The 62,435-nt window shown below is 49.1% G+C and overlaps 2 protein-coding genes and 1 pseudogene across 4 annotated transcripts; 1 reads left to right on the top strand and 2 right to left on the bottom strand.

Moving 5' to 3' along the window:
• Positions 1-760: 760 nt before the first annotated feature.
• SKA1 (spindle and kinetochore associated complex subunit 1) lies at positions 761-15,924 on the bottom strand. 3 transcript variants are annotated; one of them, XM_051642531.1, is made up of 8 exons: positions 15,776-15,924; positions 15,021-15,126; positions 14,512-14,636; positions 13,735-13,826; positions 10,283-10,333; positions 10,060-10,197; positions 6,064-6,233; positions 761-1,920 (listed from the first exon to the last, which is right to left on the bottom strand). In XM_051642531.1, exons 2-8 carry the CDS (start codon positions 15,106-15,108, stop codon positions 1,772-1,774), a joined length of 813 nt encoding a protein of 270 aa, XP_051498491.1. In that variant the 5' UTR covers positions 15,109-15,126; positions 15,776-15,924; the 3' UTR covers positions 761-1,771. The 3 variants fall into 3 exon arrangements, with proteins under 3 accessions (XP_051498491.1, XP_051498490.1, XP_051498493.1); XM_051642530.1 differs by lacking the exon at positions 15,776-15,924 and adding an exon at positions 15,275-15,682; XM_051642533.1 differs by lacking the exons at positions 10,283-10,333; positions 15,776-15,924 and adding an exon at positions 15,275-15,680.
• Positions 15,925-18,290: 2,366 nt separating this feature from the next.
• On the bottom strand, positions 18,291-37,133 carry LOC127395465 (tetraspanin-36-like). The gene is made up of 7 exons (XM_051642539.1): positions 36,998-37,133; positions 24,103-24,294; positions 23,274-23,348; positions 22,497-22,592; positions 21,779-21,928; positions 20,704-20,787; positions 18,291-19,702 (listed from the first exon to the last, which is right to left on the bottom strand). Exons 1-7 carry the CDS (start codon positions 37,055-37,057, stop codon positions 19,616-19,618), a joined length of 744 nt encoding a protein of 247 aa, XP_051498499.1. The 5' UTR covers positions 37,058-37,133; the 3' UTR covers positions 18,291-19,615.
• Positions 37,134-40,565: 3,432 nt separating this feature from the next.
• On the top strand, positions 40,566-49,279 carry LOC127395453 (cilia- and flagella-associated protein 53-like; annotated as a pseudogene).
• Positions 49,280-62,435: the final 13,156 nt, after the last annotated feature.

The raw sequence follows: 62,435 nt of genomic DNA on the forward strand, positions 1-62,435 counted from the left end.
AACCTCCCTTCAGGGGGTTGTAGAGAGTGAGAAGGTCCCCCCTGAGTCTCCTCCAGGCTAAACAACCCCAGCTCCCTCAGTTTCTCCCTACAAGACTTCCCCTCAAGTCCCTTCACCAGCCTTGCTGCTCTCCTCTGGACCTGCTCCAGCACCTCCAGATCCTTCTTGCAGTGAGGGGCCCAGAATTGGACACAGGACTCAAGGTGAGGCCTCACCAGGGCTGAGCACGGGGAGAATCACATCCCTGCTCCTGCTGGCCACACCATTCCTGATACAAGGAAGGATGCCATTGGCCTCCTGGGCCACCTGGGCACACTGCTGCCTCCTGTTCAACCAGTTGCCAACCAGTGCTCCCAGTCCCCTCTCTGCTGGGCTGCTCTCCAGCCACTCTTGCCCCAGCCTCTAGCTCTGGTGATTGTGGCCCAAGTGCAAGACCCGGCACTTAGTCTTGTTGAACCTCATCCCCTTGGTTCTTCTGGGTCTTTTTGAGGCCCCTTTGGCTTCTTTCCCACACGTTTCAAGTTAAAGCTGTATAACCACAAAGTAAATTAGAGAGGGAGAAAAGTCAACACGTTGAAAACACTGAAATAGCCCCATATCCAGCAGGTCAACCTCCCTCTAGGGACACCTAAGCTTGGATCTCAACACCCCAGAGCAAAAGACCATAAAAACACCCAAAAAACCAACCATCACACACATGAAAAAAAAAAAAAAGAATCTAGGACTATAAACCTAGGATATAATCCAGGAATCTAAAATCCAGATTACCAGAATCTCTTTATTGAGAAATGTCAAAGTTCATTCAGGGTCTTTTGCTCATTAAATTGTCATCTGAACACAAAGAGGGTACAAGAAGGGATATTCAGATTAGATATTAGGATAACAGCAGATACAGGCTCATGGAAAAACAAGACCACAGCTTTTATCAAAACAGCTTTGATAACTCACAGAGTTGGTATTTATCACAAGGATTCTACTCTGGAACTTACTACACTGATAGGTTCTTTGAAACCAAATCTCCTGTAATAAACTGTGACAAGTTTGACCAGCATTTTCCAAGTGAAAGTCAACATTTTCACTTTACAAAACCTACTGCTCTATTGTTTCAGTCTAATGAATTGATCTGAGGGGGAAAAAAAATAAAATCTGGCTGCCTGGTGGAAGTATGGAAGCCACATGGCTAAAAAAACTACCCAGCAGCAGTCTGGAAATGTTTAAACCACCTCAGATCTTCCTGTTCAGGCCAGGCAGGAAACTCCAAACCATACAATTAGGATAAGAAGAAAAAGATGAAGAAAAGGAAATCTGGAAATGGGTTTGATGGATTAAAAAAAAGCAAAGAATCTAATCCTCCCTGTGAGTAGCTACAGAGTCTTAAACAGAGTCTCCAACTCATAAACACAAAAGGCTCATTATTAACGTGCAGAGAAGTTAACATTTCAAGTGCTGACCTGAAAATGTGATTCCAACTGCCTGTGTCCACAGGTATGCCAACTGCAGTTGTAATTCACCAAAAAGGCAAGTCATCCCTCTCAAGTTTTCCCAACAAAACTCCAAGACTTCAAGGCCACTTGATATTGCCACTCCTCATGTAGGGTAGACGGCAGAAAAACACCCCTTGGTCCTCACTGCTGCCTTTTTAGGCAGGTAGGAACGCCCCGGAGACAGAAACACTGCAAAAAAAACCAAACCAACCAACCAAACAACATCTCTCTACATCTCAAAATACTTGTGTCCTCTTATCTTGGGTGAGGGGCAGGTGGGCAGGTGGTCAGCAGATGACGTAGCGGACGAGGCGGGACCCCCGGACCTCCCTCACTCGCTGGCAGTGGCGCAGGATGTTGAGGATGCTGTGGAAGCGCTTGTCGGCTTTCAGCTGGGTGAACTCCTTGATATCTGCCTCCACGATGAAGAACCCACCTGGGGAACCAAAGGGTGACTTTGTGACTAGGTCTCAGGATGCACTCGTTGCACAACAAGGCGAGCTCTCCCATCAGGATTCCACGCCTTGGTGGAAAGATTGTCACTGGCCTTCACGCCATCTCAGGGGCTTTGTTCCACTTCAAAGGATCAGAGAGTGTCTTAGGTTGGAAGGGACCTCTTGAAAGTCACCTAGTCCAATAAGCAGGGACATCCCCAACTAGACCAGGTTGCTCAGAGCCCCATCAAGCCTGAGCCTAAATGTCTCCAGGGATGGGGCCTCCACTACCTCTCTAGGCAACCTGTTCCACTGATCCACCACCCTCACATTAAGGAACTCCTTCCTAATGTCCAACCTAAATCTGCCCTTCTCTAGCTTCAAACCATCACCCCTTGTCCTATCGTTACATTCCCTGTGAAAAGCTCTTCCCCAAGCTCTTTCAGGTATTGAAAGGTCACTGTAAAGTCCCCCCAGAGTCTTCTCTTCTTCAGGCTGAACAACCCCAATTCCCCCAGCCTGTCTCCATAAGAGAAGTGCTCCAGCTCTCCGACCATCAGCTTCCTTCATTTATCCCCAGAAAGAAGAATTCCCAACACCCCCATTAAGCCCATACCTTCTTGCAACTAATGAACTACTTCTAAAAGGAAATTCTTACTACCAAGAGCTTGTAAGAAACCAAGACCTTGACTGGAGTTAAAGCATGAACATGCCTGCAGCAGAACCTCAAGAGAAGTCCCCACAACCAGGTAGACACGAGGAAGGGAGGAGTTCCTCTAAGCATTCCACAGAGACATTCAGTACCTGTGATTTCATGTTCAGCCTTTAAAGGCTGCTCAGACAGCAGAGAATGACAGAGCATTTAATTCTTCTTGTAACATGGCAGAAGGTTTTAACCACCTTCCACAACCATGAGAACAAAGAGCAATCTGAAAGCAGGAAGGTGCTAATGAAGGTTTAAGAAAGAAACACCCAATTATCTTTGAGGAAGGGAAGGAAAGAACACATTCTTTTGGAGCAACCTGCTTCCAAGCCTGATGAGAACAAAGTTGCAAGGCTCAGGGTGTTCTAGCTTGGCAAAAAAAGGACAGTATTCTTCCTCCTTTTACCCTTAGATTAAGGCAGAGGTAGCTAAGCTGGATCATCTCTTCTTCCTATTACTGGAGATGCCTTCCTGCTTCATTGAGGAGAAAGTAGTTGATGCTGCCTGGAAAGCTTTTATTTATTGATTAAATAAGTACAGTGCAGCTTTACACAGGAAACTTTTCTGTAAGCATCTGATCTTTACATATCATAGAATCATTAAGGTGGGAAAAGATCATCCAGCTGAACCATTCCCCCAGCCCTGCCCAGGCCACCCCTGCCCCATGTCCCTCAGCACCACATCTACAAGGCTTGGAAACCCCTCCAGGGATGGGGACTCCAGCCCTGCCCTGGGCAGCCTGGGCCAGGCCCTGACAACCCTTGCCAGCAAGAAATGCTGCCCAAGATCCCATCTCAGCCTCCCCTGGCACCACTGCAGCCCATTTGCCTCTTGTCCCATCCCTTGTTCCTTGGGAGAAGAGACCAACACCCACCTCACTACAACCTCCTTTCAAGGAGTTGCAGAGAGCAACTCTACTCTGAAGGAGCATCCAAGGATGTGGTGGCCATTAGAGCTGAGGTCCCAGAGTGCCATTTACCAGAGCAGCCTTCCCCAAAACATTGCTCTGCCAGAGCATCAGAACATCCTGAATTTGTGCAAAATCTGATTTCTTCTTCTATTTGCCCAGAATTCTGGGCAGCAACACTCAGCACAGCAGGATCTTGGTTATGAAGAAACCAGAGCTGGCTGAAGGGTGGAGGTTTGGTTGGAAACAGTAACTCCGGACACTAAATGAGTGGCTAAACTAACTGAACCACCTTACTGGCTGGTGGAAAGTTCTCCTGATTAAGCAGGCAGAATTTTTTTCTCCTCTGGAAATCAAGAGGAAAAGGTCAGCTGGCAATCAGCCCAGGCTGAGAAACAGTGAGAATCCTAAGCAGGGAGACACTCCCAGCAGAACTTTAAGCAAACTAATCAATGAATGCACAACCTCCTCCTGAAAAATGCAATGGATGAAGACATTTAATCATTTTGTGCTGGCCAGACAACAACTGCCTGTCAGACCTTTTCTTTAGACTTTCTAGATGATTAGTCACAACAAACACACACAAAAGAAAACCTACCCCCCACACACACTGTCTCAGATATTGAATGTCCTCATTTCCTAACTGAACTTTCCAACATCAACAAGAAAATCAAGATTGGCTCTTAGGTACTTGAAGAACTTAAAACTCCCTCTGTTTTTCAGGTTAATAAAAGAATTCTTTCTGGAAGAAAATTCTCTCTGACTGGTTGTAGCTTTCTCAAGTTTCTAGAGTGGCTCCTTTACTGTAGCCAAGGCTGCCCATGGATCATCGTGCAGAATCATGGAATGGTTTGGGTTGGAAGGGACCTTCAAGATGATCTAGTTCCAACCCCCTGCATGGGCAGGGACACCTCCCAGCAGCCCAGGTTGCTCCAAGCCCCATCCAACCTGCCCTTCAACACTGCCAGGGATGGGGCAGCCACAGCTTCCCTGGGCAACCTGGGCCAGGGTCTCACCACCCTCACAACAAAGAATTTCCTCCTAATGTACAAGCAGCATTCCAGGCCTAGGAGAGCTCTTCTAGCATTTACAGTCTCCTCTGTAGCCATGGACTCATTGTCCTGAGGACAGCCACAGTTAAACAAATAATATTCTAAATTTAAAATGATAAAGTAAATATTTGAAGAAATCCCAAATAAATACAAGACCTAGTTAGACTGAAGCCAAACTTCTCTAGTGAAAAACCAAACTCTCAGAGCCCAAATCAGAATAACTATAATATTGACTGAGTCTTGATCAGCAACAAATCCAAGAGGAAGGAGGAAGCAGTAATTTGTTTGTTATAAGGTGACTCCTGAGCACCCAGTAAATGAAGGGCAGAACCTTCTGGTCTTCTGTCCAGGGCAAAAATAGAGGTGAGCACCAAGGTGTTAGAAAAAGAGTTTGCTCTCTAAGAGAGAAGAGTTTGCTCCATGCTTCAAGTGTGAACTTGGAAACATGAAGGCATTCTAAGGACATCACTTGATAGGTGCAGCACACCCCTCCAGGAATAATTACATACTTGTTCTCAAAAGGAAAGGCTTGTCAGAAAGGAGCATTTAAAATTAAGAGATTTACTGTGCCATGTAGCTTTGGAGAAGCTATCCTGCAAGTACAACTTGCTTTTAAATTGAGAGACATTTTGGTGCATTTTCACACCCTCTGTGCTTTGAAGAGGAGAAAACTCCTTAAAATTATCAGACAGGCCTGTCTCTTCCATGAAGGCACTGCAGCATGACTGATTACCCACATTTCCCAACTTCAGAACAAATGTTCATGTCCATTCTAGCTTAAAAACTGCAAACAGAGCTTACACAGTTTGCTTCTCCAACTAGGAGATTCCACAACTTGTAGCCATTCCAATCAAGTCTTTGTGTACTCAGAAGTTTTTACTACAATATGCCATGAAAGTGACATGTTTTCAGTGAAAAATATTGAAGTAGTTACAACCAAATCAGTTATGGGAAAACTTTTCAGTCACTGAAGTTAGTTGTTGCTGAACTATGTGACTTTATCCAAAAAAGGGTGACTGGATTTTGTACTAACTACTCAGTTTTGTACAGTAAGAAGACATTTCTCTTCCTTGTGGAATTTGATCTGGGACTGAATCTCTTTTCTCCTCCCTTGATATCAAGGAAGAATCAGAACTTCCATTGCTCCAGCACTGTTTGTCCCCTGAAATGGACAGGAATTCTTCAGGTCCAAACCTGATTTAGGCTGTGACCCCCTGTGCTGGGAAGGGAGGGAAAGTTCTGCTACATCTAATTATTACTTTTTTTTTCCTCTTCTCCACCTTAGAATAAGCAAGAACAGGTTCTCTAAATTTTTTCAGGATTATTTTCTGAAAATAAGATGCTCTAACTTACACTAAGAGATGAAAAGCACGAGCTGTCATCAGCTATTTAATACCTTGCCCAGTATTTTTATCCTTGCTGTGAACTTGGTGCCAAAAAAAGAAAAGTAAAATAAATTAAATCATCATCATAATAATAATACCTTTTGTATCCTTGGTTTCTTCTTCTATAAACCTGTGGTAGAGATTTCTGACTGGTGCACTCATAGACTTCAAAGGTTGATGCAGGATCTTGTACTTGCCCACCACAGCCTTGTTCATCTCTTGCACAACTGCATTAATCTGATCATAGGTTAAACGACCCTTCATGTACCTACAAATAAAAAGCAGGAACCAGAAATGTCACCAAGTTCCATGTTTACTTTTCTCTTTCAGCAGCCTTCATTGAACATGTTATTCCTAACTGGAGGCAGATTCTTCTGCTTCGTGTTCATGAGTAAAGGCAGTAGTTAATTTTGTTCATTTCCTTGATGGTTTCATAGTGTTGAAGGGAAAAACCATGATGAAACCTACACCAGAAGGATGAAACACATGAGAAAACTACATGAAGAAGTAAAAAATATCCAGGCTTAAGCTGGAAGGAGCTTTTCAAATTGGGACAAAAGTTGCTTTTTTAATGCACCACTTAAACAACAAATGCAGATTTGCAGAAAACAGAACACGAGCCAAAACTGAAGTGAAATGTTTCTGCCTAAAAGTGCAATTTGGGTCATAAGATATTTATAAACAACCTGTGTTTGATCTTACAGCCATTTGTTGGGTTGTTTTTTTTTTTTAAGAAATACCAGTTTTGTGTTGTTTTCTCAATTTTTTGGTGCAGCCTCCTGAGCTATACAGGCACAAATCTGCACTGCCAACACCCTCTTCTGAACTTCCAGAGCATTTCATCCAACTGGTACTAAAAATAAGAAGATCTGTTGATAACAGCTTAGAGGTACAGGAAGCACAGAAGATTAAAAAAAACAACACAACAAAGTGCTGTGGAAATTTGAGTATCTGCAAATCAAGCTATTCAGTATTTATAGATGTAAAGGCTTGGAATTCAAGCAAACTGAGAAGCCATTCTATAAAAGATGAAATCTGAAACTCATATGACAAGCAGAAAGATAAATACAAAAGCAAAGCCCAGGGAAAACTGCAGTAAGAGCCAGGGGCAACTTTGCAACTTGAATGATCCTGAGAATGAATGGGGTTCTTCAGGTCACTACATCAAGAGGCTGAAAGCTGGAGGAGAACCAGAGGGAAGAGATCAATGAGCAGGAAATTCTCTCCTCGTTTTCATCTGAATGAAAAAAAGCAGCTTCATATTTGGAAAAGATACAAGAACTGCAAGCACAAATAGCTGATCAATTACAAATTCAATGTTCCAGGCATTATACAGTTGCCAAGCTGTAGGTTTTAATAATAGGGAGACAGGTCTGCACGGGTTGTGTAAAAACCCCTGCATTCAAAGGAACTTTTCCCATTCCAGACTGAATTGCCACTAATTCCTTGCTATTTTGATCCATCCAGATTCAAAGGGGGAAGCACAACTGTTTTTATAACACTCTGCTTGGCACACATCAACATCTTTCCAAATCAAAGCAGCCCTACCATCCCTGGAATCCACTTACACAGGGCACAAAGGAGCAGCACAGCCTGTAGCCACAGGAGGGCTTTGCCTCTATACATTAACTGCTATTTCTTGCTCACTCTGCAACCCTTAACCTATTTATAAAGTCACAGGGGAACATGCAGAGCTATAAAGACTAAAGCCAGAGATATAAAATACCTATATTTAAGTTGCTATGCTCCTGCTATCAATAGAGATACAGGGAACACAATAAAGCCAAGAGAATTCAACTCATCCTGAAGCAGAAAAGAGAGAAGCAGGATTCAGTTGCCTAACCCTGGGAACTGAGAGCTCCCTGAGAGGCCCTCAGGCATCCAAAATGCTCCCGTGGGGGCAGCAGATGTGCTGGGGGTTACAGAAAACTCAGGAATTAAAGCTCTAGAGTGGGAGCTCTTGGTGAACATGGAGACATACACTTAACTGTAGGTGCCTCCATCCAAAGCTGAATTCTATCAAAAGCAACTGGGATTTTTCTTCTCTCCATAACTAAGGATCATAAAAAGTCCAGCTGTTCCACAGTCTTCTCATGTTTCCACCCAGCAAACCCATAAACGCTGACATTTATTTCAGCCCATGTGTTAATATAAAAAAAATACCAAGTTGAGAAGTTCCAAATTCATCCTTTTCATTTAGATTTTAAGTAACTTGAACGTCTGCTTGACTCCACCAAAAGCAAAAAACACTCAAAACTTTGTTTTTAAACAAGTGACCCAGTTTCCTTTTTTTTATAATCCACACAAGCCCTTTTCAGAACACTTTTTTTTTTTTCCATAGGTATGAAAACCAAAGTGCTGTGTTCAAATAAAAGAGTATCATCAGTATATCACATACATAACAGTGGAAAAGAGATAATCCTGCCACTGGCTTGCCCCTGCTCCCTCAAAAATGCTTAGGTTAAAAGAAATAGATATTCCCTCAAGCTAACATAAACTTCAGAGTTATCATGAATGTGCAGATAATAAAAACATCTTAAGAGGTAAGAATTTTAGACAAAGAACAAAGCATTTCCCTTTGCCTTGAATTTATTGTTCACTGAGACATCGACTGTGCAATTTCCTTTTTCTTCCTCCCAAAAGTGTCTTTCTGCAACAGATTGGAAGGTTGAAATAATTAGCAAGTTCCTTACTGGGAGGGAGCATTTTATTTGATCAAGGTGCTCCAGATCTGCACCTTAACACAGCGTGTCCCTTGGTTAAACACCTGCTCCAGAGTTCAGAAAAGATGAAGTCACTGAAGACCATCTATCCCTTTTAGTGTCTTAATGATGTTAGGTAGAGATTTTTTTCCTTTGAATTCAGCATAAAAGGGGGGAAAAATACCCAGGTTTTTCAGTTACAATCTACCACAGCTGTGGTGGGAAAGGAGAAGAATGAAAAGGAGCCCCTTGGCAGGTGCAAATTCAGGTCACCAACATTTGCTGCTTGGATTTCATGAAACAGTCTGTGGAAGCTCAGCTTTCCAATCCTTATCCTCCAATCTTGTACTACAAGACTGCCAGGAGACAGGAAAAAACTGGTAGGTTTAATAGCTCTATTTAAATTCATGCAAATCTTCCTCCACAGAACAAACAAGCTTCTCCTACCTGAATCAAAATTTTTCTAGAGCCCACAAGCAGAGGTTCAGATGCAACATTTCTACAAACCAGGGATGAATGGAAGAGTATCCAGCTGGCCTCTGTCCCCAGCCACCAACAGTGGTGGAAAACCTTCCTCTTTCAAGGACTTTCATGAAGTCCTCAGGAAAGATCATAGGTTTAATTGGGAGTTAAACCAACATTTGGCTGGAATGGTCTTTGCCTACTTCTTTTGCATTCATAAAGACCACAAATTCCCATGCTCCAGCTTTTTACCTTCCCAAAAATGTCTAAGTATCTAAGGGAGTAAATCCACCAATAATAAAAGAATAAAAATCCCAGGTGGGTGCAGTTTTTAAAGGCAAACAAAAAAAGTCTCTTATCATTAGCTCAACATCCCTCATTTATGTTGTTTATTTTTTTTGGACTGAGCAATTGGACATTGTTCACCTGAGAGTTCTGAAAGCTGTAGGCAAAGATGATTTGAACACCTCAAGTAAAACACAGACTACATGAACAACCTTATTGAAACCAGTTTTGTCAAGGAACACACTGAATCTAAAGTCTAGATAAAATTTAGCTTTAGGCATCAAGAAAATTTCCTCCTTTTTGCAGCAATACTTGTCCTTGTCCCCAAAATGCCATTTAAGAAGCATTATTCCTACATGACAGACTTCAGAGTCAATATATTTCTGCTCATACAATTCAAGTGACTTTTGAAATAAGAGGTTTGGGTTTCAATTGATTAATTCTGATCTTCCCAACATACACATAAAAAAGAACTTGATTAGCTCTGTTCATTTCACTTTCCAGGTTGGCTGGTATTGCAGATGAACGACTGGGAGCTCTCACCCTGTGGTGAAATTTCAAAGCATCTCTGTCAGTCTGAGATCTCCAAGAGCTCCCTTTCCCAAACTGGCACCACAGGGTGTAAGAAAAGCTGTGCTTACTTACGCAGGAACACTTTCAAATTCTTCTGCAGTTATTAAGGCTACTTCTTTAATAGGTCTTTGCTCTTTTGTAGGTTTCTTTGCACGTTCAGGTTCCCCAGCTTTTCCTTGTTCTTCACACTTCCCAGTTAGCCCAGTGATGCTGTCAATTGAATGAATATGAAGCATATAAATAGATAAGTAGTAAGGAGAACACATGATATTATCAAGCCTGTTTACTCACAGACCTGAGTTCCAACCCATCTCTTAGGCTGGATGAATACAAATCACCATCTTTCCTGAAAGAAAACAAATCAAACAATCAATACAGCAAGGCCTGCTCCATTTCAAATTCTTCACTTGAAGCTGACTTCATTACAGCTCTTCACTTCTCTGCTAGCAGGTGAATTGGAAGCAGTCCAAGGGCAGCAGAGAGCAGTTACAAATGCAATGTACCATTACATTGCACAGAACATGAGGCCTGGCTTTTTAATCAGATGGAACCAGAGCGCAGAGCTGCAGCCTAACGGGAGGATTTGAAACACTTCACAGCTCCCTGAAACAAGTTCAAATCTTGGGAAGCCTGACTCATCCATTCATCTTTCCTTCAAAAGAATTTTAACACCCTCCAGCAGGCTGGGATTTTTTATTTATTTATATATATACACACACACACACACATATAAAAAAATATATTTAGGCACAATGCCAAAAGCTGAGGTATTTCCTGCTTTGAGTGATTATCAAAGCATTATTTTTCTAAATTCACCCTTCTTCCAAACCCTCAGCTTAGAGCCTCAAACAGAGTTATTTGCCAGGCACCCACCTAGCTGCTCTCCTGCTCATTGGCAGGACAGCAAAGAGGAGGCATTTGGCCAAATTCCCTGTCACCTCAGCAGAAGGACATGACTGTGATGTGCAACAGGAATAAATAAAGGAGCATCAAGCTGATGTGTCTCCAAGAACTGATCCTCTGCTTTGATCCAGCTGTCCCACAGGAAGGGGGCATACAGCCTGCCAGAGCACAGCAGTGCTTCTGCTGCCCTGACAGCCCGGATTTGATGTGTCACTTGATGTGACATCTCAAAACCCAGTGTCCCGTTTCCCCGGGAAGGTGAAGGTGGCTCAGAGGACAACGAGTGCCACCTGCTGGGCTCCCAGATTGTCTGGTCCGTGCCGCAGTGACAGGGGAAGCTCTGCTCCCTGTCATACCACAGTGCAGAGTCCTCCTGCAATGCAGGACAGCAGCAGTTAAACTAATGCAGAGGAAAACATCTGAAAAACAAGGTGAGGCCCTGCACAAAGCTAACCCTGGCATCCTGGAGCTAGCACTGGTCGCAGAGAACGTCAGCAAGGAAAAGGGAAATGTGGGGATGTGGAAGAAATTCTTTGCTGTGAGGGTGGTGAGACCCTGGGGGGGTTGGAACTAGATGATCTTGAAGGTCCCTTCCAACCCAACCCAGTCCATGATCCTATGATTTCAGGTGGTGGGTTTGGAATAAGAATAGACACAATGATCAAGTGAGGCGAGAGCTCACATCTTAAAACTTCACTCCTCCTGTACATCTCCTGCCATCCTCCTCACCATAACAGCCCCCTGATCTTTTCTAGATGATTCCCCACCCCCAGACACTCCTGCTTTGGGTTCCCACCTGCTACTTTGCCTGTACCTGCCTGCAGTGAGCTGGTAGATGTACAGCCCACTGCTCACCTGGACCATAAGAAGAAACAACTGAAGCTTCTATTCAAAACCTGGGCTTGGCTCAGTGAGAAACTGCTCTAACTGCTCTCTCAATAAACACCTGGAACACAAAGGGCTTAAGATACTTTGAACTTGCTTTTTAGTTCTGTGAGATTCCTCCAGTAAAGAAGAACATCAAACAGGAGACAAACAATGGCTAAAGCCACAAATTGTTCAGTTCACCTGTGTGGGTGTTTTCATTCTTCCTGAGATGTGAAGGCCTGTCTCACTGGTGTTCAGGAACAGAAATTGGCAAGGTAAAAGAAGGAAGGCTTGGGGAAGAGGGCTGACGACCCATTTGCACCCATACAGATGGGTTCTGACCAGTTACTTGCTTGATCCTCCACTGCACAACACAGTGAACACTCTGGAGGGACAACGTGGGGACAAAGGAGAAAGGGTGTTTTGACAAATGGCATTAACACCTCACGTAGGACTCCTCAGGAAAAACCAACAACACTCATTGGCAGTGATAGAACAGAAAATGTAAACTGGCAGAGCATAATCTGTTGAAAATCATTAGGAAAACCTGCATAGTGTGACATGGGCAGCTCTGTCTGGAAAGGGAAGGAGCAGCTCAACTTGTACCACAATTAACTTCTCGACTAAAACCAGGACACGATTGGAAAGGAAACCAACATCCCAAAGAATCTTTTTGACCCCAGAGCTGACACAATCACTAAACAAGCCTCATTTGCATCTAAGCAATTCCCAGGACCTCATGGAAACTTAAGTCAAAGCTTTTTTTCCTAAAGACAGTTAAGTTACAAAAGGAAGGCAAGACCCCAGTGGTAATTTCTGAAGAACTTTCATTCCTTCACGCACACAAACATCTGCAACATCTAAATGGAAGAGGAAATTGAAAAGGAACAAAACATTTCCAGACATATGTTAGGAGGTGATTGTCTGGGGGGGGGTGTCATGTCTGAAGGGTTGCACTCCAAAAGAATAAGCTTTTGTACAATTCATCTCTCTGCCAGCTAAAAGTAGGGCAAGTTTTACTACAAGGGGTACCTACACAGGTGAGAACACTGCTACACACTAAAATTAAAGTTGATTTTTTTCTCTTCTCCAACCTCATTTCCACATCCTTCACCTTATACTTTGCAGGAACATTCCTGCAATGTTCCCAGCCTGAGGTTTGTCTGCCATGAGGAGCAAGAGCAGGGAAAGCTGATAGATTGAGGGCACGTGTTGGAAGCACTGAGTTCAGGAGTCCTGATGGTAGAATTTCGAAGAGACCCCCACCTGGCATACACCAACATCCCTCAAAACTGAACAGCAATTCCAACAAGCCAGAGAAAGAGCTGCCCACACTGAGAAACCCAGTCAAAGTAATAATGCCTTAGAAGCTTTTTGAACAGCAGCTATTGTTTCACAGAATTAGGGCTCATTTTATTCCTTGAGCTCCTTGATTCTGAGCAGCTTCTTAGTCCTCTCCAAGGCAGGGGGAGGACATTGCTAGCTAAAATAAATGCCAGGCTCCTGCAGGGAAAGGAGAATAAAAATGCCACAACCATAATTCAACCCCCCAGAAGGATGATTGAGTTAGAGGGTATTTTTTTTTTTTAATATTTGGAAGGGCAGTTTTAAAAACCCAGCATTGGGATCACTAACCCACCCTTCAACCCTTTGGCACTGCAGCTATCAAATCAGGGTGGTTGCAATTCTAAAGCAAGGAATGGTCAGATTTATCCCAGAACTGGATTTTTACTCCATGTCACACCTGCCACTGGAAGCTTCCACCTGAACAACTTGGTATTTTAAAGATTCTACCTGAGGCATTTGTCAGGGTACTCACACAAGTGGTCAGGAGCAAAATCCAGAATCAACACATGCAACAGCCTTGGCTCCCAGAAGCTCCCAATTAAGCCACAGCAAAAGCAGGAGAGAGGCACAGTGCTGCAGCTGGAGGTTGCCAGGAGCAGCCTGATCCCTCCACACTCATGTCCCACATACCTGCTCTGGGTGGGTTTGGGCAGATGGGGAGGGATGTTTTCACGGAGGTGCTGTGCTTCACTTTGCTCTCTCTCAGCAGACTTCTGGAGCTCCTGAAATGATGGTTAGACTTCATGAGAAATGCAAAATTTTACATCAAGCAAGTCAAAGCAGTTTACTATTAGAGGTGCTCTTTACTCTCACCCCATCATCTTGCCTCCTTTACCCCTCTTATTTCCCAGAGGCAACTAGCAAAGCTCCGAAAAACAAAGCTCAGAGTGAGAAAACACAAGATCTTTTTAAGAATTCATGAAATTTAAGCAGGGAAGTAAATCTTTCACAGTATATCCTAGGAGACTGGGACAGGGGAAAGGTGGCAGTGATGGAAATACAGCAGGAAACTCATCGACATTCCCCAAACACTTTCACCAGAGACTTGACACAGGAAGGCACTGCAAACACACACGAGAACAACAGATAAATATTCTGATCCAATTGTTTTCATAGCTATTGAAGGGATGTAAAACTAACTGCTCTTTAGATCACAGTATTATGATAAAGACACCCTTTCAGTTATAAACCTCAAAAAATCCAATTGTTAAATGTTCACTGTGCTGGAGAGGTGCTTCATAAACCATCAGTGAACCTGTTCCAAGTCCCTGTTCCACTTACAAGCAGCTTCATGCACCCAAACCTACCACTTAGGATCTAGAAAAGAGCAACTAGACACTTATCAAAATGCCTTTGAATCTTTCAGTATTCTATGAACAAGGGAAAAAAAAAAAAAAAAAAGATTACTTTTAGCAAAGCCTTCAGTTTTTCCTGCTGTTGAACCTCAGTTTCCATTTTATTCAGGAGATCATGCAGGAGAACCATCTCCTGCCCTATTTTACTCAGCATAGACTTGAGGGATGGCTCTTGACCTGTCAAAGAGAGAACATTGAGCCAAAACATCTCCAACACAAAAGCAAAAGCCTCTTTCCCTCCTCTCCACAAGCTTTTCTGCTAACTCTGTGCTCCCCCACCACCTTATCCTCCCAGGAGAAGCAGGTCAAACTGCCAACCTCCTGCTCCACACAGCCAACAGAGTTCAAAGCTGCTGGAAGAAAAACTTTTACTTAGCCTGTGTTCTCTACTTGGCACCTAGTTCCCTGAAAATGCTCCCATTCTGCCATCCTTCCTCACTTTTTTTTTTTGTTCTTCTGTACATTTTGCTTGATTTCCGCTTCAAGTTACACTCCTTAATTAGAGCATTCCTGTTTCCTGCAAGGAGGTGCAAACCAAAAGCCACTCTTCACTTCTTTTACCTATGTTTCTTAATTGAAGAGTCTTTTTAATAGTTGAAATCTTCGTGTTGATGTGAAAGCACAAATCTTCCAGGTCTGAGGATGCCATATTTCTCTATTAATAATCCTGAGGAGGGAAAAAACAAAACAAAAGAAAGCAGTTACTTAAGAAAGCTCTAAGTTGCAAACGCTAAGCACACAAGCAGAGTTTTAAGAGCCCTGATCTGGCAAAGAAGCAGAGGGAACTTAAAGGAAGGAGTCAGTTTAGGAACTACCTGCTGTTTCACTACATTGGCAACAGCAGAGGAAGGACAAAGTGACCGGCCTTGGAGAAGACAAGGCGATTCCCCTCAGCTCCGGAGATAAAGGCAGTTTAATCCCCGCACCACGGTTCCTCAGGAACCCGGGTAACTCTTCAGCATCTCCAGGTGTTGGCTCCTAAAACTGACGGCAATTGACCGGCGGTAAAGAAGAAACACCTCGCTTACATCCAGCGCTGAGGCTCCTCCCTCAGGGAGCCGGGCTCGGCTGGCTGGGATTTCCAGAGCTTTCTGAAGGCAAGCAGCGACTAAAACCGAAAGGAGACGCGCCCTTGCTCGCTAGCAGGGCGCGGAGGCTCAAGAAGCAGCGTCCCACGGCGGTTACCCCTGTGTAAACGCGGGGATGAGCCCCGCCGGGGAAGGCCAGGGAGCCAAGGCCGCCGCTGCCGGGCCCCGGCGCAGCAGGCCCCGCTCCCTCCCGCCGCCGCCCCGGGCTCCCCTTCCCGCCGCGCTCACCGCCGCAGCCGCCGGCTGGAGGGAGGAAGAAGGGAGGGAGGAGGAAAGCAGCGGTTCCGTGAGGGAAGAAGAGCCCCGAGCGGCTCCCCCCGGCAGCAGCTTCCAGTTTCAAACTCGCCGCGCCGGGCCGGCCGTTGGGAGCGCGGGGGGCGGGGAGGGGCGGGGAGAGGCGGGGACGGGCTGCGGGGCGGGGGGAACGGGCTGCGGGGCGGGGGGACCGGGCTGCCCGGGGCTGCGGGGCGGGGGGAAGGGGCTGCCCGGGGCTGCGGGGCGGGGGGAACGGGCTGCCCGGGGCTGCGGGGCTGCGGGAACGGGCTGCGGGGCTGCGGGGCGGGGGGACGGGCTGCCCGGGGCGGGGGGAACGGGCTGCCTGGGGCTGCGGGGCTGCGGGAACGGGCTGCCCGGGGCTGCGGGAACGGGCTGCCCAGGGCTGCGGGGCGGGGGGACGGGCTGCCCGGGGCGGGGGGAACGGGCTGTGCGGGGCTGCGGGAACGGGCTGCCCGGGGCTGCGGGGCGGGGGGAACGGGCTGCCCGGGGCTGCGGGGCGGAGGCTCCCGGCTCTGAGGGGCCGGGCTGCCCGGGGCTGCGGGGCGGGGGGGCCGGGCTGCCCGGGGCTGAGGCTCCCGGCGCTGAGGAGCTGAGACTCTCGGGGCTCCCGGGGCTGAGGCTCTCGGGACTCAGGCTCCCGGCTCTGACGGGACGGGCTTCCCGGGGCTGAGACTCTCGGGGCTGAGGAGCTGAGGAGGCGGGCTGCTCTGAGGCTCCCGGGGCTGAGGGGCTGAGGGGCTGGGCTGCCCGGGGCTGCGCGGCGGAGGGGCCGGGCTGCCCGGCTCTGAGGGGGCTGAGGCTCCCAGGGCTGAGGCTCCCGGGGCTGAGAGTCCCGGGGCTGAGGGTGCCGGCTCTGAGGCTCCCGGGGCTGAGGAGCTGAGAGTCCCGGAGCTGAGGGTCCCGGGGCTGAGGGGCTGAGGGTCCCGGGGCTGAGGGTCCCGGAGCTGAGGGGCTGACGCTCCCGGGGCTGAGGGGCTGAGAATCCCGGAGCTGAGGGGCTGAGGAGCTGAGGGTCCCGGCTCTGAGGGGCTGAGAGTCTCGGAGCTGAGGGTCCCGACTCTGAGGCTCCCGGGGCTGAGGAGCTGAGGCTCCCGGGGCTGAGGCTCCCGGCTCTGAGGGGCTGAGAGTCCCGGAGCTGAGGAGCTGAGGGTCCCGGCTCTGAGGGGCTGAGAGTCCCGGCTCTGAGGCTCTGGGCTCTGAGGGGCTGAGGGTCCCGGTTCTGAGGGGCTGAGAGTCTCGGAGCTGAGGGGCTGAGGGTCCCGGCTCTGAGGCTCCCGGCTCTGAGGAGCTGAGAGTCCCGGGGCTGAGGGGTGAGACTCTCGGGGCTGAGGCTCCCGGCTCTGAGGGGCTGAGGGGCCGGGCTGCCCGGCTCTGAGGGGGCTTAGGCTCCCGGCTCTGAGAGTTCCGGAGCTGAGGGGCTGAGACTCCCGGGGCTGAGGAGCTGAGGCTCCCGGGGCTGAGGGTCCCGGAGCTGAGAGTCCCGGCTCTGAGGGGCTGAGGGTCCCGGCTCTGAGGGGCTGAGGGTCCCGGAGCTGAGGGGCTGAGGGTCCCGGCTCTGAGGAGCTGAGGCTTCGGGCTCTGCGGCTCCCGGGGCTGAGAGTCCCGGCTCTGAGGCTCCCGGGGCTGAGGAGACGGGTCTCTCGGCGCCGAGGCTTCTCGCCGCTGAGGGGCTGAGGCTCCCGCCCCGGAGGGTGTTGGAACATAACTCCTCCAGGTAGAACAGCCGCGGTTATTTGGGTGCAAGGTGTGCCGTGCGTCTGAGCCGAGTTCATCCTGCAGGCAGCCCGCAGCCACAGCCCCCTCGGCCCGGAGGCCTCGAAGGAGGTGGTGAATCCAAGGGGTTTAAAGGGTGTCTCGTGGAAATCACCCGCTTGGCAGGGAAGGCTTGAGGTCCAGACACATAACTGGACCTAAGAAATGCAAGGAGGTGATAAAGAACCACCAAAATCGAGAAGACTGGCAGCTAAACCAGTCTGGGGCAGCTGGAGCTGTAGAACCTGAGATGCTGTGTCCTTTAGGTCAACTTAGCTCATTATCATGTCATTGCAATACTAAAAACCACCACCCCCCCCAGGTCAAAAAGACCCCTGCCCAGGTGAAGACCCTTCCCCTGAGCATGTGTGATAGCAAAAATAGTGATGGAACCATGTTATAACTGTGTAAATCAGTAGGGAAACACTGTAAGGAGGATGGGCTTGGCAGTTTACTAAATTCATAGCTTTGCGTATAAATATCTCATGACAAATCTCCTTGGGTGTGCTTGATTTGTGGGAAGGCACCAAGCCCCCAGCTTTCTACGAACCTGCAATAAATAACAATGTCTCTTTGAGTTTCAGGAGCCATCTTATAATGGGAACCAGAGGACTGGGCTTCCACCCCTGAGGAGACCGGGTCTTCTGCTGCTTTTGCCCTGCAGAGCTTCACCCCAGGAGCCAGGACTCCACCACCAAACAAACAAGCCACGACATTTGTTAATGGGTTCCATCAATTCAGTTTATTTTGGCATTCAACAAAAGACCAGGCCCTCAATACAAATTAAGGCACTTTTCAGCATATACATTGATGTCTCCTATAGGACACCATCAACATCCATTGCTTTTTTCTTGAGGGGAGGGGGAAGATAAATAGCTTTACCCCAAACTCCTTCTCTTCTAATTAGCTACAGCTGTAAAGGTTTATTGCTAAGGATAGACTGCTTATCTCTCCAAAGGAAAAAAAAAACATCAGTAAATACACTCTTGCTTTTCCACAACAAAGAGGAGCTCAGAGTTCCCTCCCTTGCCATGTCACAGCTCTACAAACAACCAAAAACACCTGAAGAAGTGAGAAACAGATTAACAGACAACTAGGTTGAAGAAGGGCCATTTTTAAAGCAGTTTTCCTCTCAGTAACTCTTGCAACTTCCACGTGAAACGGAGACTGTCTTTTAGACAAACCATAAAAGCATCAGTAAAAGGAGAAAAAAAATTTTCAAAAGCCAAAAAAACCCTGTTTTCAAAAGCCCTGCTTCATAAGCAAGTTTGTATGTCAAATAATAATTAAAAAAGACAAAATAACCAAGCCAAGGAGAGATATCCCAAGCCCAAAAGCTCAAGACACATTTCCCCTCCTAGCCTGGAACTGTTCACATTTGCTAGTTGCTTCAAGCAACAACTCAAATGTCTCCTCTAAACTTCAGACGTGGGGTTGTCTTGCACTAACAGCCTCTGCAGTGAAGTGAATTACAATTTATGACTGTGAGAAGGAGGAAAAAAAAAACCAAACCAAACCAACAGTAATTAGAAACACCATCAGACACTAGAGAAAATGTATTCTTACCCCTCGTGCTCCTGGAGAATATTTGAACCTGGCATTCAGAAGTTCCCTCTGCTGCTTAACCACACCATGGGAACGACCTGATGCTTGTGCAGGCAACTGAAACCCTTCCTGCAGTTTCAGTCAGCAACTACAAGCAACAGTTCCTCTGCACATTTGAAGGGTAGAGGGAAGAACTGCAGAGGAAAGTCCTTCTGGAGTCTGGATGGTGTCACAAAGTCACAAATCTCAACCTACAATATCCTGATGGAAAGCTGCTGTGTGCAAGATCAGGCTATACGACCATAGGGCAGTGAATATTGAAATTGTCATTCCACATCACCTGCAAGAAACTCTCCCAAGTCAATACACAACGTTCTTCCTGTTTCATGTACAGAAAACAAAATCTTTGGCAGGAATGCCATAAATTGTCTTTTAGCCTTCACCTTTACAAGCCTATTTTATCATTCAGGAAGCAAAAGTGATCTGTGTGTTCTATTAAGCGAACACCCCTGAGTAAAGAGGCTGGTATCCACTGTCTTCTCTCCTGCAGGTCAGCACACAGACACTCAACATGCCAAAGAACTGAAAGAGAGAGAGATATTTAGTTCTGCTGCATTTTGTTTCAGTTATCAGACCATGAGCCTACATGTTCATTGGGCTTTTTCATCACAGCAAGTATTAAACATCACTTAGAAAAATCCATCTACAGAAGCTATTTTCATATCCATTTCTAATAATAGTTCCAGCTTCACCATTTTCCTCCCTGGTTTCTCATAAGAATTTACAAATCCACACTCCTTTCTGGTTACCTTAATATCTTGCCATTTCAGTGACATCACCTTATACCCACTGTTTTATACCGAGCAGAAGCCAAAGAAAAACCACTTCCCTGGGATTAAACGGTTCAAACCTCTGTCAACAAGGAACAGGTTCCTCATCTTGGAGAACAAGCACAGGTAACAATGGCAAACCACCACCAGGCTAAAATGTATGGGTCAAATCTTTGAAGAAATGCCCACGTAACTCTGTCATGTGCCAGCTCTGTGGAGTTTTACCTCAGGGCTTTTCAAATCTAGTTTTCACGCACACGATGATCCGGTTTCACGTTTCATTTCATTCAATTTTACAAGTCTATAAATAGCCCCACGGGTTTAATTTCTAGTCATATTTCTAAGTCCATTTGGATTCCAGGTCTCCAGACTATTCACTGGGTTATCTCTAAAAACAGATTTTGATGAGCAGTTTTTTAAATCCCAGTTAAGTCTCAAAAAACTGGTTGTTTTAATAAAGAATTCCAGATCTAGGCCTTTTAGTACATCCAACTTCTTGTACTTCCTACCAAATGTCCAAGATGGATTCACTGTTGACTTGCTATCCCAAATTCCCTACTACCTTTTTGGTTCCCTAATCATGCCTACAAAATGGAGACAGTTGGAAGAAAACAAGCATGGAACAGAGTACTGGGTCTACTTCCCAGCCAGAAAATGGCTGTAGGCTAATAGGACATGGTAGAAGAAAAAGCCCCAGGATGAAAGGAGAAGCAGAATAATTTTCCATGAGGGAAGAGATAGAACAACACGTACCTTTACAATGGCAAAGCCCAGGATGACAAGCATAGCATAGCTGATGACACTCTGCAGCCCAGACTCCAGCTCATCAGCACAGCCCTGCCATGAAAGAGATGGGTGAAGATCAATCAACAAGTGTCCTTCAGCTGCATGGTTTTTGGCTTTTTTTCCCTCCTCACCACTTAAAATGAAGCATGACCTTGTTGGGCCTGTCTAACCAACCACTGCAGATCTGAGGGCTTCCATTTTCATCTCCCAGAACCAATGGCTTGTCAGTGACCTCTTGCTTGGGGAGGTGCCCAAAACTCAGAACCAAGAAGATGAGCAATGGTATCTACAAAATTCCATTGAGGTGCTTGTGGCTCAGACTGAAAAACTTGGTATCTTCTCTGCAACTGCCTGAGAGGAGGTTGGAGCCAGGGGGGTCGGGCTCTGCTCCCCAGGAACAAGGGATGGGACAAGAGGAGATGGGCTCCAGTGGTGCCAGGGGAGGCTGAGATGGGATCTTGGGCAGCATTTCTTGCTGGCAAGGGTTGTCAGGCCCTGGCCCAGGCTGCCCAGGGCAGGGCTGGAGTCCCCATCCCTGGAGGGGTTTCCAAGCCGTGTAGATGTGGTGCTGAGGGACATGGGGCAGGGGTGGCCTGGGCAGGGCTGGGGGAATGGCTGGACTGGATGATCTTAGAAGTCTTTGCCAACCAAAACAATCCCATTACTCTATGCAATTCTCCAGATTCCTGGTCAATCCTAGAAGAGTATCTTTCCCTACCCCTGGTCTGTTTGAACAATGATGTGCCCACAACGAGCACTGTGGCCTTGTCATGTTGCTCCTACAGCAGCAGGAGATGGACAATGACCAGCAGACAGGCAAGACCAAACATCCAGACCCGTGCCCCTCCATCATCTAGCAGCTTTGATACAACTAGATGAGAAGGAAGCGAGCTAGAGGAAAAACACAAGGAGATAAAGACTTGGGGGACAAACTGTTGAAAAGAACTGGATGAAGTTATTCCCTAAATCCTGCCTCAAGTGCTTTCCTCATCGGTTCTGGCTGGTTCAGAGGAAGAAACTTCATGTGACACTTTATCCTCACCCGTGTGTAGAGCTCCTGGGGCTGATCCAGACGCCCTGTGCAGTTCATCTCCTGCCTGCAGCAGCTCAGGGGGACACTGTTGTTACCAGTGGCATTAAACCACTGTGTGGTGGTCCAGTCACTGTAGTTCTTCACCCCACAACAATGAAGCTGCCAAGCACAAAACAGACACAGGGATGTGTGAATACATACAAACATGGGGTGTAAGGTTGAGTTGAGCCTCTCTTGGGCATCCTGGGCAAGAGCTGCCCTCAGCAGGCAGCTGGTTTACAAGGAGCAGTCCTTGAGGAGAACAGGAGAACTAACAGATCCACCTCCTCACACACATTACTGCCTCCTTATTTGTCTATTCTTTCTGAAAGCTCCAGCATTCAAGTGACAGCTTGCAGGATCAAATCTCCTGTCATCTTTCTATTTTATGGTGGTCCAGGATTCTCAGCAGCAGCTACTCAGATGTATTCATTGAATCCCAAGGCCACTGGTGTCAACAAGGTCATTCCTTGACGAGGACTTCCCACCAGGAGCCTCAAACTGCCAACTCTCCCAAGTGGGAAGCACTTTCCTTGGAGAATCAGATGCCAACCATTGCTGCAGAGCTGAGTCCCAGGGTGCAACCACACTGACCCTCTTCTCCCCCCTTTCCCAGCCTAGATACCTTGCTTAGGGCTCAACTTCTCTTTACTAAAGAACTCTCAGGACAACACAAGCATTTTCTGACCTGTTCTTGCAAGTAATCCATAACAGTAGACTCTGCACTCTTCCCATCATACTTCTCAAAGACCGAGCGCATTGTGACTTGCACGTCAGTTTTCACCTATTTAGAGAGGAAAAAAAACCAAACCAACAAACCCCAAACACATTAACACAATCCCCATCCCTGGAGGGGTTTCCAAGCCGTGTAGATGTGGTGCTGAGGGACATGGGGCAGGGGTGGCCTTGGCAGGGCTGGGGGAATGGTTGGACTGGATGGTCTTGAAGGTCTTTCCCAACCTATTCTGTGAAACAGCAAAAGATCTGTATCCCAACTAAGTCAGGGGAAAAAAAAAAAGGTAAAATAAAAATCAAGTGATGTTTTTAGGTGAATTGCAGGTAGCACTTAACCAGAACCACCTTCCTGGAGAGAAGCTTTCCTCCCCTGATGGAAGAGCCCTCCTTTGTGAGCATCAACAACTGTTTAATCCAATTTAAGTGCCTGCCAGGTTCTTTATGTATTCACTGTGTTCCAAACAAAAAGTGATCATAGGTTGGAAGGGACCTCAAGGATCATCTGCTCCAACCTTTCTTAGCAAAAACACAGCCTAGACAAGGTGGCCCAGCACCCTGGCCAGCTTTTAAAGTGTCCAGTGTTGGAGAATCCATCCCCATTCCCACTTGCCCTGCAGGATGCAGGATAGGGGGTGAAGTGGAAGGAAACTGGATCTACTGGAATGCTGTAACAACACAAGATCTATTCTTTACTTCTAGGTTACTGCAGAAATGCTAGTTCTTTGCTTACCTTTTCCCTGTACACAAATCCCAGGACAAAAGCAGATACTTCTGCAATAAAGATAATCAGGATAATGGCCAAAAACTGAAATTCAAAGAGAGAGACTGTAAGGAAGAGCTCCACAGCATTTGAATTCATTGCACATTACCCACCACGATAACTTCTGGTGGTCAAGTTATCCTTCCCTGTTTTTGCCTCTCTAATCACAATAGTTTCCAGAAAATCATTTAAAAGAGGAGATGCCTGTGCATGGCTGGGACTGGGGCTGTGGTTCCATGGGGGCTGTGCCCAATGCAGGCAGGCTCCTCAACACTGCTGTGATGGGACCTGTGTGAAGAGCTTATGAAACCCTTCCCAAGGTAGAGGACACAGATAAGCCAGCAGCTGAGTTAGGCAGTTGGGCCCTGCTTGCTGAGCTCATGTTGCCCTCAGGGCATGACCTGAAGGCCACAAGTTAGTGACCTTAAACCTTTCTGAGGGTAAAAAAAACCAAAACAACACTCTAGAAGTTGAGGTGTAATTGGCTTTGGAAATCCCTCTCTCCTCCTGTTCCCTCTCCACCACCTTGCTGCTCAAAATTCCCTGCTCTCCATGCTCCTCTCCAACAAGCAGAGCCATGAAACTGTCCGTGGCAGTAGGGACTTGTCTGTCCAAGGCAGCACAACTGCTGATTGAGCCTGCCCCTCACCCACCACCCACCAGAATGTCACAGCATTAACTCCCATGACGGAGCAGCACCTGATTTCAAGACAACCTGGGACTTTCAGCTCTGGACCTGGTGTAGCACCTCCCACAGGGTGAAGAAGAGGAAGGACAGGCAAGAACCTGCAACACTCACCAGCCCCAGACCAAGGCGAGACTCCCGGAAGGTGGAACACCAGCCAATCAACCCGATGATGAACATGACCACAGCGATGGCAAGGATGATCACAGCTGGCAAGAGAGCATATTTGTCCTGCAGAAAGTTGTCATAGCTCCTGTAGGTATTGATGACATAGGCCCCAACGTAGGTGAGACCTGCTGCTGCTGCCTGTGGGGCAAGAAAGGAAGTTCTTAGTAGGTATTTATGAAGCATCTGGCCAAGAAAGTAAATATGGGCCTTTTTGTAACAGTGCAATTAACAGTTCAACTTGAGAGAAGTAATGACTGCAGTACACAGCAAAAAAACCAAAATAGGCTGCATCTAAAATCAGCTACTCAGTCCAGCTTCAGCACAGAGAAGACAGAACTGCTGGGTGCTGCTTGGGTTTTTTCTTTTGAGGAAAACTCCTCCCTTCCACTCTCACAACAGCATTAACCACCAAGGCACAAATGTTCTTGATCTCAGCAAAACACAATCCTCCTTTTTCCAGGAGGTAACAGATTCCTGCATCCTCTCAAATAAACTCTCCTCCAAAAGGATGTTTTGGAGGCCAACCCACGGTGCACCAGAGGCAGCTGCCCTGGAGACCAAAGGCTTTTATCTCTACAACTGGGAACAGCCCTGGAAATAACACCAGAAGACTCAGCAATGTTTCACTCATGGCATTTAAAAGTTCTCTCAAGGGTTACAACATCTCATCCACCCTCTCTCATCCTGCAGCACAAGACAATGGCTGTAAAAACAAGGCACCATCCACACTTGTGTCCTGGAAACCTAAAGGAAACCAACCTGGTTGTTTGCTGAGGACTACAGTTGGGTTTCATCATGGAGCTGATGAGCAGTTCATGACTTCTCCCAGGGCTGCACGTTCTAATTAAATCAAACACTGCTCCCACTGGAGCTGGGACTTGCTAATTCCTTGACCTTGTTTGGCTCCTTCCCTTCCAGCCAGGTCTGGTGCCTGCCCTTCAATTACCTCCAGTTGCAGAAGACATCCTTCATTTCAGCCAGCTCTAATCCCACACCACTCTCACATTCCTAGACACTGCCTGCACCTCAAAATGACCAGGATCAGATACACCAAGTGATGAAACCAGGATCAAACCAACCCTTAGAGACATTTAGCATATGTCATGCAAGGTCCTGCTGTGCTGGAGCTCAGGTACTGCAGGTCCTCTACAAAGCGAGATACCAGGAATAGGATCAACAAGTTTGTTTTCTTATCCACATGCATTGGGTTTTCAGGTGGTCACAGAATCATTGAATGGTTTGGAGGACAAGGAGCTGTGGGAGAGAGTCCAGAGGAGGCCACAGAGATGATGGGAGAGCTGGAGCAGCTCTGCTCTGGAGACAGGCTGGGAGAGTTGGGGTGTTCGGCCTGGAGAAGAGAAGGCTCCAGGGAGACCTTAGAGCACCTTCCAGTGCCTGAAGGGGCTCCAGGAAAGCTGGGGAGGGGCTTGGGACAAAGGCAGGGAGGGAGAGGACAAGGGGGGATGGCTTTAAACTGGAAGAGAGAAGATTTAGTTTGGACATGAGGAGGAAATTCTTTGGTGTGAGGGTGGTGAGACCCTGGCCCAGGTTGCCCAGAGAAGCTGTGGCTGCCCCATCCCTGGCAATGTTGAAGGGCAGGTTGGATGGGGCTTGGAGCAACCTGGGCTGGTGGGAGGTGTCCCTGCCCATGCAGGGGGGTTGGAACTGGATGGTCTTTAAGGTCCCTTCCAACCCAAACCAGTCTGTGATTCTATGAAAGAGTGACCAAGGTGTGTTACTGAAAAGGTCCATCCCACATTTCTGGCCTGGAGAACTGGATGCACATGTGAATGTCCACCTATTCTCCATTCTGGAATGGCATCATCTGGGGTAGGGCAGCCACAAAGGTGGAAGGAACACTCCTGGGCTAACTCTCCATCACTGTGGAGAAAACACAAGGCCAGGATTTGCCCAATATATCCTTAATTTCTAATCTTTTCCAGGGCCATTAAGCCCTCTTGGCTCCCAGCCCAGGGAAAACAAAAGCTGATGGAAGAGAGGGGGTGCAAGAGCTTTTATTCTCCACAGAAGTGTTCTGCTCAGCTGGGCCAGCACCAGCTCAGAAAGCAGCTCCTTAAGTTCCTAAAAGGCTTCAGAGCTTGGCCTCTGCTCCCATGGAAGCCATGGAAAACATCTAAGTGACCACAGCAGGAACAGCCTAATGCTCTGGGTTGACTTAAAAATTTCTCCCTACTTTCTCCATGGCACAAAACCCATGACCTCAATAATGCCACAGTTACTGTCATGGTTGTCCCATCCTGACTGTGACCCCTGGCAGCATTTCTGGGCCAGTTTTTGAAGCCTTCCTGGTAACCATGGGTATGGCTAAAGAGGAAGAGTCTTCTGGGCTCTCAGGTTTTGGGGAACTCTAAGGCAGCTGCACCGTGACTCCCTAGCATGCACCAAGTCATAACCCTCTGTCATTTCACCAATTCCAGGCTAGAGAAAGTACTCCCAGGTAGTCACCCCAAACCAAAGGTGGAGGTGGCCACCAGCAGCATGAAGCCTCCTCCACAGGTGCTCTTAAACCAGACACCTGTCTCTGGGCACAGCTACTAATGAGAAGGTTTTTCCCAAGGCCTTTGATGTAGCTCAAGCACCCAGGTTGAGAAGTCCCACCACAGTTGAGTGCCCACCACCTTAACAGAAGCCTAGAATGACTGTGAGGCCCTCAGAAAAGTTCTTGGGAGGAAGGCAGAATGTTTTAAGGAGGTTGGAGCTAGGGGAGGGGTTGGTCTTTTCTCCATGTAATAGGATGAGAGGAAACAGCCTTGAGTTGTGCCAGGGGAGGTTCAGACTGGATATTAGGAAAAAATTCCTTTCTGAAAGAGTGGTCAGGCATTGGAACAGGCTGCCCAGGGCAGTGATGGAGTCACCATCCCTGGAGGTGTTCAAAAAAACATGTGGATGTGGCACTTCAGGACACGATTTAGTGGGCACAGCAGGATCGGGTTGACCATCTCGAGAGGTCTTTTCCAACCTTAATGATTTGATGATTCCAAGGCAGCCCCTGGGGATGCAGAGCAGGGGTGCCTTCACCCCAGGAAAGGCAGCTCAGACTGACTGGCTGGGGTTCAAAAGAAAAAAAAAAACCCAACACAAGCTGTGGTTTTGGGCAAGCAAATGAGTCATCTCCACGGAGCTGCAACGTCACGTCAAAACGAGCTCAAGGGAGCAGCCTCGTGACTGAGCTGACGTGTACAACGAGTTCATGGGCAAAGTGCAAAGTCAACCCTTTGTCCTCCTCAGAGGATGTAAAGCTCTGCTCTTGTGCACAGCCCTAGTCCTGGCCTTTGCAAGCAGATCTGGCCTTCCAAAGTCAAACCATTCCTGTAGGATGTTTTCCAAAAAACAAGCCCCCAATATTTCCATGATGCTTCTGCAAGTGATTCAGGCAAGAGACACATTGATCTCCTCTCTATGGTTTTGGTGTTTTTTTTTTCTACCCATTTTCAGCATGCTTAAGACCCCAAACAAAAGAAAGACATGAAGAATGAAGATCAGAGCAGCTGTGAGAAATGAAGACAAGCCTTGTGAGTAAAGGGCTACCACAAATGAAGAAAACCAGAATCACTGTGCAGCCAGTTCACAGAAGTTCAACAAAACCAAGAGTAGCAAAGCACAGAAATATGAGAAGGTCCAGGGTTGAATTAATGGAATCATCAGAGTTGGAAGGGACCTCTAGAGATCATCCAGTCCAGCTCCCCAACGAAAGCAGGATCCCCTGGAGCACATTCCACAGGGCTGCATCCAGGGGGGTCTGGAATATCTCCAGAGAAGGAGACTCCACAGCCTGTCCCAGGGCTCGGTCACCCTCACCATAAAGAAGTTTTTCCTCATATTTCAGTGGAACTTCTACTTCAGTGGGACCTGGACAGGCTGGAGAGCTGGGCTGAGAAGCACCTAGTGAGGTTCAACAAGGGCAAGTGGAGGGTCCTGCACCTGGGGAGGAAGAACCCCATGCACCCACAGAGGTGAGGGGTGGAGCTGCTGGAGAGCAGTTCTGAGGAGAAGGATCCAGGAGTCCTGCTAGACAGGAAATGATCCATGAGCCAGCAAAGTGTCCTTGTGGACAAGAGGGCCAATGGAATCCTGGGGGTGCATGAGGAAGAGTGTGGCCAGCAGGTCAGGGAGGTCATTCTGCCCCTCTGCTCTGCCCTGGTGAGGCCACAGCTGGAGAACTGGGACCAGTTCTGGGCTCCCCAGGTCAAGAGAGACAGGAAACTGCTGGAGAGAGTCCAGAGGAGGGTGACAATGATGGGTGGGGGATTGGAGCATCTCCCTGATGAGGAAAGGCTGAGAGAGCTGGGGCTGTTCAGCCTGGAAAGGAGAAGGCTGAGGGGAGACCTGATCAATGCCTACAGGTATCTCAGGGTGGCTTCAAGGAGGATGGAGCCAGACTCTGCTCAGCAGTGCCCAGGGACAGGACGAGGGGCAACAGGCACAAGCTGGAACATGGGAAGTGCCACTGGAATATGAGGAGGAACTTCATGGTGAGGGTGACAGAGCCCTGGGACAGCCCAAATCAATGCAAGCACAGCCCAGCACTTTCTTGATTGCAACATTCAGGATTGTCTGGGTTCTGGTCAGAGATGAAACACGGCCAGCAAGTGGTCTGTTCTAAGTTCTCAACTCCTGCTTCCAAGCAGAAAAAGCTAGTGTAGTGAGGTCAAAATAATGGGTAAAGATCTGGCTTAAAGGAAGTTCACATTTCCCCCCCAAACTGAGATACAGCCACGATTTCACTCTTGGTTTTTAACCCCAAGTGAAGAGTTTGAGCCTGAAGAGCAGGGTCACTCAGCAGGGGAAGCCATTTCAGGTGACAATCTGCTCCCTGCTTCATTTTTTGCAGCTGAGTCCCAGAGCTAAAGGCTCAGAAGTGGAGAGGAGAAATATTTCAGCACCTAAATCTTGGAGCTCTCCCCTTTAAGCCTTCTCAGGACTTCAGGCAAGTCCAAAATCCAGTGGAAGGATTTCCCCTCCCAACATTGCAAAACTTTCAGCTCACTCCTAAATGACAATGAAATTTCTTTAGAAAAGAATTGAGACCAGCAATGTTGAAGTTAGACCTTAGGTCAAAAGTACAAAGTACACCTGATGTAACTAATTTCTGTTGGATCCAAAGTAAAACCCACAACAACCTTTCACAAATACAAAGGTCAGTTTAAGTTGGGCAAGAAGAGATCAAATAATTCCTTCTTCAAGCCAAGCACCTTCTCAAACACATCTACAATTACATACAAAGTTGTCAGGTTGATTCTGAGAAATTAATATTAGAATGACTTCATTTTTTTTAGGCTCCAGCTTGAAGATTTACTGGGTGCAAACCAGCTCACATGAGGAATGGAGAAGTTTTGCCCCAGGCAGCTGGCACAAACCCCAGGGCAAGGAGCCAAGGAGTGATGCAAGGCTGAGACAGAAGAACCAGTTCAGCTGCTCCATGGGCTGTACACCCCTGCCTGCACCTTGCTGTGGTCCACCAGCAGGACATCCTGACCTTGTCTCCTCCTCCCCAAACATCCCCAGGAAACGCTGCTGTTGCCTCATGAAGCTGATGATTTCCAGAAGACAAGCTGAAGAGGTGAGGCAAGTGGAAATTCTGCCAGAAAACCCCTTTTCACAGCTGAACAACAAATCTGTGACCATCTCTGCTGTCTGACCCACCACACAAGCACCCAACACTTTTTGTATCCTGTTCCTCTGACAGAAAGCAGAGATCTGAAATTGTTTCAGTCCAAATAATAATCCCCTTGTTGAGGCTGAACCAAAACAAAGTTGGATCAAGGAGGTTTTCTCAGGCTGAAATTTGGGGTGGGGGGGAGTTACTCACTGAGCTGACTTCACCCATATCTTCCATACTTAGCTGGGCCAGGGAGGCAGGTATATAGTGATATACATATATTGATATATCTTTATAGTCATTATAAAGCATAGAATGGGTTGGGTTGGAAGGGACCTCAAAGATCATCTAGATCCAACCCCTCAGGCTGTCCCCCTCCAGGGACACCTCCCACCAGCCCAGGCTGCTCCAAGCCCCATCCAACCTGCCCTTCAACACTGCCAGGGATGGGGCAGCCACAGCTTCCCTGGGCAACCTGGGCCAGGGTCTCACCACCCTCACACCAAAGAATTTCCTCCTCATGTCTCACCTAAATCTCCCCTCTGCCAGTTTTAATCCATCCTCCCTCATCCTCTCCCTCCCTGCCCTTTCCCAAGTCCCTCCCCAGCTTTCCTGGAGCCCCTTCAGGCACTGGAATATACATCCTGGAAATACATCCTGGAATACAACAGAGAAATAGTGATGCTTTGCCACAAGAACATACATAACAAGCTGGAACTCTCTCCAGAACACACACACAGCACCATAAATACTCAATATTGCCCATCAAAGAGAAGGTGGTAGGACTGGGTGGCTGTGAGGAGCCTGAGCAGTCTCACTGATGCAAAACCACCCTTGGGAAAAATGACAGATTTAAATTATTTTCTCAAGCCCAGCAAGATTTTCACCTCCTGTCCCACCACCAGAAGGGGAATTTTTCATGTGCTGCTGACCATGAGCCCCCCCCTCCCTTCTAGAGAGGCTTCTAGCCATGCAAATACTTCATGAGACCTTATCAGTGTCACAGAAGGGGCCCCTGCAACTTCCCTCTCTGCAACTGCTCTGAAACAAGAAAATAAGAATATAAAATTTGCATCTGCCAGTCAGGCAGAACAGGTATTTTTCCACCTTCCCTTCTTTTTCAGAAGTTGACCTTATGTGATGGCTAGGAGCAGAAGCTGGTGTTGATTTGCATTTCTGAGCACAGGCTTCTTTCCTCTTCCCACCACATTAACTAAAATACAGCAAAGGAGCCAGACTGTGAAATTAAAAAGCAGGTTGGAGGTTTTGTGGGGACCTATATTTTTGGAAGGTTTCTCCCAGCATCCTCCAACTTCAGTGTTGATTTTTTTTGTTTTTCCATTTTGTCTCTTCACATGGACCAGGAAGGGATTTCATTCTTAAAAGGCTGGTCAGTTAAACACAACATAACAAAGCTACAGTGTCAAAAGGAACAACTAGAAGAGCAGGGTAAGCTGCAAATTCACCTGACAAGTGTGCTCAGCAAGATGCATCCTCCAGGCAACAAAAAAACCCTGAAAGAATGAGATGTGAAAATGGCATTTCTGCCACACCAAGAAGGGTTTTCCCAGGGCCAGCACAAATATTCCTTTCTAGCTCTTCATGAGACAAAACCTCATAGGAGCCTTAGATAATTTTAAGGCTTGAAACCCCATTTTTTCACCACTATCTTTGATTTAAGTCAGAACACCTCACCCAATACCTGATGCTTTTGTCTTCACATCCAACATCTACTTTACTGGGATGATATGGCCCAGTATTCCTGTAATTTTAATTAGCCAGAGGACTGATGAGGATATCATCTTCAATTATTAGGTTGCCAAGTGCTCCTACAAAACAAGAAGTTCCACCTCAACATGAGGAGAAACCTCTTTCCTGGGAGGGTGATGGAAACACTGCATCCCAGAAATCCTACCCCAAATCATCTGACTTTTAATGCTTCAACCTCTGCCTTGGGGTCATTGTGCTGCTACTACTGGACATGACTGGGCATCAAGCAGCTCTGAGGCCAACAGGACCACTCTTAGGAGAAAGGAGAACCACCCTTTTCACTCTTTTTCTCCCCAAATATAGACACAGCCTGCTGTGAGCATAAATCCATCCTCACTCAGCTGGAGTTACCAGCTGCTGCCAAGCTGGTTTGGATCCAAATGGCCAGTTCAGACACAAAACACCCTCTAGTTCAATATTTTTCTTCAGAACCACCCTCATTCCCAAATAAGCTCCTCCTTCCACCTCAGGAGCTACAAACCCAACAGCAAAGAGCAGCTCCTGAACCACAGCAGAGCTCATCCTAAAGCCTGGGGAAACTTCTTGGAGCTGGTGACAGGGCAGATGCCTCTAACCTGCCCTGAAATGCTGCTTGTCTCCAGCTGGAAGGGCTGTGGGGAGCAGGGCTGTGGGGCTGGTGTGTGCCTCTTGCTGGCAGGAGAAGCACAGGTTGAAGTTTTCCTACTGCAGAAGGATCCTCCAGCTCCATGGTCAAGCAAACACAGCTTGGCAGTGCCACATTCTTTGGGGGGACTATTAAGGAAATGCCTGGTTCATACACCAACTACAGAGAAGAGCTGCTTTCTATTCCCCCTCAAGCATCCTCAAACTCTGAACTTCTTGCAGAGCAGCAACAAAGTGAGACCTCTGGAGCAGCTGTAACTATCAGAGGCACTTCCACCAACCTCTGGTTTCAGGGATCTGCAAACATCAGACCCACGAGGAGACCAAAGTGTGTTTGGGGCAGGACTCATAGCCTGGCCATCCAGCAGGAGCCTTTTCATGGCCTCAGGGACTGCTGGGGACAACCAGACTAAGTGTGTTCCCTGGAAACACACAGGAAAGGGTAAAGTGTCTCACCCTGTGTGTCCCACCAGCTGATCTCTTTCCTGACCACAAAGCACCAACCTCTGTTTAAATTTTGTCTGTGAGGCCCCCAGACATCCAGCAAAGTGCATTTTCCTGAAAGCCAGTTAAGTTCTGCGTCCTGATTTGGGGCCAAGTAGTTCCAGATCAGGAAGAACTTTGCTCGTGGTGGATCACACCAAAGTGCCCAAATCCATCTCCAAGCCCTGGCTCCAGCCCTGTCTGGTGACCACGCTGGCTCTCATGGCTGTTTTCCCCTCTCCCAGTTCAGCAGCAAGTTCACAGCAGAGCTAGAAACAAACCACTTGCTGGCTTCTTCCTCACCCTGGGTGAAACATCTCCTAAGCCCTGCTGGTCCCAGAGGACCCCACCCAGCACCATGGCTCCAGCAGACAGGCAGGAACAAGGAGCCCAGAGGGAAACGTGTCCTGAGCCCTTTCAGCAGAGGATGCACGACCACAGCTTTGCTTGCTGGATGTGCCCAAAACCAACAAACAACCCAAACAAAAACCTCTTGATGAAGCAGCTTTTTCTCCCACGGATGTTGCTGTGAGTCCAACTGACCCCCTGGCCCACCAGCATCACTTCCTTGACCCACAGTGGGGAGGAGAACTTCCACAGCTCTTCCATCTTCCTGACGAGTACTCAAACCCAGCAGAGCTGCCTGTCTCCCCTGTCACACACAGCAGGCAGCAACAGGCAGGATTATTAAGAACAGCTGCAGAAAAGGTGAGAAAACAGGACACAGAGCTGCTGCCACCCAGACCTCTGGTGATGACTCTTTGGAGAACACCTCCATCCTTAAAAAGAAATGTGTTTCCAATCAATTCCAACATAACCTCTGCTGTTCACTACGTTTTTAATCCCATCATGGGATTAAAATTTTTCCTCCTCACTAGGGTTTGTTTTTTTTTTTCATGTATTTTTTAAGCATCCAGATTTCTCTCAGACTGGAGCTCCAGAACAAGCTATTCCCAAACTGGCATGAGCCAGTTCAAACCACCCCCAGATGCAGGAACTTTTCTTTATGGATAAGGTTGAAAACAAGTAGCTTTTGGACTTGGGTGCACCAAGGGCAGAGGAGATTGATTAAGCACAGACCAAACAAATATTCCAGGATGCCCAAAACACTAAGAGTATCTCCTCAAATAAGAGCTGACACTAATACCCCAAAATACATTTAATTCCTGCTCCTTGGAAACTCCTAGATCAAAAATCCAAAGATATTTGTAAAGAGCACCTGATGGAGGGTGGAAAAGGGAGATAGGGGACAGCTTTGAAGTGTTGATTCTCAACAACGAGAAGGTAAAGCCCCTCTCTGTTCTCCTGTCAATGGATGAGTCTTGGAACCATCTGGAGTTAAATCCCAACCCAGGAACTACAGTTCCCACCTGCAAAGAGGCAGAACCCAGCCAGGCCTTCTGAAGAGCCAATAAAACTCCTGAAGGACCTGTAGTCAGCTCCCATGCACCCCAAGTGTGTGTGGGTGCAGAGAGAGCCAGAGATCAGCTGGGAAAATCCAAGTCTGGCTTCATCACTTGCAGGCAGAGCACACACTGCCAGGGACCAGCACTGGGATCCCTCTCCTGGGCTTCTCCACCTTGGACAATCCTGTTCCTGTCAACAGATCAAGTTCTGCTCTCTCAAATCCACTGGTCCTGCCTAAACCACCCAGGTAGCAACTTAGCTGTACCCTTCTCTCTGCTGCTGGGCAAGTGAAGCAACGCTGAGATGTGCCCACCTCTATCAACAGAGGTTGGAAAATCTGGGTAAACAGGGGTTTTCATAAGGTGGCCTTTTGGTGATGAAGTCCCCAGAACTCCTGGTGGATGCCAAACACCCCCTGGAGGCAGAGGCCTTTTTGGTGACCGAGAAGGTGGGCAAGGACAAGGTGCTAATGGAAGAAGTGGGAGTTAGAAGAAAAGCAACCTGGGAGGGTGTTCAGATCACATTATATGGAAATATCAGAGCATGAAACCTCCAAACAGTTTTGAGATTCCCAGTTTCTTCCCTTGGACCAGCAAGTGAACACCAACACTTCACCTCTCCCCTACCAGAAGCAGCATCACATCCCACCCAGCTACCAAGACACTGCCAAGATCATCAGAGCCTCCTCCAATCCTTCCTCTTTTAGGGGACTGGAGTTAAACCAGCATCCCAAATCCTCACCTGGAACAGCCCAACACCCACTTGCAAAAAATAACCACACAGTTGGACCTAATTAAGAGGTGCTAAAAAGCAAAACTGGAGGTGGGCAGATCTCCCACAGCTCAGAGCACCACCCTTGGTAACCATGTAGTTAAAACTGCCTCAATCAATTCCTTTTTTGTGGGGGTTATGCCCACCCCACAGCCCCCCCAGTCTCACCCCCCCAGCAGGACCTGCAGACAAGATGCTGAGCCCAGTGGGCAAGAAAGAAGTTGCTTTTTCACCTCATTTAGGAAGCCACTATTTGTCATTCTGGAGAAAAAAAATATCTTTCTTCTCTCCTCCTAGTAACCATCAGAGATCAATAAAGAATTATTCATTGCCTTTTTTTGGCCTTCAGAACCTTTGTCAAAGCACTACAACTGCACTGGCTGTTGAATATGCAGGTGGTGAATTATTTTCCAGAACAAATTCCAAGCTCTGCAGGAGTTGCAGCAGGCAACTCCTTGGAGCTGCACCAGGCAACTCCTTGGAGAAGAAGTCCAAGGCTCTTGGCAGATCTTTTAATTGCTAACCATGTGCAGCCTGGGGAGAACCCTCAGCTGGAAGAAAACTTCTGAAAGAGCTGGAAAGACTCAGGTTCCTCCTATCCCCACCCTCCTAAAACCTGAATTCCAGGTTCTGCTGCAGGAATGTGATTACCACATGTAATGGTGGAGGCAGCTGAAAGGCCATGAGGCTCCACTGTTCTTCACAGGATAGAAAAACAAAGGGCTGGTTGGGGTCACCCCAAATTTAGAGGCTGCAGACAAGCAGAAGGCTAATTACTGATCACCTGTGGATCCAGATGACCTACCAGCTGCAATCAGGATCAGGGAGATTCCCCCACAGCAGAAGAAAAAGTCCCAGAGACAGTTTGAGGAGGACAGGAAGTTGTTTTTTTAAAGACCTAAGCAATGATGCTAGTGAGAGGGACGCCTGAGCTGAAGCTCAGGGGGTTTCCACACACTCCCTTTCAATGTTTCTCTGGTGTTATTTCAAAAGAAACCACCACAGGACAAAGGAACAGGGGGAGATCGTGTTCCAGGACTCCCAGCAGTAAAGACAGGCTGGAGGTGCCAGAGTTACCTGCAACACACACAGCACAGCAACATGCTGAGCCCCCAAAAAGGAGGCACAGAGCAGGGCAAGCTCCTTGCTCCAACCAACAAGTCCCACATTTCCAAAAAAAAACCCCAACCAAACAAGGCACAACACCCCATGAGACCTCGGGGTTTCATCCCTCCAGGGGACAACGCTGGTTTGAAAACACCCCAAGAGCTCCAAACGCAGACCTGAGCACAGGAACCACATCCATGAGGATTAACTGGGCCCCTTCCCTGCCTGGTGACCCAGGGCAGGGGGGGGGGGTTACAGAGAATTCCCCAAGCAGGGAAAAAGCCTGAGACTTCTTCCCAAATAACAACCAGCTCCTCAAAGCAGCCACCCACCCCAAGTCCCCCCATCCAACACCGAGCTCCCCAACCAACAAAGCTTGGGTTAAAAACTACAACCACCTCCGTTTTTACACCCCCCCCCCCCCGTTTCATTGCTCCTAATTAATGACTGAGGAAGTGATTAGAAGACAAAACGAAGTTCTCAGCTGGTTTCCACCCCCCCCAAAACCAAAACCATCCCTCACCCCAAACTGGGGGGTGAGCTCCACTCTTTCCCCATCCCAAAACCAGCCTCTGAGTTGCTTTAATAACCCCACTCAAAATGCTACCAGATTAAACCTCCCCCCCAAAAAAAACCAAAAAAAAATAGCTCTGGATTCCAACATCGGGTTTTTGGCTCTGGCCAGAAACTTCAAATCCCAAATCTTCTTGTTCTTTACAAAAATACAGAACCCTGGAAATGGGGGTTGGGAAGGACCTTAAAGGTCATGGAATTTCACACACACACACCCCCACCCAGGCAGGGACACCTCCTATAGAGAGATAGGAAGGTTTTCCTATAGGAATGGGTAATTGCACGGGGGTGGGGGATCTGGAGGAACTCTGGAAACCCCCAACCCCCCAGGACACGGGCAGGTCCCACGGCACCACGTCCCCCCTCGTCCTGAGCCCTTCATCGCACCCAACACCCGGGAAAGACCAACCCCACGGGAACCCCACGCGGGTCTGGGTCCCCACCCCATCCCCATCCCACCCCCCGGTGTCCCAGTTACCCCAGTACCCAGAAGGCGAGGCTGAGCAGCAGCAGGACGCTCTTAGAGGTGATCACGCCGCAGTCCATGGCGTGGAGCGAGAGGGAAGCAGCTCCCGAGCAGGCGAGGAATGAAAAGCTTCGGGTGCCCTTTGGGGCCGCCCCCGGGGGGTGGGAAACACCGGGAACAACGTCACAGCCCGGTCGCGTTGCCTTCAGCGGGTGGGTGTGGGTTGGGGGGTGGTGCTGCAGCTTTCCGGGGGTGGTTTTTTTTTTTTGGGGGGGGAAAAGCTCTCACTGTAGGCAAAAAAAAGGTTTCCGTCGGAATTTGCCTCCCAGGGTTTGGCGGCCCGCAGGGAAGGGTCTCCTTTCGTCCCGTGCTTTGGCATCCTCGCTTCCTGCTCTTCCCAGCAGCGGGAGCGCAGCCGCAGCAGCGGGTTGGACACTCAGCAGGAGAATGATAGAAGCGTTTTGGTTGGAAAAGAGCTTTAGGATCATCCAGTCCAACCGTTCCCCCAGCCCTGCCCAGGCCACCCCTGCCCCATGTCCCTCAGCACCACATCTACACGGCTTGGAAAGCCCTCCAGGGATGGGGACTCCAGCCCTGCCCTGGGCAGCCTGGGCCAGGGCCTGACAACCCTTGCCAGCAAGAAATGCTGCCCAAGATCCCATCTCAGCCTCCCCTGGCACCACTGCAGCCCATCTCCTCTTGTCCCATCCCTTGTTCCTGGGGAGCAGAGCCCGACCCCCCTGGCTCCAACCTCCTCTCAGGCAGCTGCAGAGCCAGCAGGTCTCCCCTCAGCCTCCTTTGCTCCAGGCTCAACACCCCCAGCTCCCTCAGCTGCTCCTCCTCACACTTGTGCTCCAGCCCCTTCCCCAGCTCCCTTGCCCTTCTCTGGACACGCTCCAGCCCTCAAGCAGATGAAGGAGGAGAAGTTTGCTGAGGAGAGCACTGCTGGGTCAGCTCTTGGGACAGGGAGATAGGGAGGAACCACAGGCAGCTTTAAATGGCTGGAGCCACCAAACTGTAAATGCACTAGTGGGGCAGCCCTAAGATTCATTGTCTATGTTCATGATGATCTCAGGCTGGGATTATTCACTGTGTTCCCTTTTTGTGGGCACTCGTTGCTCTTTCAAGGTTGAGAGAAAGAAAGGAGAACAACATCTCTCCGTGCCCATGGGCGTGGAGAGGGAACAGCTGATCTCTCCTACTCCCAAAGAGCATTTGTCTGATGAGGACTAGCTCAGACGTGGTCAGGGGAGGGCTCTGACCTTTGCTCTTCTGCATTTAAACCACAATGACCAAGCACAAACCGTGCATGCAGCTGATACCACCAGCCAAGGCCAAACATGGACCTGTCCCATCAGCCTCCTCGTGTCTTCACTCAAAAAACTGGCAGCTCTCTTCTCAGCTCCTAATATCTGAAAGCTGATCAGCTGCTCCTGGGCTCCAACTCTACATTTCCCAGCCATGAAGCTCAGAGTTGATGAAACCTTAAGAATTACTCCTCTCCAAATGTTGTCCCAACACCAGTGTTCCCATTTGAAGATCCCTCCTGAAACACAGAGAGACTGTGCTTAGGAAGGAGACATTGTTATTTATTGCAGGTTTGTAGAAAGCTGGGGGCTTGGTGCCTTCCCACAAATCAAGCACACCCAAGGAGATTTGTCATGAGATATTTATACACAAAATTATGAATTTAGGAAGCTTCCGAGTCCATACACAAAATTATGAATTTAGGAAGCTTCCGAGTCCATCCTCCTTACAGTGCTTGGTTGGTGATTTACACAGAGTTATAACATGGTTCCATCACTCTTTCTGCTATCACACATGCTCAGGGGAAGGGTCTTCATCTGGGCAGGGGTCTTTTTGACCTGGGGGGATGATTTTTAGTATTATAATGACATGATAATGAGCTAAGTTGACCTAAAGGACACACTATCTCAAGTTCTACAGCTCCAGCTGCCCCAGACTGGTTTAGCTGCCAGTTTTCTTGATTGTGACTCCCCTGGCCCTGGTCCTGACTCAGCCAGTCATGTGGCTCTGAGCACACAGCAAACCCTTCAAAAAATAAACAAAAGTACCCAAAAGACAGAAAACCCAGGAGACAAGTAGTTTTGAAGACTGCCTGAAGGTGCTGGCAGGAAGGATTAGAAAGGAGCATTGACCAGAGGAACCTAAAATGGTCTGGAGTGTGACCAGTGAGGAACCCCGAGGGGAATTCAGAACCACAGAGGAACTTCTGAGAGCTCCAGCCAGGGGACCCCAGGGCATCTGCCAGCAAAGAGAAGGACTTTTGATCCTGTAGCAGAAAGAGACTTGATGTGCCCAACTGCAGCCACCACAATCCCACACAAAAGGAACAGGGAAAAGTTTTCTCTTTTATGAGGGTTGAGGATGACTTTGGTTCCCTTGAAATGGGTTTGTTTTTCTTCTAGAAGAAGAAGTAAAAGGTTTCTTCTGCACAGAGGGGGAATTGTTCATCAGTTGATATCAACAAACTTCTCACACTTCCCCCACCAGCAGAAAGGCCCTACTCTTCTTGCTGGATTTTCCCACCACAGATTCTGCCGAGTTGCTCCAGCTCATCCCCTGGTGCTTCCCACCACCCATTCCCAGCCCTTCCCTCATGCCTACCTCAGCGTTCCTGTGGATGAGCCAAAGCAGATGGAGCCCAAGGAGCCACTTCACCCCATCATTAGGACTCAGCCACACGAGCTGTATCTTTGTGATGATCTGCCTGAAGAGGGAGAGGATTGAGAGGTGACTCCATCCCCTTTTGTGGCTTCTTCCATTTCAAGCTGCTTGAAATTTTGGACCACATCTAAAGCTCTGGCTTTGGTGAAGTCGTTGACAGCTGAGTGTCAAATGGGTTTTTTTCCTGGAAGGTTTATGGGCTGTTCCACAGAGAAAGGTTTCAGGAAGGAGAATCCAAACCTGCAAACCCAGGACAGACCTTCTGTTATGTACGTATCCCACATATATATGTTCCTAAAGTCAGGAAACCCTGGTAGAACATCACAGCAGCAGGGATCCCGTTTAGCACGTGAGTTAAGGAGACTCTATTTTTCACACAACATTCATGTCAAATAAGCTCCAAGTCAGAAGACATCCATCATTTGGACTCAAGTTAGCTTTTCCAGCAGGAAGCCTCTTCAAAGCTGATGGAGGGAACTTCACACACACACACAAACCAAACCTCAATAAGAGGATTGGAGGATCAACCCCCCATTTTCCATGAAACATCCTGAAAACATTAGGCAAAATTCTACCAACCCAAGAAATTCAGCCCTCCCAACAGTTACAGATGAGTGTTCTCAGGAGGAAAATCCAGAGTTTCCTGCTGTGGGGTTGTTTCCCTCTCCCAAACATCTCCATAAGGCACAGTAGGATGATGGTGAAGTCTCTCCTGAAATAAACTCAAGGGATTCCAGCTCCAGTGCAGTGTGTCAATCCTCTGTAGCACACACCTTTGGGTGTGCAACGATCCCACAAACTGCAGATTTCACTTTGACGAGAACAAGCTTTACAGTCAACTTGAAACATGGACCTTTCTACCTTTGGGATCATTTTTATTATTTTTTCTTTCACCTTGTTATCAGCCAAGTCCTGCTAATCTGCAGGAAAGCCCAGTTCTCGGCAGGGCTTGTGTTCCTGGGCTCCAAAGCTTCAGCAACAGCTTTTCCTTCTGATTTTTTTTTGGGGTGCGACGGACTTGAAGCAGCCACTGCTGCAGAGCCAAGGCTTTGTATCTCATTTTCCTCTGCCTTGGGCAGAGCTCTGGAGCCTGTCCACCTGGCAGGACACCTACCACAGGAGACCTCGGCCAGGGGCCTGCCCAGGGGGCTGATGTGCTGGGTTTCACGCAGCGACCACCAACCTGCGGGCAGAGGGAACCCATTCTCGCCACGGAATTCTTCTTTTCCCCTTTTATCTGCTGATTCACTTGGGATTTTTCACCCTTGTCCCGGTCTCTGCTCCCACTAGACGTCACCAGCAGGTCATGGTGAGAGAACCTTGCCCTGCTACGCTGAGGAGGGGCCCAAGGGCTCTGCGGGGTCCTGATGGGAGACAGGGACTGGGGGTTCTGGTGGGTGGGAAGTTGGAGCAGAGCTGGCAACTTGTCCTGGCAGCCCAGAAACCGCCGTGTCCTGGGCTGCATCCCCAGCAGCGTGGCCAGCAGGGCCAGGGAGGGGATTGTCCCCTCTGCTCTGCTCTGCTGAGACCCCCCTGCAGGGCTGGGGCCAGGGCTGGGGTCCCCAGCACAGGAAGGACATGGAGCTGCTGGAGAGAGTCCAGAGGAGGCCCCGGAGATGCTGGGAGGGCTGGAGCAGCTCTGCTCTGGAGCCAGGCTGGGAGAGTTGGGGTGTTCAGCCTGGAGAGGGGAGATGCCCCATCCCTGGAAACATCCCAGCTCAGCTTGGGGCTCTGAGCAACCTGATCTAGTTGCAGATGTCCCTGCTCTCTGCAGGGGGTTGGACTAGCCTGAAAGGTCCTTTCCCACTCAAACCAGCTGTGTTCTTGTACTGGTGGTGTGCTTCTCCAGGCAAGGCTTGTTGGAAATTACCCCTAACGAATTGCCCTGAACTCTCCTCATTTGGTGTTTTGTGCTTATTTTGCTGATATATCCAACTAAATCAAATCCCAAAGGAACTGATGATACTTTGACCACTGACATCTCCTGTCTCTTCCAGAGGGCCAAGCCTCCAAAGGATCAATCAAGTGAACATTTTGTCTTTGCCCGGAGGCAGAAGGATAAGGAGGAACAGGAATATTCTGATTTCACCAGGGAGTTCCACCAGTTTTGCAACATCTACAAGTGGCACCAAAGCAACCAACACAAATGGCTCCACGAGGCTGTGCAGAGAAAGGTGGATGCCAAAATGCAGGAATATCTGGCAGGGCTTCATGAGAGAAGAGAGAGGTAGGGAACAAGTAGGTAATTAATACCAATATCTGCCCTGTTTTCACTGCAGTGCGTGCTTGGAGGAATGGTTGGGGGGAAAACATGGATCATTGGATCATGGAGTGCTTTGGGTTGGAGGGACCCCAAAGATCATCCAGTTCCAACCCCCCTGCATGGGCAGGGACACCTCCCAGCAGCCCAGGTTGCTCCAAGCCCCATCCAACCTGCCCTTCAACACTGCCAGGGATGGGGCAGCCACAGCTTCCCTGGGCAACCTGGGCCAGGGTCTCACCTCCCTCACACCAAAGAATTTCCTCCTCATGTCTCCTAAAATCTAAATCCTAAATCTCCTCTCTTCCAGTTTTAATCCATTCCCCCTCATCCCATCCCTCCCTGCCCTTGTCCCAAGCCCCTCCCCAGCTTTCCTGGAGCCCCTTCAGGCCCTGGAAGGTGCTCTGAGGTCTCCCTGGAGCCTTCTCTTCTCCAGGCTGAACACCCCAACTCTCTCACCTGTCCAGGAGAGATTCTCCTTTTAGGAGAGCTGCTGCAGTCCCTCAGTCCTCTTGATGGACTTTCACTGGGCTCATACCCCTTGTGCTGGGGAGCCCAGAGCTGGACCCAGCACCCTGGGTGAGGTCTCATCAGTGCTGAGAAGAAGCATCATCTCCCTGGCCCTGCTCTCCCTCAGACCCTTGGCCTTTCTTTGCCCCAGGGGTGCATTCCTGCCTCATCTCCAGCTTCCCTGCCAGCACCCCCAGGTTCCTTTCTGCAGAGCCACTTCCCAGCCAGTCAACCCCCAGCATGTCCATGGGGTTTTTCCTCCACAGGGGCAGGATTTTTAGGTTCAGCTCCATGAAGTTTGTTCTTATGGAGCTGCTGAAAATCCCTTTGCAAGGAGCCTCTGCTCAGTGCATGAAGAGACTGCAATTCAGTGTCCAGAATTAACCTTTGGCTCTGCTACTCTTAATTATTGCTCACATATCATTGTAGAAAAGTGAGAGTGATTTCCCAGAGGTCACAGCCCTGGAATGAGTGGGTTTCTGGATTCTTTAAGCCCAGGTTTCTTACTGCTAGGATTACTAGAGAGGTGAATGGTGGTGTGTTGAAAAAGGGCTAATTTGATCAAATTTTCTCATCTAAGCTCTTTCAGGATGAAGTGGTTAATGGGGTGATGCTAAAATAACAAAGGGTTATTAGAAAATAAACTTAGAAAAGGGTGGGAAAGCCCAGGGAGGGTTTATGCTGAAGGGAAACAACAGTACAAGCTCAACTTGACGCCAACTGGTGACAAATGGAGTCTGGGAAGTAGAAGAATTTGTTTCCTGGGGGACTAAAGCAGCAGTGGCAATGGGTTTGGAAGAGAAGCAGCTTCAGTTGTGCCAGGACAGAATGACTCCTGTGATGGTGTAAGATCCTCTCCATGGGCACAACAGGTGTTGAAAGGAGCCCCAGCACCTGTTTTGCACTTATAGCAAATCAAATACAACTTCATCATTCAACAGAGAGATTGATTTGGCTTTTATCTCCATGTTGTCATTCCAGGCTTCGTGAGCTTCTGGAGGGAGAGGAAAGTCAGTACATTGTTGAGATTGATTCACTTGAAGAAACAGTCCAGGGGAGACAACAGAAAATGAGGGAACGAGCAAAATTACTGAGAGAGAAGAGAGAAAAAGAGAGACAACAACTGGTGGCTGAAAAACGAGAGCAGCAATTCAGGTATCTTAGAAAACTGGGGTTAAGTAAATACAAAGAGGCAATTGAACAACAAGGTGATCATAATCCCAGACTGGTTTGGGTTGGAAGGGACCTTCAAGATCATCCAGTTCCAACCCCCCTGCATGGGCAGGGACACCTCCCACCAGCCCAGGTTGCTCCAAGCCCCATCCAACCTGCCCTTCAACACTGCCAGGGATGGGGCAGCCACAGCTTCTCTGGGCAACCTGGGCCAGGGTCTCACCACCCTCACAGCAAAGAATTTCCTCCTCATGTCCAACCTCAATCTCCCCTCTTCCACTTCTAATCCATTCCCCCGTGTCTATTTAGATTAAGTTACAAAGGGAAATGCAGGACCTGCTCTTCAACTCAGCAATGTCAAAATCTCCCTCAATTCAGCCTCTCTGGGCTTCCTTAGGCCTCCCAAGGAGTCAGTGGAGAATGTGGCTTCCTGAGCCCTTGTCCTCCAAGCAGTGATGATCTGGGAGCCTCCATCCTTGAAACAACTCCAGACTTGCTTCTTATTTAAGCCTGTTTGTTTCTTTTTTCACCTGCCCTCTTGCCTTTCAGACAACAATGCGATGAGCTTCGCTTGCAGCTGATGAAGAAGCATCAGCAGGAAGTGTGTGAAGACCGGTTGGCCCAGGTAGCTCTGAAGGAGGAGCTGAAAAGCAGCAGCAGCAGGAGGAGCAGATGTTTGCTGACCTTTGGAAAAGAGGACAGGTTGCTAAGGAGAAGAGAGCAGTGATGGAGATGCAGAGACTGGCCGAGCAGCAGCGGGAAGTCCGGGAGGGGCTCAGTGCCCAGGTAGCGGAGCTCAGCGCTCAGCAGGAGGAGGCCAAGAGGCTGAAGGAGGAAGAAGCTCAGTTGTTGGTAATTTCCAGATCCTTCTCAAGCCAGGGTTCTGGAGAAGGCCCCTCCTAAGGCTCCTGTGGAAGATGTGTTCCTGTTTGCAGAGGGAACCTGATCTTCTCCCATGGAGCACGGGAAGGATTCTGGCATTTGAAGCCTCTCAGAGCCTTTGTGGGGACATGGGAAGGTTTTAAAGCAACCTACCATTCAACACTTCCAGGGATGGGGCAGCCACAGGTTCCTTGCTATTTCAGGATTTAGTTTTTTACACCAGCTAATACTGACTATCTTTTGGATCTGGAATATTTTTTATTGTTCCTTTCTTAAGAATTCAGTTTCACTGTCCATTGTTCTGTTCTTTCCAATACCAAGTGGAACGTGAAGTTTGAAACTCAGTAACTGCCCATCAGAATCTAAGGATACAGCTACTGTTTGCAGCCTCCCATCCACTGGAGATGCTGTGCCAGATCTGACCACCCAGCACAGATAAAATGTGCAGAACCAGGAGGAGCTCATGGCTCTGCATGAGCAGACTTGGAAATAGATCCCATGTGCTGCCATGCTATTGATTTCCCCTAAAGAAATGACTCTGTCTCTCTGCTTGACACATTTGGAGTGCATCAGGCAACCCTTTGGTTTGGTGTTGAAGTGCAGGGGATCATTAAAGAGGAAAATCCTGAATTCTGATGAATGATCATGCTGAACTGTTCATGCTTTAGCAGGTTTAAGGTCTGAGAATAATTCTCCAATGGCAGCAAGAAAGGCTTGAAATCTTGACCTTTGCTCTTCAGTCTTCTCATTCAACTCATTCTAGTCATCACTTCGGTTGAAGTTAAGCAATGATTTTACACACTGGTGATTTTTGCTGTTGTAGGAAGAGGAGCAGCAGCTGCTTCAGCTGGAAAAGGAGCAACTTCAGAAGGAGAAGCTCCAGAAGCAGAAGGAATGCAGGGATATGTTGCTCAGTGCAGCCCAGGAGAAGCAGAAACGTCTTCATGAGGAAAAACAAGATGAACTTGCCCTCGAGTTGAAGATCTTGGAAAAATGTCTTCAGGAACCCCAGCAAGACACTGAGGAGAAAACCAAAAGAAAGGTAAGGGCTGGAGGTGTTGACTAGGGAGTTGTGGGATTTGGATTCATTTTCTGGCCCTGCATGAGCTGCACAGGGTAAATGAGATCAGATCAACCCCTTTGCTCTGAACAAGTTGATTCCTTTTTTGGTGTAGCCTGTTGCTTCTCCTTCTCTGAAGAAGCTCATGATCTTTCAGAACTACTGGGAGTACTTCAAATCATGCTGTGCAAAAGTATCTGGGAGATGCCAGGAAACTATGGATGTGTCTGTCACTTCCTGAGTTGATTGTCCAAATTCAGGGTGAAAAGAAGTCTCTAGGTGACTTGAAAAGGGGAGCTGCAGTCATTCATCTGCTTGAGGTATTTTAGAAGCTCATGTAGGTTATCAAAGTTGTATCAACTTGATACGAGACCTTGGCACAAAATCAGAGGAGGTGGTATTTGTTATTATTTATTGTGAATGGTTGTTCTTTTTCTTTTGGATTATTTTGATTGGGTTGATTGATTATCTTTCTAGATCCCAAGGCTTCTGATGCAGGTGAGGGGGGAAGTAGCTTGGTCAGCCGTGGAAAATCTGTGTCAAATGTGTGTGTTTGAGGCAGCTGAGCTGCTCTTGGGGAAGGGATCGCTCTGTTTCTTCTGCTCTGGCCCTGCCAGGCACTGTCAACTGGCCGGGAAGAAGGTTCTCCACAGCTTTCCCATGACAGGGGTTGGGACGGGGTTCTGAGGTTTCAGTTACCACCTGGTCCAGAAACCAGCCCTTGTTTTGGAACTCATTTCCTCAGATCTGCACATGTTGGTGTGTTTGCAGCAAGAGCTGCTCAAGGAGCAGCAGACATACCTGGCACACCTGGCTCAACAGCTGGAGGAGGAGAGACAGCGAGAAGAAGAAGCAGAGAAGGCTCACAAGGAAGAGATGGAGAAGGTTTGGGCCAAGAAGGCTGAGAAAATGAGAGCAGAGAAGGAGGCTAGAAGACAGCTGCTAAAGGATGTCCTGGACACAAGGCAATGGCAGATAGAGCAGAAGGGTGAGTGTTAGCAGCTCTGTTCTTAAGTTCTGAATGTCACATCTTTTCGGAGTGAAAAAAAAGGATGAAAAGCTGAGAAGACACTTGCCAGTTTATTTTTTTGTGTGCCTCTCCAGAAGCAGCAAAACTCAGCCTTGTTCTTCAGGCTGCTTGGCTTGACTGTGGTCTCACTGTCCCTTCAAGCTTAGCAGTGCTGTTACCTCCTGCAAGTGTTGTTTGTTGCTGTGTGTGTGTTTGCAGTGCAGAGAAATGTAAAGGAGCAGGAAGAACTCGCTCAGGAGAAGAAGTTATTAGATGAAGCCATCTCAGAACTCAACCACATAGAAGAGGAGAAATATGCAAGGTGATTTTCTTGTGTGACGCCATCCTGTGACTTCCATGGATCACGTTTATTAGAGACATCCCCTCATAGTCAGAGCTGTTCTTAGGAGTGGGAGGAGGGTTAATGCAAGGTTAGTTCATGACTTACACAGGGCAACTAGTGTTCTTGCTAAACTCCAGCCACACACAGCCCTTAAACAACCCTCTTGTCAGCCACCCAAATTCCAGCCCCTGCTCCCACCCCAGCTGCCCGGGGCTCTCCCTCCCTCCCAGCTCCTCAGGATGAGGAGAGAGTCACACGCAGTAGCTGAGAAGTTCCTCTGGGTGTCATGCAAAGAGCAGGGCAGAGAGCCTGATGCTGCTGACTCCGTTTCTCTCTGCAGCTCCTGCCCTTTCCCACACCTGTCCCTGGAGGTACCAGGCCCAGGACCTCTGGTGTTCTCCAAGGGCTTTAGTGGTGACAACCTCCTGGCTATGGCAGGAATCTCACCCTTCTGAAGGAAACAGGCTGAGTTTCATACCCTGCGTGGGGGATCTGGCCAGTCCCAAGCACAAACCCAGGTTGGGTGGAGAATGGATCAAGAAGAGCCAGAGGAGCAGGCCTTGGGGGTGCTGGGTGATGAGAAGCTCCCCATGAGCCGGCACCGTGCGCTGGAGCCCAGAAACCCCCCGTGTCCTGGGCTGCATCCCCAGCAGCGTGGCCAGCAGGGCCAGGGAGGGGATTGTCCCCTCTGCTCTGCTCTGCTGAGACCCCCCCTGCAGGGCTGGGGCCAGGGCTGGGGTCCCCAGCACAGGAAGGACATGGAGCTGCTGGAGAGAGTCCAGAGGAGGCCCCGGAGATGCTGGGAGGGCTGGAGCAGCTCTGCTCTGGAGCCAGGCTGGGAGAGTTGGGGTGTTCAGCCTGGAGAAGAGAAGGCTCCAGGGGAGACCTTAGAGCACCTTCCAGGGCCTGAAGGGGCTCCAGGAAAGCTGGGGAGGGGCTTGGGACAAGGGCACAGGAGGGACGGGATGAGGGGGGATGGATTATAACCTGGGATAGGGAGATTGTGGTGAGACATGAGGTGGAAATTCTTTGCTGTGAGGGTGGTGAGACCCTGGCCCAGGTTGCCCAGAGAAGCTGTGGCTGCCCCATCCCTGGCAGTGTTGAAGGGCAGGTTGGATGGGGCTTGGAGCAACCTGGGCTGCTGGGGACGTGTCCCTGCCCATAAGGTCCCTTCCAACCCAAACCAGTCTGGCATTTTTTGGATGTGCTCTGCTTAGGAGAGATGCATTCAGCAGTGTCAGTGTTGATGGTTCAGCTGGGCTGCATTAACACACAAGCCTTGACTAGCCTGGTGGCATCTTCAAGGACCTGTGTGAGTCTGACTCCTGCTCCAGATGGCCAGAAACACACAGGTGGTCTTCTCTGCTTCTCCGAGGGGCAGTGAGTGTGAGAGATGAGTCTCAACATGGAAGGGAAGAATGTATTTCTCCTGACAGCCTTTTCCTGGGATATCAATGCAGAGCTGCAGCTGCCAGCAGCTCCTGATCTTCAGAGGGAGGGAATGGAGATGGGGTTCAGGCTGAGCTGGGAAAGGACCAAGACCTGACACTCATCCCTTGTCCTCACACTCACTCTTTGTGCAGTCTGCTGTGCAAGTTTCAACAGAGAGCAATTCATTCCCTGAGGAACATCACGCAGCACTTGGGCAGTGGGAGGTGATGCTTGTTCTGAAGCCCTGAGAGGAGTTTTGAGTGGTTCTTTATGGTTGAAGGGAACAGATTCAATAAGGATTTTACAAAATGGTTGTGTTTCTGGGGTTTATTTCCTCATTCCCAGGAAACTGAAGGAAGCCAAAGAATACCAGGAGCAGCTCAGGGCTCAGATTGCCCATCGAGAACAGGCACGTGATGCTGAGGAAGAGGAGAAGCAGCGAGAAGACGAATCAGCTCGAGAAGAAGAGAGAGCCTACCAGGAGAGGATACAGAACGTCTTAGCAAGGCCTTGGGGGAAACCAGCAGCCACCCACCCTTTCAGAAGACAAGTCCTGTCTAACTCCCTACAACAGAATTTACACTGAAGTCACCCTGAAAACCAGTTTCTCAGGGTGTTTGTACCTGGCTCTGTTTGTAACTCTCCCCTCTCCACCTTGATGCTCCAAGTATTTAACTGGAAAATACAGTCAACGTAGGATTTGAAAGGTTATTTTTCCCCAGTTCTTTCATTTTTTGACAAAGTGACAGCTCCAAACCCAAGGATTTGACACTTTACTCCAAGAACACTGATATCCATGTATTCCCATAGGTGTTAAATCATCTGTGAGATATTGGGGCCCCAAAGGTAGATTGTGAGACATTTTCTTGGACAGAATTTATTGTGCAGGACTTAATTTGTTATCATATTGCAAAAAATAAAAAATAATAAAAAAAAAAGTTAGTTATGCTTTTGGTGGCAGCTGTTGTCTCTTTGGAATGCAGATGTTTTTCTCCTCCTTCAGCTTTTCAGCTTCTACCACCTCTCCTCCAGCTTTTCCAGCCCTTTCTTCTCCAACTTCCATAACCATTTCATCTACCTTCTCCTTCCTCCCTGTCTCCACTTTGCAGTGACTCCCTGTTGACCAAGACCAGGACTTGAGTGGTTTTGCTGGGTGGGAGCATGAACATGGAGAAGCTGATCAATGACAGACCTCAAGAAGAGGAAGGATCCTAGACATGAAAACATGGCAAACAGGGAAGGTGGCTTCTTACGTATGTACTCTTCCCCCAGAGCTTGTCAGCAGCCATCTCCAGAGCCTTTCAGCAGATTGCAGTAGCTGCTCCTTCTCTCTTGCAGCTGGGAAAGACCATCCCAGATAATGGGAACAGTCTCATCAGTGCAGGAAGCTCAGGCAGGTCTACTGCTGGGTCCCCTTGGCCTCGTCCCCCGCGGGTTCCGTCCCCAGGGCAAGCTGAAGGCGCAGCTCAAACAGCCCCGCAGCTTCCCATGCTCCTGGCAGAAAAGCACTCGGTGTTCCAGCATCCCTCCTGTTGCTGAGCTCTCGTGCTGCAGGGGGAGGACGAAACAAGTCCTTGGCAGGGGCAGAAACTGCATGGAACGCTGCCCAGTGGGTGACCCGCTTGGCCGGAATCCTTGGTGGGTTCTGCAGGTGCCGGGCAGCGTCCCTTGGCGGGGGAGCTGCTCCCTCCGGGCAGGGGAACGCGGCTGGTGGCTTCTCCCCCCGCCGCCCTTCCCGCAGGAAAACCCAGATGGCTCCCCACACCATGAAACAAACAAGAGAATGCATTGGGCATGGTGAGAAGGGGAAGCTGCGGTGCTGGTTGCTGAGGAGAACCTGGGATCTGGAGCAGGTATCGCTCTCTGGATGAGTTTTCTTGTGGCTGTGGGACAGTCGGGAAGGGTGTTGGTGCTCTTGGGCAGGAGCGGGCTGGGGAAATGCAGCCTGTGTGGTTTGGGGCTTTCTGCCCTCGTCCCCGGGCCAGGCCTTGGTGTCTGGAGTGACCTTTGCAGCTGTGTTGCTGCTGGAGGAGCCCCTCACCTGCTCCTCCGCCCGGTGCGGAGCAGGGAGTGACGGGAGAGAGCCCCCTGTCTCCCTGTTTCCCGAGGCTGCGGACAGGCAGCAGCCAAGGAGGGAGCTTAGGAAGAAGCATCCATAAGGCTGGGGGGGCTCCTCGGGAAAAGGGCTTGGTGCTACCAGAAACACTATCCTAGTGCCATTGCAGTCTGCAAAATTCTAATGACAGCATGAATTTTGTATGTCTTAATCCTTGAGCATTTTGATTCACCCTCTGGGTCCTGAAACAGAATGAATTTGGCTTTACTTTTTCTAAGAGATTGATGTGTATGACCATATCTATGAAATGTTCAGTCCTGTAACTTTTCTCCTTTTGATTGCTTCCCACACTGACAATGTTCCCTTCACTAAAAACATGTCATCCCTGAGCCACAATCAAGACATAATTGCACATCTTTGGTAGGATAAGAACATGCGTGTTCATTTCTGCCAGTGAAAGCCCCTTTTTCTGCTTGTACAACTTCAGAGCAACAGAGAAGCCTAGAATGCCTGGGGTTGGAAAGGACATGCCAAGGTCATCTGGTCCAAGCCCGCTACAGGAAACAGGGACATCTTCAGCTAGGTCAAGTTGCTCAGAGCCCCATCAAGCCTGACCTGCAGTGTCTCCAGAGATGGGGCTGCCAGCATCACCACATCCCCAACTGGAAGTGGATTCCAGGTGTGCAAGGCACTGGTGGATCAGTAGGCAGGCAGTGAAGAAGGTCATAGCAAAGAAGAGAAGAAAATGGACCTTCCTTTGCACACTGACCATGGTGGTGAAGTCCTGCAGGTCCAAAATGACACTGCTCAGGTGACCGCAAGGTCCAAAAGTTTATGTTCCTTATTTTTTTCTGACTTGTTCAGAAAACCTCCAGTTCAAGCCGATTATTTCCCCACTTCAAAATAGGTTCTTGGTCAAAACTGCAGGTAACTAAAACCACAAGGCACATCTTAAATGGTCCAAAAGAGGAAAACCAATGAATCCATCTTCACCATTCCTTCAGTGTGTTCATGTCCTGACAGCATTTAAGATGCTGACCTTTCAAATGGGACTTGGAAAGTATTGGAGATTCTTTACATACTGTCAATGGCTCACTCTTTATTCTAAGGTGGCAACATTTTTCTGGTCTCAGAAACCAAGCCCACCCCCAGAGTGAGTGTTTCCTGTGTGGAAAAGACACTGATCTCCTCAGCTCAAGTACCACAGCACTCGGCTTCATTTGCTTCCCACTTCATCTTTGACATTTGACTCTGAATATCCCTGGTATTTTTCTTACACACTCGGGCTCGTAGAAATATTTGTAAATGTACAGAGAAGGAACAAAGACAACCATATTTGAGCAGTTGATGCTTTTATTTCTGTTTTTCATTTACGTGTCATTGATGATGAGAGGGCTGGAGCAGCTGTGCTCTGGAGACAGGCTGAGAGAGTTGGGGCTGTTGGGCCTGGAGAAGAGAAGGGTCTGGAGAGACCTTGTAGCACCTTGCAGTGCCTGAAGGGGCTTGGGAGTGATTTCTGACATGTTGTGACTGCTGTGACAAGGCCAGCTGGATGCCAGATCATAACTCCTGTCCTGGCATCCTCTTGGTCCCACGTTGTGACTGCTCTCCTGGCATCCTCTTGGTCCCACGTTGTGACTCCTCTCCTGGCATCCTCTTGGTCCCACGTTGTGACTCCTGTCCTGGCATCCTCTTGGTCCCACGTTGTGACTCCTCTCCTGGCATCCTCTTGGTCCCCACGTTGTGACTCCTCTCCTGGCTTCCTCTTGGTCCCACGTTGTGACTCCTCTCCTGGTATCCTCTTGGTCCCACGTTGTGACTCCTCTCCTGGCATCCTCTTGGTCCCACGTTCTGATTCCTCTCCTGGCATCCTCTTGGTCCCACGTTGTGATTCCTCTCCTTGTGCCTTGTCACTCCCAAGCCATAAGTCCTGTCCTAGTACAACTTGGATGCCCTGCTGAGTGCTGCCCCAATGGCACTTGGATGCTGTGCCAATGCCAGCTGTATGCTGTGCCAATGCAAGGTAGGTGCTGTGCCAATGACAGCTGGATGCTGCCCCAATGCCAGCAGCATGCTGCCCCAATGCCAGCTGGATGCTGCCCCAGTAACAGCTGGATGCTTTGCCAGTGACAGCTGGATGATGTGCCCCAATGCCACCTGGATGCTGCCCCAGTGACAGCTGGATGCTGTGCCAATGACAGCTGGATGCTGCCCCAATGCCAGCTGGCTGCTGCCCCCGTGACAGCTGGATGCTGTGCCAATGACAGCTGGATGCTGCCCCAATGCCAGCTGGCTGCTGCCCCCGTGACAGCTGGATGCTGCCCCAATGACAGCTGGATGCTGCCCCAGTGACAGCTGGATGCTGCCCCAATGACAGCTGGATGCTGCCCCAATGACAGCTGGATTCTGCCCCAATGACAGCTGGATGCTGCCCCAATGACAGCTGGATGCTGCCCCAATGACTGCTGGATGCTGCCCCAGTGACAGCTGGGTGCCATGACTTGACTCCTCTCCTGGTACCTTCTCATTCCCAAGCCATGACTGCTGCCCCACTTCCGTGAGCCAGGACCTCCTGTCCAGGTATCTTCTTGCTGCCATGACATGTATCCTGCACATGGGTACCTTCTCAGTCTCAGGCTGTGAGGCCTGTCCTGGTAAAGGCTGGATGTCATGCTGGGGCTGCCTGTGCCAATGCCAGCTGGATGCCATGCCATGACTTCTCTCCTGATACCTTCTCACCTCCCACACCATGACTGCTGCCCCACTCTTGTCTTGCTGCCACATCATGATTGCTGTCCCAATGCCAGCTGGATGCCACCCCATCACTGGGATTCTAGTACCTTCTCACTCCCATGCTATCTCCTCTCCTGGTATCTTCTTGCTGCCACGTTTTGACTGCTGTCCTGGTACCTTCTCACTCCCATGCCATGACCCTGGTTCTGGCACAAGCTGGATGCCCTGCTGTGACTGCTGTGCCACTGCCAGCTGGATGCCATGACATGACTATTGTCCTGTTGTCTTCTCACTCCCATGCCATGACTCCTGTGCTGGTACTTGCTTGCTGCAACTTTCTGACTTCTGTCATGATACCTTCTCATTCCCAGGCTCTGAGTCCTGTCCTGGCACAAGCTGGATGCCCTGCTGAGTGCTGTGCCAATGCCAGCTGGATGCTGGCCCAATGCCAGCTGAGTGCTGTGCCAGTGGCATTTATATGCTGTGCCAGTGCCAGCTGGATTATGTCACAATGCCAGCTGGATGATGTCACAATGGCAGCTGGATGATGTCACAATGGCAGCTGGATGATGTCACAATGCCAGCTGGGTGCCATGCCAACGCCAGCTGGGTGCCATGCCATGAGTATCTTCTCCCTCCCATGCTGTGACTCCCACCTCAACTCAGCTGCTGGTTCCTGACTGCTGTCTCCTTGCTGGCCTGAGGGCTGATGCAGGCAGGACCCTGCTCCACATCCACAGTGGACACGAGGGTCTCCAAGTCAGGGAGTGCAGGCTGCTCAGCCCTGGCTCCTCAGCAGATGGTCCTGGGGCAGGAGAGCTGGCAGCTCCCCAGGGCTGGGCTTGTGGGGCAGCTGCTGGTGCTGTGTGGCAGGAGCTTCCTCTGCCCTCTGGAACCCAGCACCACCGTGAGGTCACGGGCCAGAGCAGCCCCCGTTGCCTGGCTGCACACCCCCAGCCCCTCAGCTGCCCCCAGCCTGTGCCCCCACAAGCCCATGCTGCCCCAGCTTGTCCCTGCATGCTGCCCCAGGGCTGCCCCCGTCCAGCAGACCTCCACCTCCACACCCCACTGCCTGCTCTCCAGCTCCAGGGCTCATCTCCAAAGCTGACATTCTTCCCCGTCAGGGATTCCCAACACGGAGCTGAGCTCTTGCAGGAAGATTGATGAGCCGCAACCCTGACCTCCCCAATGCACCTTGAACCCAGGTCTCACAGAGTGCAGAGCCTCACTCTTCATGTCCTGCAGCCAGCGACCACAAGTCCACCTCCCCACACAGCAGGTCTGAGCCTCACCCTGTCCCACTGTGCCACTGTCACACAAGTGGCAGCTCTGCAGCTCTGAGGGGCTGGGGGGCTGCTGGGGCAGGGCAATCACACCAGCCCAGCACCACTCTGAAGTGTGCTGGGCCTTCCTCTTGGCGTCCTCTGAGGGTTCTTGTGTTTGAAGACTTGAGGAAATCTGTGTTAGAAACATGTTCACCTGCAGAAATCTGCTGGAAGATTGGTGGCTGTAAGCAGGGCTGGCACAGGAATGTGTTTCAGAGCCCAGTTGAAAGGCAGGTAGAGCTCTGGCCGTGAGCACTGGATCTGTCCCTTCAGCAGCTGAAATGCTGCAGCCTGACAGAGGGATCTCTCCCACAGAGTGATGCTGGGAGCAGGCACTGCACAGCAGAGGCTGGAGAGATTCACTGTGCAGAGGACAAGCTCATGGCACTTGCCAAGCAGTGCTGTAGCCAGCAGAGCCCTGCAGAATGTCATGCCCCCAGGGCCTCCTCCATCACCTACAAGGCATGTCCCAGTCTGCTCTGAAGAAATAGGTTGGCTCTCAGCTAAGAGCCTTGTCCCAACATCAGAGGTGGTGTGGCCCTGGCAGGCTCCAGAGGGTGCATTTCAGGCTGGTGTCAGAGTCCTGCCAAGATCAGGCAAGAGCAGCCTGGTAGAGAGCCTGGCTGGGCAGGGCACAGCCCAGGTCCTCCCCAAGATCAGGCTCTATCCTCTTGTTGAATATGATTTCTTTGGTTACGTTTCACGTGGCTGTAACTCCTTTCACTGCTTCAATGGTGGCTCCTCCAATATATCCCCTCCCCCTGCTTGGGCTCTGAACTTTGCCCGGTTGTTATTAGGCCAGTTATTAATGTGATTTGACTCACAAGCTTTGTGCTGAAATGCTGGGATGTTTCTGGGTCAGGCTCTCAGCCTCCCAAGGGCAGGGCACCACATCCCAGCCTCCCCACTGATGCTCTCCCCTGGGGGCTTCTTTTGGCACATGGGGCACGAGGTCACCACACAAACAGGTGACCAAGGTGTTCTGATGGATCATGTTTGCCCAGGAAGGCTAATGAAACACCAACACTAGTGACATTTCTGTCACCAACTGCTCACTGTTCTGAATACACTTTGGGGTTGAAATGCTCCTGTTGCTTGAGATCGACACTTGATCAAAGAGCTTCAGAAGTGTGTGTTCCCACGTTTATTTTATACACAGGCTGCCTTTTATACACATTTTCACTGTCCACGCGAATCCTGTTCCTGTTCCCTTGGTTCCCTTAACCTGCTCACGTGCCAGTCATGCTCGCAGCATAACTCCACATCGGCTGCCTTTGTCAAAATGCTGCTTCTTTAGCTGAGCACAAGTTTCCTTATCTAAACGCAGGCTTGAGCACATTCCTCTGCTAGCACAGCCTTAGTTAGATTGACTGCGGCTTCTTACTGTCTGCTTCTCAGGGGCAGTGCTTTTCCACTTCACTTAAGCTGCATCCTATTCCCATGGTTTACGACCTACAGGGGCCAGAATATCTCCTGCCATTAACTGATCAGTGCTCTGAGTTTTGCTCCCCAGAATTTCTCCTTCATCTCCCCCTTTCTGTTGTACAAAAAGAACCTGCTTCATTGAGTTCATCATTAACTTTTGTAAACACTGTAACATACAGGGCAAGAAGACCAGTAAAGGAATAAAAACAGCTAAAGCGTATAAAACAGTTTTCACCAAACTCCTAAACCAGCCCGTCAGCCCCCACCCCCCAAAAAGTTTGTCCAACCAATCCCAATTATCCTCTTCCCGGAGTTATGAAACTCCATCCTGTAGCCGCTGGATGCTGGCATGTGTAGATTCCGAAGGGTCAGACAGGTTCATGCAACACACACCCTCAAAATCTTCACAACCGAGTCCTTGTGCTAAAAGCAAAAAATGGATGGCAGCTCTGCTTTGCAATGTGGCATGGTGAACGCTGTCAGCATCTAACACAAGACCAGACAGTGCTTTGCTGGTAGCATTGGTTTGTTTAGCAAGGCAGCAGCCAAGCTTATCTAAAACCCCTAATGCTTTTGCAGCTGCAACCCCTGGTGCAAAAAAGGATGCAGCCCAGCGTTGGCCCAGAGACCCAAACTTCAGGTTATCATCGCCTTCAGGGGTCTGTGCGTGAATGCCACGTCTCCTTCTGAGAGGAAAACGATGCTGTAAAATCATAGCTGTGTTAGGGGTTAATAGGGAAAGGCGTCCCAAACTACTGGGACCCCTTTTATGTAAGAAGGGATGGCGGGCCAGGCTCTGTCTCCACAAATAAAACACATTCCTGGTGGTAATTGCAAGGGAACATGACAGGACTTAGATGTTTTGGTGCTGTATAATTGCACCAAACACTTTCATTTCTAAAAATGGGGTGAGCTGAAGAAACATCCCGTACTCTAGATTGATTTTTTTCCCCTATAATTAAATTTGACACAAAAATCCATTTTTACTGACCCCAAGAGCTCAGTCTCTTGTGGTTCTAATTTGGCACGTGGGAGACAGGGGGTCCATCCATCCCAAACCTTAGCGGGGTTACTGCCCTGGGCCATGGTCTGCTGCGCCACCGGCACTGGCCGTTTGTCCAGCGGCAACCCAACGAGACATGTGGAAAAGGGGTTTCTTGGAGAGGCAGCAGCCAAACACAAGGCATCTTGTCCGGTCAGGTTTGCCAATGTAATCCATACATTCTCCTCAGGAAGGGGGTTGCCCCAAAGGATTTGGGGCTTTATTCCCATTATTATTAAAACCAAACAACCAGTCATGTTCCCAAGGGCTATAAGAGCCAGAATAAAGTCCTTCCCAAGTGTTCTGATGATTTCTGAGCCGTCAGCAGCGTCAGAGGTTTCAGGTGTTTGATGAACAGATGCAGGGCCGGGGCTGCTGTTTGTGGGTTGCAGTGAGGGTTCACGAAAGGGCCTCCCACTCTTTGCCAGGATCCATCTAGGGCCTTTCTCTGTGGAAACACAAGCATAACCTCTTCCCCACGTGACAAGAGGATAAGGTCCCCAAACCTTACCTGTTTCAGGATCGCGAATCAACACAGGAGCTTTAGTCGGTGCCTCAAGGGAGGCATTTCCATTGAAATGCCCAACTATTGGAGGCTTTTCATCTAATAAAGAGCAAGTTAAAAAACTAAAAACATACCAAGCTTTCTGTAATCGTTCCTCAGGGGTGGCAGTCCCCATTCCCCCTTTCTGTTGTTGCAAAAGGCGCTTTAAAGATTGATGAGATCGCTCCATCAAAGACTGGCCCGTAGGGGAATGAGGAATACCAGTGATATGTGTTATACCCCATAAGGCAAAGGAGTCATTTGCTGTCTTTGGGACATATGCTGGGCCATTATCCGTTTCTATCTGAGAGGGAATGCCCAAGGTGGCAAAGGCACACATAAGGTGTTTTCGAACACCACGTGCTTTTCACCTGTATGACAAGGAGCAAACAAAGCTCCAGAGAAGGCATCAATAGACGAGTGCACATATTTTAACCTGCCAAACTCCGGACAAGGTGTAACGTCCGTTTGCCACAACTGTAAACTTTGTAAACCTCTGGGGTTCACCCCCCCTGCTACTGAAGGAAAGGAATGTCTTTGACAGTCAGGGCAAACAGCAGTAATATTAGATGCTTGCTGTGAAGAGAGCCCAGACTGTCGTTTCAACCCTCCTGCATTTTGATGAAAAAAGGAACGACTAAGTTTAGCTTGTGCCATGCGATCTGGCAACACCTGTCCTGGTAAGGTCATGAAGTCGGCCTGTCGATTTCCTTCTGCAATAAAGCCAGGCAGAGAAGTGTGTGACCTTACATGCATGATAAAATAGGGGTGAGGCCGCCAATCTAAAAGAAAAATCAATTCCTGTACCAAAAGAAATAAATCAGGACGTGACACATCAGGCAATACTGCTGCTTCGGCCCGCTCAACAACTCCTGCAACATAAGCTGAATCAGTGATAAGATTAAGCAGAGCAGACCACCTTCGAAAAGCCCGAACAACTGCAGCTAGTTCCACAATTTGAGGGGATCTGGGAACAGTAGTTATGTCTGAGTCCCATCGATTAGACTGAGAATCCCACCATAAAATGACGGATTTGTGTGACCTCCCAGACCCGCCTGTAAAACCTGTAAGGGCCTGTAATGGCTGGTCGCTTCTTTTAGGCATAGGTAGCAAATTAAAGCCAGTGGTAAAAAGCCTGTGCTGAGGTGGATGGGATGTAAGTTGGCCTGTATCATCTGCCAATGCCATAGCAAAAGTGTCTGACCGCTGGTTTAGCCACTGTAGATAAATACTGGTAACAGGCAACAGACACAGCAAAAGTCCACGCCCGCCAGCAACAACAAACCTTGCCCAGCCTTAACCATCAAAAAGGCAAACACCTCGTGCTGGGTTAAGATAGTTTTTGTTGGCTGATTTGATAAAAAGACCCACTCAGTAATGAGCAGGGGATCTGACATTTGAGGATCCCACTGAAATACTAGTGCATGAGGCTGCCGGGCAGGATTGAAAAGAATAAGGTGAAAAGGCAACTCAGGAGCCCATGGATGTGCTTGCCTGACCATTATTGCCGTGGCAACCTTCTGTAAAGATTGAGCGGCTTCTGGGCTAGGACTGCGAGGAGAACGTAAGTCAGTGTCCCCTTTTAACAGGGCAAACAAAGGGGCTAGTTCTGCCCTGGAGATTCCTGACAGCGGTCGGACCCAGTTTATTGTTCCCAGTCATTTCTGTGCATCATGTAGGGTCTCAATGTTTGCCTGTATCTGTAAGGGCTGAGGGGTTATGGTCTGAGCTCTTATGCGCCAACCTAAATATTTCCATGGTGTTGTTTTCTGACCCTTTTCTGGCACAATGCAAAGGCCTGCTTTAGGAACAGCAGCCGTGACAAGGGCTAGAGCTTTCTCCATGACTTTCTGGTGTTGTGCAGCCACGAGGATATCATCCATGTAATGCTATAATAATGCATCAGGCAGTGCAGCCCGAATAGGACTAAGTACCCCAGCCACACACCACTGACAGATTGCAGGGCTGTTCTTCATTCCCTGTGGCAGAACAACCCAGTGATATCTCTGTCATGGGGCTTGCATATTGACGCTTGGGACTGAAAAGGCAAATTTAGGAGCATCGTCCGGATGCAATGGGATATTGAAAAAGCAGTCTTTAAGATCAATAACAGTGAGATGCCAATGTCTGGGAATCATAGTGAGAGGGGAGCCCTGGTTGGAGGGCTCCCATATCTTCCATAGCGTCATTAGTTTTTCTTAAGTCATGGAGCAAGCGCCACCTGCCAGTTTGTTTTTAATAACAAAAACTGGTGAATTCCATGGACCAGTGGAAGGCACCATATGCCCCCTCTTTAACTGTTCCATGACTAGTTCTTGAAGGGCACAAAGCTTTTCTAGTGGTAGGGGCCATTGATCTACCCAAAGAGGAGTGTTTGCTTTCCAAGTTAACTGGAGGGTGTCGCGCACTTCAATGACCCCCTCTAAAAATGGGCCTGAACAGAAATCCCCCATTGTGATAACACATCACGCCCCCATAAAACCATAGGGACAGGTAATACAAAGGGTTTCACAGAGGCCATATCCCCTTCTGGGCTCCGGATTTGAATCAACTCAGTACTCTGGTGGCTTTTGCCAGTTCCCCCTATTCTGGCCAATGCTTGAGATACATCAGCAAGAGGCCATCGTGGGGGCCACTTGGCCTGAGAAATGACTGTTACCTCAGCTCCAGTGTCTATTCTTCCACTTAATGCTACTTGTTGTCCTTTATAGATAAGGATACATTGACACATAGGGCGTTTTTGTGAAGTGGTTTGCACCCATAAAATCTGTGGGTTCCCTGTAGATCCAAACCCTCCCCGCCTTTGCTGTGGTTCATAGGTGGAAGAAGTGTTTTCCCCCCTAGGACTCAATATCAATTGTGCTACACGACTACCTTTTGGCGCTGTACAGGGAGGAAATGGGGTCCATGCCATGGTTTTAATTTCTTCATTACTGTCAGAGTCAATGACCCCAGGTAATACAAAGAGTCCTGACAACGATGTAGATGATCTTCCTAACAAAAGTGCCTGCATATTAGGGGGTAAAGATCCCGAAACATTTGTTGAAAGTAAATGAACAGAAGAGTCAAGTGAGGTTGCTGCGTGGGAGGTTGCCAGGTCCAGTCCGGCGCTGCCAGCTGTTGCTGGGCGAAGGCTTGAGGCACTGATGCTTCCCTCTGCTGAGGCTGTGACATGGGCTGTAGCACTTGTGTCTGTGCACATTTTCAACAGCTAGCTTTAACAACAATATTTCCCTAGCTTCTGAGTTATCAATTTGACGCCCCAAAGCCTGTTTCAAGCTATCAATAAACTGCATATAAGGCTCTCGGGGTTCCTGAGTCATGGTGCTAAAAGCCTTTTGTGGTCTTTGTGAGTCAGGGACCTTGAGAAAGGCTTTTCTAGCCTCTTTGCGAACTGCTTCAAGGGCTTCCCGCGGACGTCTGGAGCTGTCTTGGAACCGGGTCTGTATGCTGACCCGTGCCAGCAAGGTGTTCCAGGGTAAGCGCGGCCAGTGCTGCTTTGTTATGCCCCGCATACGTTAAGAGGAGGGCCTGAAGCCCCCTCCTCCAATTTGAGTCCCATAACGAATCCTGAGTCGGGGTCAGTGGCAGCTGCGCTAAAGACTTTACATCACGAGGAGTCATTACATACATATCAAACACCGAATTAAGGAGGCTGGCAAAACATGGGGAGGAAAGCCCGTGTTCTGTGACGGGGCAGCGGAGCTCCTTAATGACTGAACAAGACAGGGCTTCCCATTGTGGATTCCCCCCGGGCTTGGTCCATGACAGGAGCAGGGATTTTCTCGGCAATGTCCAGGTCTCCCTCTTTTAGAGCCTGCTGTCTTATAGAAGCCCACACGTCGCGTGGACTGGGGGGATACAGGTCTGGCTCATCCTGCGGGTTGATAGGACCTGGGTCTAGGGGGTTATCTGGAGTACGACCCGCTGCACACGCACCCAAAAGTTTGGAATGTTGGGGCGGATTTTCCGGCACGGGCTCAGGAGGTGATCCCCCTGAGGGTAACAGTGGAGGCTCCGTAGGGGTTTCCGCAGAAGCAGTGGCTTGCGGTCCTACGCCCTGTTCTTGGGCTTTCAGAGTCTCCACTATCCCCCTCCACCAGGGCAGCACGCGCTGTGCCTCCCCATTCCCGGCTGTTGCCGCGTCCCACAGTTTAACCCCAACATCGCTCTGCTGGAGAGCAGTGTAGGTGAAAGGGACCTGGGGGTCATGGTAGACAGGAGGATGACCATGAGCCAGCAGTGTGCCCTTGTGGCTAAGAAGGCCAATGGCATCCTGGGGTGTATTAGAAAGGGTGTGGTTAGTAGGTCAAGAGAGGTTCTCCTCCCCCCTCTATTCTGCATTGGTGAGGCCACATCTGGAATATTGTGTCCAGTTCTGGCCCCTCAGTCAGAAGGGACAGGGAAGTGCGTTGAAAGAGTCCAGCGCAGAGCCACAAAGAAGCGAAGGGAGTGGAACATCTCCCTTAATGAGAAAGGCTGAGGGAGGTGGGTCTCTTTAGTTTGGAGAAAAGGGAGACTGAGGGGGGACCTCATCATGGTTACAAATATTGTAAAGGGTGAGTGTCAAGACGATGGAGTTAAGCTTTTTTCAGTGAAGACCAGTGATAGGACATGGAGTAATGGCTACAAGTTGGAGCAATAGGAGGTTTAAGATGAATATCAGGAAAAATTTTTTTACTGTAAGAGTGACAGAGCTCTGGAACATGGCTGCCCCAGAGAGGTTTGTGGAGTCTCCTTCGCTGGAGACATTCAAAACCCGCTGGATGCCTTCCTGTGTGATGTACTCTAGGTGACCCTGCTCTGGCAGGGGGGTTGGACTAGATGATCTTTCGAGGTCCCTTCCAACCCCTAGGATTCTATGATTCTATGATTCTATGATTCTATGAAGTTCCCGTGTAAAAATACCAGACACAGTCACGGTGGGTATTTTTATCTGCACCCACTTAAGCATCGCTTTAAGGTCGTGCTCGGGAA

This window comes from Apus apus, chromosome Z (genome assembly GCF_020740795.1).
Source record: "Apus apus isolate bApuApu2 chromosome Z, bApuApu2.pri.cur, whole genome shotgun sequence".
NCBI classification, from domain to species: domain Eukaryota; kingdom Metazoa; phylum Chordata; class Aves; order Apodiformes; family Apodidae; genus Apus; species Apus apus.

Coding starts and splice junctions, on each gene's coding strand:
- SKA1 (XM_051642531.1), bottom strand. CDS start 15,108: ATGGCATCCTCAGACCTGGAAGATTTGTGCTTTCACATCAACACGAAG. Junction 14,637..15,020: donor TCTTCAATTAAGAAACATAG/GTAAAAGAAGTG, acceptor TCTCTTTGACAG/GTCAAGAGCCATCCCTCAAG. Junction 13,827..14,511: donor AACTGAAGGCTTTGCTAAAA/GTAATCTTTTTT, acceptor CCATCATTTCAG/GAGCTCCAGAAGTCTGCTGA.
- LOC127395465 (XM_051642539.1), bottom strand. CDS start 37,057: ATGGACTGCGGCGTGATCACCTCTAAGAGCGTCCTGCTGCTGCTCAGC. Junction 21,929..22,496: donor TGGATTACTTGCAAGAACAG/GTCAGAAAATGC, acceptor TGTGCTTGGCAG/CTTCATTGTTGTGGGGTGAA. Junction 20,788..21,778: donor CCCAGGAGCTCTACACACGG/GTGAGGATAAAG, acceptor CTTTCATGGCAG/GGCTGTGCTGATGAGCTGGA.